Here is a 72,089-nt window from a genome sequence, read left to right on the forward strand (position 1 = left end):
GTAATTACTACTCTATAATCTATCAAAAACTAGTATCTTCTGCCTTTTTCAGTGTTACTTAGCCACCAATGATCCAAAGATATTTCTCACAGGGAGACAAACTTCCTCCCACTATTCCTAGGCTTAATTAGAATTGGATGCTTTCACATCCACATCTTCAGACTCATCCATGAAAATAACTGAACCCCAAACTACCTTTCCTGATGTCAAACAGACTGGAAAATTATTCAATAATTATTTTTAGCCTCCGTAAATATCCTTTAATAATTACTTTGTCCATGAAAACCAGACATATTGGAACCTACCTGCTGTCTTGCTAATATTTGTCCTTATCTAATCTTTAATCAGCTTGTCCTTTTCTTCCATTTTCATCTTTCTTTTACTCCTGACTTAGATTTTTCAGGTCCTAAGCAAACAAAGTCATGTAGAAGAAACATAATGTGTTCCAGTGAAAGGTTCAGGCACACAATTCAATTCCAATTTCTAAAGGAAACTGTGACTCCTTTCTGCTTGTTTAGAAGAGGAGCTGAAAAACAAACCAGATGACTGAGATTAGCCCTAAAGCACTTAACCACGCCCACAAACTGCATGAGCAACTCTCCTGCTCAGAGCTGCCCCCATGTGGGCTATTCAGGAAGTTCACTGGATCTTCTATGTTTTCCAAACTGCTCTAGGAGGTAGCCAAGATTGAACAATCTTAACCATCATCACCACAGAACTGAAAGAACAGCAGATGATCCTTCATAACCATCTGGCATGGGACATGATTCTCACTTCTTAAAGAGGCACTTACAGTGGTAGAGAGCAGCTTCTGTTCCTGCATTCATTAAAACCACTCTGACATCTGTGTTGATATAAGAAAATGCAGATCACAAACTGTGAAATTAATCAGATTGACTCTGCCCTTCTCCCTCTACAACATAGAAGGCTTCAGTGCCATTATGCTGAGTCCCACTCCACTGGGTTCCTTCATGTGTTATGTATTGCTACCACCCTGTTAGTCTGTCCTTAATAATTATTATTATAGTTTAAAAGCTGACATACAGAAAAGATACCTTACAAAGATTTGTTGATCGTAAGTCACTTTTAGGAATTAGTAAATGTAGGGTGGTCCTTCTCTAGAAGATGTTTAAACCTTTATCTGCCCTTATGGTGTTGGAGGCATGAGGGTGGAAAACATCTGGAATCAGATGCTACAGGGTCTACATTGTACCTTGAGAGCAGTGAAAAAGGGAAGACATTTGTTTGAGACTAGAAGAAAAGCTGGATTTGAGGATGGTAACGAGATGTGAAGTGCCCTTGAGAGATGTTGGAGAGGACACTACTCCAGGAATGAACTCAGAGCACATCTCACCCCAGACTCTTCTCCCCATGTTGCAGGCAAAGCTCGAGTCTCAAGTCACCTCCTCTTCTAAAATGCCAGCCTGAACTATATCAGAAACCCGAAATCTTGTCTCTGTCCTAACCCTGCATCACCTCCTAGATTGTAAGATTTTTAAGACTCATTTTAACTATAAAATGCTGGGAATATGATTGCTGATTTTTAACGAGTGATCAGAAACACATATGTAAAATAAATGAATGAATTTTTCTTGGAAACGCTGAGAAAGTTCAAAACAACTTAAAGATCCTGGAGATCATTATCTGTTTGTCAAAGGCAGATGTTTACCTGACTCTAACTTCTGAAGACTCCAAGGGATAAAAATGTGGAGGAGAAAAATCCCAGTGTGAAAATAATGTCAGTCAAGTTGTTTGTTTTTTAGTTTACTGGTCTTTTATAAGCTCTCCTGTGGAGTCCAGTGGGCTGGCATGACTCTCCCTCTTCTTTGCCCATGAAGAGCCTGTTAATTCTTAACTAGGCGAGTGCCTTCCCAGACTGCACACTGCACACTCACAACTAGATTTCCATGAAAATTAAGTTCTCACTCTGAACTCTGGAATGGCTTCTCCTTCCCCTGAAGGAGCTCCAGTGGGACTTGGGCGTTTGACTGTGAGAGGGCAAAGTGAGGCATAGACAGCAAAGACTAAGTTTTTGAACCACACACTATATGGGAGGATGAAAGGGCTCTTACTAAAATACTTCAATGAAGGGAAGATGGGGTGGAAAGAGGACAGCTCATCTTTGAAGAGCCTGAGTTGGAGGGAATGGTAAAAACATGTCCATGCAAAAAGGCCAGACCTGCAGATGGCAGTTGGCCCATTAGGACCTGAGGACACTATTCAAAGGATGTGTCTTCTTCTGCTCATGCCTCTTGCTCTGGGGGATCTTTGACTCAAGCCATTTCCTATGTGAATTAGGCTCCAGGTGAGTGAATTAAATATCTACCCCTAAGGCAGAGGTTGAGGTGGGTCACCAGGTATTTGGTTGGAGTGGCCACTTTGGGGCTAAAAATTGCCCCCACACTTGATCATCACTCACGGCTGTGTAACTGTGGTTTTATCTGCTCATTAGGCCCATGGTACTACATGGATTAGATGATGAGTAATTAGATTCAGCAGAAAGGATAGGAAAAAGCTAAGTGGAAGCTGAGTGGAATTTGTGGTCTGGTTCTCTGCTTACTAAAGACTCCAACTGGGAGAGGTCAGCTGGGTATCCAGCGAGGTAACACTACTGTGTGTCCACTCAATCACCTGGGAGCTTAAACCTCAAAACTCTCACTCTTTTCGAAGCTTGTTTTATAGTCTTCTTATTCAGTAAAGTGTCAGTACTTTGGACCCCAAATTTCCCAGGTTCTATATGGAGAAATGCAAAATGATCTTACTATTTAGAAAATCTAAAATGCTGTCAATCACCAATTTTAGAGCTGGAAGTATCTTCAATGATGTGTCTTCATGCAGTTTTATTGTTTGTCATTGCATTTTTACCTTTTTCTGAAGAGTTCAGGTGAAGACTCATGGCTTCACAAGTTACTCTTTTAATAGTCTAGACTACAGTAATCATCTCACTATTGCCATCACTCACAGTCAGTCCTCTGTCTCTGTGAGTTCCATATCAATGGAGTTAACTCATCATGAATAAAAAGATTTGGAAAAGAACTGCATCTGTACTGAACACATGCAGAATTTTTTCTTGTCATTATTATCTAAATAATGTAGTATTACAGATAAATGATATAGTATTACAACTATTTACATAACTTTTACATTGTACTAGATTATGTACATGATCTAGACATGATTTAAAGTATGTGGGAGAATGTGCATAGATTACATGCAAAAACTATGCTACTTCATCTATGGGACTTGAGCATCTGCAGATTTTGGTATCCAAGGAGTCCTGGAACCAAACTCCTGAGATTTCCAAGGGATGACTGTATGATCACATGCATATGTGGAGGTTTTTGGGATACAGGTTATGAGAACCATGTCTACTCCTTCTCCCAAAGGTTCCCTTTCATCCTCTGGGATCTTGTGTACCCCAAACTATCACCATGCAATCATCTGCCAACTTGTGGATTCTTTCCTGGAACTTTGACCTCAGGAAAATAGTCTCTCCCTCTAACTTTCAAAAGTCACTTTTTAAAATTTAAATATCAGTTCATCTATTTCTGTTTGTGTCTTCCAATGCCTCTGTTCTTGCCCAATAGAAGTCAGATTTATCAAGCCTTTTCTTATTACATTTCAATCTTTAACTTTCTTCTCCTTAAACTTTGGGTGTCCTTACTCTCCTGGACCTTGCCACACTTGGTTGTTGTTACAAAGATCTCCTTCTCCTTTTATCACCATTGACACCCTGCAACTTGGCTCAGTCTACAGCAGGTGGAAGAGTCATGGATCTAGGACCTTCAGGAAATGATTCACTTGTGACCTAGTTTGTCCTGCTGGCCTAACAGAGACTCCAGCTCCACAGCCCATCCTCTTGTCACCTTCTTCTTGCTTATGTAGCTACTATTGGTGGTAATTTTAGTATACTTGCCATAATCTTTATGGAACCCAAACTCCACACCCACATGTTTCCAGGAAGAAGTCTTCCTGGGAAACTTGTCTCTGCTAGATGTCAGGAACATCAGTGTCACTGTCCCTGCCACGTTGAGGCATTTTGTGTCTGACAAGACCATTCACTGTAGGGCATGCCTCTCACAGCTCTTCTTCCATCTCCTGGCTGGGACAGACTACTTTCTGCTGACTGTCATGGCCTATGACCACTATCTGGCCACTTGCTAGTTTCTCACCTACAATACCCATATGGTTTGGGAAATGCAGAATTCCTTGGCATGCACGTCATGTGTCATTTCCTTCACCAAGGCACTGACTCCAATTTGTCTTGTCTACTCTTAAATTCTGTGGCCCCAATGTGATCCATCACTTCTATCATGACCTCCCCCAGCTCTTCCAACTCTCCTACTCCAGCACCCAACAATGAGCAGTTGCTTTTTATAGCAGCAGCCTTCATGGCTGTGGCCCCCTTGGTCCTCATCATGGTGGCTGCTGTGCTACAAATCCACTCTGCCAAGGGCAGGAAGAAGGCGTTCTCCACATGTGGCTCCCACCTCACTGTGGTGGGCATCTTCTATGGAACAGGCATCTTGAGCCACATGAGGCTGGGTTCTGTGGAGGCTTCAGACAAGGACAAGGGCATTGGCATCTTCAACACTATCATCAGTCCCACAGTGAACCCACTCATCTACAGCCTCAGGAACCCCCATGTGAAGGGTGCCCTATGGAGGGAGCTCATAGATAAGTTGTCCCCCAAGTGACACCCCCTGCCTCTGGTCTTAACAAATGTCATGGCTCTACTTAAGCTTCTGAGAAGCATTGTGATTATTGAAAGTAGAGTGTGAGTATGATGGAATGGAGTCAGAGACCAGCTCAGGAGGACAGGTGCAATAAAAATGATGAGAGTTGTCACTTGCATCTCAACTACCACATGCCTGCCACTGTTCTAAGAGAGTGGCTTCTGTTAGCTCATTCAGTTCCCATAACCTTTTGAGGTAGATACAGATTTACAAATAATGTATTATAAAGCTGAACCTCAGAAAGTTTGAATAATTTGGTGAAAATCACAAAACTAATGAATGTCACAGCTGGGATTTGAACCCAGGGGTGAGTTATCCCTCTAATTATTACCTCTCAAGAATAATAAACCGGAGATCCAAGATGGCGGACTAGAGGGAGGCTGTGTTCCTTCTTGCTCTGTAACTCCGGTTTCAAGCAGACGATATCTGTTTCTTGGTGAGGCAGTTTTTGCTGCTTGTTGATCCCCTGCTGTTTACCCCATTTGTGTACTGTGATCACCTACAGTCTGCCAGCATATCGACACCTTTTTTTGAGTGCAGATTGCTCATTGTCGGGAGTCTATCATCTGCCATTTGCCTGCCTCTTGCCTGTCCATCGCCTGCCTCTCACCTACCCATCACCCACCACCCGAGGTTCACCTCCGGATAGTCTGACAGCTGCTAGCAGACTGGCCGCAGACCGCCAGTGGAGCGCCAGCTGCCTGCTGTTTCCTGGAAGTTCACTGTCACAGTACCTGCAGGTTTGATTACACGTGGTTGCTGCCATTTTGAGACAACAGCCAGGCCCCATAGGACCCCTGGCCGGATTGACTGAGCCCCATCTCCAGGATCCCTCAGCCCAACCAATCACTCCCTGCCTCAGGGGCCCTCACACCGACTGATTGCTCCCTGCTGCCAGTACCCCCAGACCAACTGACTGCGTCCTATCACCAGGACCCCAGACCGACTGATTGCACCCAGCCTCCAGGATCTCGCAACCACACCAAACACACCCAACCTCCAGGACCCCTTCCTGACCAACTGCACCCCACCTCCAGGACCTCCAGCTGACCACGTCCACACCCCGAGACAGCTCCCCATTTGCCAACACATTTTTAAGCCAGAGCGGCCATCTTGGATAATCTTGGATAATCCTGGAAGCTGTAACTCCGATCTTTAGGTGGGGCAAATCCCATCCTGAGACACCTGCTGGAGACTTGAAGCTCATTGTCAGAAAAGGTTTTGGAAACCTATAGGGCCACTATAAGCCTATGGGGGGAAATATGCAATACCCAAGATCTGCACTGCTAGAGGGGAAGAAATATGAACAGCATGAAAAAACAAGGGAAGAAATGATCCAAACAAATCTAGATTCTATATTAATAGAATCCAATGACAGTATGGTAGAAGAAATGTCAGAAAAGGACTTCAGATTATACATGATTAAGATGATTCACAAAGCAAAGGATGAGATAAGAGAGCAAATGCAGGCAATGAATGATAATACCAATAAGCAGTTGAAAGAACAACTGCAGGAAGAAAAAGATCATTTCAACAAAGAGATAGAGATTCTCAAATAAAACAAAACAAAACAAACAAAACAACAACGACAACAAAACCAAACGGAAATCCTTGAAATTAAGGAAACAATAAACCAAATAAAAAACTCAATGGAAAGCATCGCCAAAAGACTAGACCACTTGAAAGACAGAACCTCAGACAATGAAGACAAAATATTTAATCTTGAAAACAAAGTCGCCCAAACAGAGAAGATGGTAAGAATAATAAATCATTTCTAGGAGAAAGGGTATCTTAAGATGAAGAGGTGGGATGGACAATAGAGAGTAAAAAAGTATGAAAAGGAACATGATAATGTGAATTAGGAAGTTTTTATTTTCTTAACAATTTTGATTTGTTCCAAAGCAACTGGTCCAGGTTGAGAAATTGCTGGATATCAATTTTAAGAAATAAATCTACAAGAAGAAAGCAAATTTAAAAAGCCAATTCTGAGAGAATAGGCACTGTTTAGAAAAACCACAAGAAGGAGGTAAAATATTTTCCATAATGGACCATTGACAACAAAAAATAAATCTGACACAGTTAATTAGAGAAAAGTGTTTGGTTCACATGGAAAAATCTCCTTGACTGAATGGAGATCTTTGTTACTCCTGACTTATACTTGAAACCAGACCCTTTCTGCACATTGCTATTAGGAGGAAGATACTTTATTTATTGAATTTATACCTTTAAACAACTGTTTCCATAATGCATAAAAGTACTTACTTATTGAAAAGTTAGAAAGTACAATAAGAGCTGAGTGTGTGGTGTGTGTGTGTAATCCCAGAGAATTCAGAGGCTGAGGCAGGAGAGTTGCAAAGCCAACCTGAGCAACTTAGCAAGTGAGGCCCTTAGCAACTTAGTGAGAACCTGTCTCAAAATAAAGAAAAGCAAGCAAGGAACAACGACAACAAAAAAGGACTGAAGGTGTGGCTCAGTGATAAATCATCCCTGCGTTAAATCCTCAGTACCACCACCACCACCAAAAACTACAAAAACTACACATATGCACAAAGAAAAAGAAATTAAAATCACCCATAGTTTGGCTATTCATAGATTATCATTATGAATATTTAGCATATGTGTTAAATTTTTTATTCATAAGATATAATTACAAAAAAGAATTGTCGTACATCCAAAGCTCTGTAACCTTTATAATATAGATGAACATCTTTCCATGACATTAAATATAGGTCTTCTTCATCTTTTTTCTGTGGTTCATAGTATTCCTTTGAATGGATTTAGAAAATGGATATAATAACTTTTTATTAATAAACCTGTATTGGTTCAAATAATCTGGCATGCTGCAAAAAGTGTTCCTGTACATTCACCTGTGTATACTCTCTTCTAATTGCTAAAGATAAAAAAAAAATCTTTGGGTGGAGTTTCTAGTTCAAAGAATATAAAATTGACACTTTGACAATATTTAGCCAGTTTGGCACTTGGAAGAGTTTGAACAAATCGACACTTCCAATGACCTATTATTTCTGTCCTTGTCAATATGATATGCCAAACATTATACCTCAGTGCTCAGTTAAATGTGTGTGTTTGTATAGTGAAGTTGTAGGGGAAAAAATAGAAAGATGTTATATGTCCATATTTCTAATTTTTTTAATAAATTGGCAAGTGTTGTAACTAATGAAAGAGGAGAAGAAGATGAAGCCATGTGTTGGGTATTTGCCAGGTTGATAGGGAGGACATTCCAGCAGTGTGTAGCCTTTCCAAGGGCACTTGGAGAGAGGTGGTGGGAGAAGAAGCGGGTGCAGTTGGAGGATCCAGTAAATGGGAAGTCAGGAAACGAAGATCGCAGATGACAACAACTCTTTGGAGAAGTTCAGCTGTGATTGGAAGAGGAATGTGCTGAGGTAGCCAGCGGAGAAACAAATATAGGAGAGACTTGAATTGTTTTTTAAGTTTTGTTTGAAGATGAGAGGAACTGTGTGTTTACATGCTGGTAGGCAAACATCAACTAAAGGGAAGATGGTGGAGACACTCAAGAACTAGGAGATCCTGATAAACTAAGATACAAAGGGATTTGAAGGAATGAAGGGCACACCCCTGGTCACCTGCTTCCTCCAACTGGGCCCCACCTCCTAACATTTCCACCACCTCCCACTAGTGCCATGAAAAGATTAATACACCGATGAAGTCAGAGCCCCCATGATCCAGTCACCCCCACAAAGCCCCACCTCTGAACATCACTGCACTGGGGGCCAAGACTTCAAACATGAGCCTTTAGGGGATAATCCAGATCCAAATCATAACAGAGACACTCCAAAAAAGGCAAATCTATAGGGTCAGAATTAAGATGAGAGGTTGCCACAGACTAAGGTGCGAAGAGGAGACTGATGGCAAAGGGCCACCAGGGGCCTGAAGGGAATCGCTGAAATGTTCTCCATATGGATAGAGGTACTGTATCTACCACTGGATATTTTCTCAAACCCATAAAACTTTACAATTAAGTTTATACCTTAATGAAACCAACTTTGAAAATTACACCTTTAAAAATGTGAAAAATTAATGAGAAAAAATCTACCCAAATCAGTTATTATCTGGGGCTCAGCATGAGCTCCAAACATGAACCCTCTCACTGGACTTGGCAAGTCATCAGAGTCTTTGGATTGCACTTTTCCAGATCTGCAATCTGGTGACTATAGCTTTCCTCCTTTTTGGAAACATTAGGAGGCTGGAGTAATGCTTCTTTAAGAGTCCAAAATACTAGGCAGATAAGAGAAATCCTCAAGGACTGAGGTTGTCTGTCTGTCTCTGTCTTCTTGTGCAGTCTCTGGGGAAGTTTGGTGTTAGGGCCTCTCAATGCTAATGAGCTCCTAAGTAGAGCGAACATGAGGACAGATTCTCTGGGTCTCTGCCTCATTCCCTTTATAAGCCTTTTGGAGACAGGCCACCATAAATCAGCTTGGCACTCATTGACCCTGAGAACCAGCCCCCAGGTGCCCAGCTCACTCACAGGAAGGTAAGTGCCCTGCAGGTCTTCCCAGTGCTCCAGCCTTCCTATCACTCATGAGCTTCAGATGGCCTCTTCCTGGTCTACAGGAGAATAAAGGACTGAGTGATGCTGGATTCGAGAAGAGGTAGTAAATATAATAAAGAAGTTTTCACTCTGAGTCATGGAAGGGAAGAGAAAATGAACATATATACCTACGCTAGATATTCATAACATGGAAAGGGCCCTGGCACAGCAGGAATTGACTGAAAATCAATAAGATGTCATTTCAGAGCATAATTTGACATAAGTGACCTTAGCCAACTTAATATTTTTGAACTTGATATTTCTCATCTACCTGGCAATAGACAGTCAACAGTTTTTGTAGAAAAGGACAGGATGGAGGTATTGAAAGTGCAGAGGCTCTCCTATAGAATGCTACTAGCATAATCTATGCTCTGTGTTTTGTGCTACTGATTCTGAATGGCTCTCTCATGACTCTGAACAAACTACTCCTCTTAATGCTTCTTGTCCCTTTCCACATAGGGGAGTCCTGGAGTGAGTCAGGTCACCATTGTCTGTGACTCACAGGAGGGCTAGCTCCAGTAAAGATTGGACTGCATAAGAAAACCACTTTGAGAAGTTGGGATGATGAGATGGGGTTGAGAATTGAGGGTTGGAATTTCAATGTATGAAAGAGGGACGGTGTTCTTAAAACAAAGTTACTAGCTAGAAACAGAGTGAGTATGGCCCAGCATATGCAAGAATCCAGAAGAAGGAGGCCTTGAAGATCCTTCCCCAGTCACACCTGGGTTTACTCCTCAATTGCCCAGGTACCTGGACACACATGGTGGAGTGGAAGCCACCCAAATGCTCTCTGGGACTTCAATTCCTCCCTGGGATGTCAATTATTCCCTTTATCCTTTGAAAAACTCTGCATCCCTCCTCCCTGACATTGAAATACAAAACTATCTATTTTCCTGATGGCATTTATTAGCAATTCATCTTTCCAGTTTCTCAGCCCAAGAACCTTAAAATCATCTTTGCATCTTCTCTTTCTCCCACACCTCATGTCCAGTGTGTTAGTTTTATCATCAAAATATATCCAGTATCCAGAACACTATGATGTTCAATAAATAATTATTGAATGAAAGGATGAAAGAACAGGGTCTTGACTTTTTTGCATATTTGTAGACATCCTAATACTTAAAACTTCAGAAATTCCATTATTGTCTTTATTGTAAACAATGTCATTCATACATCCCCAATAACAACACATGTCCAAAAAATACAACATAAAACTGTAGGCTAGGAGTCAGATTGTGCCAGGCTTGAGACACAGTTCTGTCAAGAGTTTGATGATACTAAATCTTGGTGTCCTGATTACATAGAAATCCTAGTGGTTGCTCCATAAAGTTTTATGAGAACTTAAAAAGTGAAGTGCTTATTATAATACTCAGAGTACTCACTTTAAAATGTTCATATTTTCCTAAATTCTCCTGTCTTCTTGCTCCTCTTTTTCCTTAATCTTTTCCATGTCTCCTGATATCATGGGGTCCTGTCCTCCTTCCCTTCTACTTTATAATTGCTATTATTCCTATAGTGTGTACTTTCTAGAACTTCATTTATTTATTAATTTTTTAAGTTAGTCATAGGTGCCATTCAATCACTGTACATTGATATGGTCTCAATACCTGTTAAGATATTGAAGATTTTCTACACTATGTTGGTAAATCACCACTTTCCAGGGTCTCTGGAATAGTTCCCTCTGCCCCAGACCCTTCCCTGGAATTCTCTGGATCTCTCTCAGAACCAGTAACTAAAGTGCTAATGTCTGGCATAGTGGGGCCTTTGGGAACCTGATCACAGTCTAGGCTGGTATCCATTCTGATATTAGATGTTCTAACCACAGCACTCCATCATCTAGTAGACATAGAATATGTGCCTACAGTGTGTTATTCTCCTCCCTTGGCAGGTCTGAGTCTCCTCTCAGTACAACTCTCAGCAGTGCCCTATGGAAATTGGTGCCTGGGGAACAGGACAGCTGTCACTGAGTTCATCCTTCTTGGACTGAGAGGAAATAGAGAACTGCAAGTCATTCTCTTTTTCATTTTTTTCTTTGCCTATGTAGTCACAGTTGGGGGCAACTTCAGCATCCTGGCTGCCATCTTTGTGGAGCCCAAACTCCACACCCCCATGTACTACTTCCTGGGGAACCTGTCTCTGCTGGACATTGGGTGCATCACTGTCACTGTTCCTCCAATGCTGGTGTGTCTCCTGGCCCCCCAGTGCAGAATTCCATATGCTGCCTGATAATAAATAAATGATCATAAGTTATACACAAGTTTTTATCTTTAATTCTTGTTCTAAAGTCAATGGTTTCTGTTATGCAAATATGAGTAATGTGTATTTCATGTAATAAATTTGAATAAAAAACATTTTTGTTTAAAAAGAAGAACTTTTTTATTGACATGAAAAGATATTTAGAAGATACTGCTAAATTTGGAAAGTGATGGTGATGTGACATCTGAATGAGGTGAACAGCATCCTGGTGAGTAACCTTCAATTGTAGGTGGTGGTTCCCTCTATGGAGGGGAATACAACTGGAGGGCACCGGGAAATGGAGAAGGACTATTGAATTTTATCCCACTTACTCTGACATTATTTAAAGTTCATTGACTCCTGTGATTAAAAAATAAAATAAATTTTGAAAAGTAATAATGATGAAAGTGTGGGATGGGGGTAGAGTTGGTGTTGGTGTTTTCTCTCCAGTCTTCAAACTGTCTGGTGTTGTCCTCACTTTTGAGAAAACTAGTACGTTGGCCTCTCCATCCTTTACAAGGCCACTGTGTGCACTTTCCCAGGATTAAGTGACCTGGAAAAGACATGAAGTGGTTATCCTGTCCATTGCTCCTCTCCTGAATTGAGAGCTAAACCAAACTGTACCTGTCATTAAGAGAATACTCCCGGTGGACCTTCTGGCCTCTTCCTATTTCTTGGCTTGAAAACTGAAATCTCATGCTCCACAACACTCCAAACCTCATCTGGCACCATCCTAAACATCCCTCCCAGCTGTAGTACCCCTGACCTATTGCCTAGTTTTGTCTCCTTTTACATAAGTGCAGTTGAAGATAGTGACAACCTTGGTTGAGATGGATGTGTGCCCTTTGTGAACATAGGTTCACAGACTCCTGACAGTAAAAGCAGTATTTTAGTATACCAGCCCCAACTTCAGATGGTCCATATCCAGAGGAACACATTCCAGCTGTTATCAGTCCTTGACACACCTGTGACTTTTTGAGGCCATCTATGACCCACCTGTGAATTTGAGCATCTGCATGTCTTCCTGGAGATGTGCCCACATGTCACAACCATTCTACCTCCCACATCCTACCTCCCCTTCCAGCCTACACCCAGAGCCTTACCATGTATCCACCACAGAGAAAAGCACCACTAGGACTCCGGAGAACCCTAGCACTATTATGCTTTCTATTACTATTCTAATAGCGCATAACAGTAGCTGTAAAGCACTTTAAAATTTAAGTTTTCATTTGGATTTTGCAACAGTACAGTTGAATGTCATCCACAGTGATAACCAGGGCCAGGATTAGAAAGTAAGAAAGCCAGCTCTTTTTTAATGCTCACTTCACAGGTAAAAAAGGTTCAGACTGGCTAAGTGATTTGCCAGAGCCTGTGAAGTTAGAAGGTAGAGCAACATCCTCCAAGTAGTGGCTTCTAGGCCAGTGTCTTTACCTCCTCCCTTCCTTTAGAAAATGACTTAATAGTTCAAAAATCACACAGTGATACTGATTTTAGGTGCAACAAATTTCAGAAATACAAAAGGCAGTAAGGTTGAATGCAGAAAGTCATAAACAGGACACATGGAGACCCCAGTTCTAATCCAGGTCTAAAGTACCTTAGACTATGTCAGTTCTTGAAGCCTCAATCCTTCTATCTTCAAAACTAATCTCTTCCAAGAATTTTAGGCTTTTTTTTTCATTCACCTACTATATGGTAAATGCACCGATCCACACAGGATGCCAAAGGATGGGGGAAAATAAGTGATTATGGGCAATTAAAAGGAGTGTTCTGATCAATAAAGCTGAGAACAGGTACATTAAGTCATGAACAATTCACCACCATGGAACTCTGATGAATAGACCTGGTTCTTGGGCATCAGCAACTGAACAGATGCCCAAATTGGATGTGGTGGCAATGGGCCCGGTATGTGAAGGCCTGTGAGGCAGCAATAAATTGAAATGGAAAGAAGTGAGCTTGAGAAGAAGCCTTGGAACATCAGCCTGATAACATTTAACTTTGTTGTTGAAGTTTGTGTTCATGGATTCTGGGGCATCAAAGATAGCAGGGCCCTAATGGGATTCAGATATTTATTTGGTTGGTAAAGGTACTTTTCCAGGCCAGAATACCAGGAAGGGCAAATATGATTCCAGCATCTTCTACATGGCAGGGAGAAAGCTGGGAGGCTCAGGCCCTTGCTGCATCAAGCCACCCAGTGAAGACAGCACTGGGTAAGGAGTAGTGAGAGCTGGGTCCCAGACTAACAGCACCATGTGACATCAGGTCAGGTGGCTCTGCAGGTTCTGGTTTCTTCACCTATGAAATGATTATTCTGAGGATTAAGTACTTGAATTCAGAGTTATCAAATTGATGTTAGATATAGTATAGCTGTTGAAATTCCATTGGATTTTTAGTTGAAGGAGTTAGAATATTCCTAGAGTCTCTGCTCACTGTCTCTCTAAAAAAGGATATAGCATGGAGTAACCCACCTAATTGTATTAAATAATACCCACTCCAACTCTCTGGCCAGTGCTATGGCCCTTCTACCACATTTGACTGCACTTCCATGAAAGAACTAGTGAAGGGTCACACCTGTAGAAACCACGGTGTCTACCCCACACATTGGGATTAATCTCAAGTCCCCATAGTCCTCAGTATATTTTGGTGTACCAGACAAGAGGAAACTAATTGATAAACTTTTTAACTTCCCCAGATCTGCAGAGCCTTAGGAGGCTCACCTCCAGCAACTAATTCCATTGAGATTGCCAGGGCCAGGACTGGGGACTGAAGTTCTTGTGAGTTCCATAAACAGAATCCTCTAATTAGCTCCCAAATGAGAGTTAGGATAAAGCAGCCTAGGAGCTGAGGGAAGCCAGGGATTTGCAGATTGTCTTCTGCTAATAAGACCAGAGGGAAAGGCCACCTAGAAAAGAATTACTACCTTTTTGGTTCTTAGTCTGGTACTTAGTAAGTGGGACCTTGGAGAGTGGAGGAAGCCAATTAATAAAGTGTGGTTTCAATAGTGTCATTATCAAGACTTATAGCCATATCACGAGGGGAGGGAAACCGTGTTCCAAAAGAGAAGGCCTGGGCCTAAGCCAGCCTCCTGCAAACAGGAGCCAGATGTTCCTTCTTTTTGTCTGGTTATTGGTATTTTCATTCTTGTTCTCTCCAGCATACCCCACAGCTTTTCTGTTCTCCTGCTCTTCTTCCTATCAAAATTTATTTTTTATTTCATATTAATAAATCCATCTGCTTCATAGTTTGCAAGGCTGTCATTTTATAAGCACATCCTGATTTCTTTGATCAGACCCTTATCTTAACCCTTTGGGTGGTTTCCAGTTTTTCATTATCAAGAGCCATGCTTTGATAGGCCTTTGCACAATTTCCTGGAATTTTCAACAGTTTTATGAATTTGACAAACTTCAACTAGAAAGATTGTATCATTTGACTTTCCTACCAATTTAGTGTGAGAAGGCCACTTCCTTAGTCCTAATCAACCCTAGATATTATCATTCAAAAAGTATTTATGAATCACAATTTCCCTTGCCATTTTAATTTGCACTTCTTTGTGAATAAGGCTAAAATTTCCCTCTTACATTAATGCAAATATTGACATTTTGTCATAAATGCTCCAAATATGTGTCCTATTACAGTTTAATCTCTTTAATGGTGTTTTGATAGTTTATATAGTCAGATATGTAAATGTTTATTTTATGTCTTCTGTCCTGGCTGTCACACTTGAACTTATTTTCCTAACTATAAGTCTCACCTATTTTCTACTACTTCTTTTATGACTTTAATTTATACACTTGATATTTTATAATTTTTCTATCCAAATTCATTTAGTACATGATATGATGTAGGAACACACCTTCATATATTTTTAGCTCTTCAACTTGTGTTCAAATTGTTCCAAATAATTTGAAGTGTTACCTTTTAACAAATTTCATAAATATGCAGATAGATATAGATAAAGATATAATACAGATATATACTGTGTTCATCAGTTTTGTTGATGACCAAAATGCAGAAAAAATCTAAAGGAGGAAAGATTTATATATTTATTTTGGCTCACAGTTTCAGAAGTTTCATTCCATGGTCCGCTGCCTCCATTGTTTTGAGTCTTCTGTGAGGCAAAACATGATGAGAGAAGGGTGTGACAGAGGAAAGCTGCTCATCTCACAGCTGCCAGGAAAGGGGGACAGGGACAAGATATAGTCCCCAAGGGCATGCCCCAGTGATCTACTTCATCCAGCTAGGATCCACCTTAGAAGTAGTCCATACAGCTATCAATGGGTTCATCCACTAATGGGGTCAGAGCCCCCCTGATCCAATCACTTCCCCAAAGCCCCACTCTGAACACTGTTTCATGGTGGAACAAAGCCTTCAACACAAGAGCCTTTGGGGACATTCCAGATCCAAACCATAACACATACATTAGTCTGTCTGAACCTCACATTGTGTTCCACCATTCTGTGTTGGTGCTATGGTGTTGCCAGCACTGCAGCCTCAGCATCTCACAGTTGGATTTGCTTGGTTTTCTGGGAAGGAGTCCTCTGACTCTCCTCTCAAACCTTCTTGATTAGTCTCACATGTTTTCTCTTCCAGTTTAACTGTGGATAGCAGCATTTTGCCAAGTGGGATTTTCTCCCATTGAGATTTTACTCAGATCTATGTTAAGTTTGTAAATCGATCTGGGGAAAACTGATAGCTTTACAATATCGGATCTTTCAAGATAGGGACATGTATTAAGTATTACTTCTAGAGAAGAGTTTTGTAGGCTTCTAAAATCCAGAGTTTTTGCCTTTTTATGAAGTTTATTTCTCAATATGTAACAGAGTTTAGTATTATGCAGTGGACATTTTAATGTTAGACATGACTATTTTAGAACACTTGATACATAATGCTAATTTATCTGTTATTAGGAAGATGGCATCTTTGTCTCCATTTGGAAACAGTGTTCATTTCGTCATACCATCACAAGTATTATTATTATTTTAAATCATTGCTAATTTGAGAAGCAAAACATATGATAATTTTGTTTTGATTTTCCTGCTTACTACTGAAGCTGAATATTTTCTCCTGTTAACCATGTTTGCATTTTTGTCCTTCATAACATACCTTCATATTCTTGGCTCATTATTATATTTGTTTATTCACTTACTCATTTATTTTTGTTCCAGGATTGAACCCAGGGGTACTTAAACCCTGAGCCACATCCTTAGCCCTTTTTGTTTTATTTTGATACAAGGTCTTGCTAAGTTGCTTAGGGCCTCCACTAAGTTGCTGAGGCTGGCCTTGCAATTCTCCTGCCTCAGCCTCCCTAGTCACTGGGATTACAGATGTGCACCACCACACCCAGCTTGTTTTGACCTATTTATCTTTTGAGATCTCAGTGTTCTCCTATGTATTTCTATTATATCTTTAAAGGGTAAAGATATTAACCTTTTCATATTTTTGGCAAATATTTCCCTAAGTTCCTTGTTTGCTTTTTAACTTGGATGATGTTTCATACTTAAATTTTTTTAAAAAAAGGTTTATATAGTTAAAAGATCTATTGATATTTTTCCTTTGTGTCTTCTGTTGATTATGCACCTAGAATGTTAATCCATCCTGCATTTATTTTGATATATTTTATAATATATGTATCTAGCAGAATTTTTCCCTAAGTGAATGATCAATTCCCTTGACACAATTTACTGCATATCTCTCTCCCTACCTCACTCCCCACTGATTTGTGATATCTAATTTATTCACATATTAAATTGTTATAAATCCAAAAGTATGTGTATCATCTGTCTTCCATTCCATCAATTATCTATTCCTAAATCAGTATGGCTTTATTATTGTTACACAGTAACAACAACCACCCTCATTTATTTCCTTTTATATCACTAGTTGGAAACTAAGTTTCACACACACCATCTCATTAATCCCTGTAACCAAAGTTTTATTTGGCAAATGTTGCAATTTTTACTTAGAGATGAAAACAGCCGGGGGGGGGGGGTGGATTCTGACAAGAGAACATAATCTAACATTGTCTTCATCTCTTTTCCAGTTTGTTTGAAGGTAAACTACCCAACTTCTCTCCATCCCCAAAATTTATCTTAAATACCCAAGACTCACAGCATAACAGATGCTAAAGCATCACATGAATTTCCTAGTGTAATTTCTTTTAGGTCTATCAAAACACAACTGCCCTGTCCATTCCTAACAAAACACACGGTCTTCCAGTGGGAAATTTAAAAGCCTCTCCTGGCCAATGGGAGAATGACTTATCTTCATTCAATATTTTGTGGTGGGTATTAAAAAAAATGTCACTAGTTATGACATCAACAAGGTATGTGGCATTTGAATGCAGCAGGTGACACAGGCTAAAATTCTAAAACTGAACAACTTATAGTAAAGTCATTTTTAGAGATACTAATTCATATTTTTCTATTACCTAAATTTCAAACACTTTAATATACATCTTAAAAAATATTTGGTTTGGAGAATCAGAAAAGAAAGCTGAAGAGAGAACAAATGTGATTCAATTTACTGATGCAAAAGTCAGGAACACAATAATCTTAATACATATTTGGACAAAAGTTTAAAACTATATTCATGTAAACATTTTCTGTCCCTAAGTAGAATAACTAGTGATGTCCAGAAACACAAATAGTGGGGAGAAATAAAATTAAAGAGAATTTTAAATAAGTTGAAATAGTATGTTCAATATAAATGTTAAATTCATTAACAACACCCATGAGAGGGAGTTGTGCACTTGTTATTAGTTGAAAATTGAATCAACACGCCACCATAAATAATAATTGAATAAATGTAAAAAGAATATAATTTTGAAGATGCATTCAAACATTAGACAATCTGGGAGCCCAGACACCTCAGGTTAGCTGTGTCAAAACCTGAGATGTGCTCTTAACACTTCCCCTTTCAGACTAGACAGAGTTCTTCATGAGATCAAGAATTTCTCTAGGGGCTGGGGTTGTAGCTCAGTGGTAGAGTACTTGACCACCATGTGAGAAGCCCTGGGATTGAAAAATGAATTTCTGTATTGTCTTGACATGTCCCTAGAACCCAGAACACATGGTAGTCATCAATAAATATTTTCTGAACGAAGAAATGCTTCATCCCTCCTTACCCTTAATCTGATGCCCAACTCATCTTCTCAGGAAAGCCAGTTACTTCACACTTTCAATTGTATTCTGTATCCCATGGGAGATAATAAATGTAAGTATAGGCAAGTCATAGGAGGTTTGCCCTCAAAAAACTACTGAGGGAAAGAGAAGAGACATTCAGATACTAAAAATTAGAGGCCAACCAATAAAACAATCCAGTAGTCATGTCTATGAGTCGACAGCCTCTCCCTTTCACAAAACTTCCAGGCATATTTTTAGAGTATGTGTCTTAAATAATGAGGGGAGCCCAAATCATCAGAGGAAAGAAGTGCAAAACCAAAAGGCAGATCCAAAAGGGAGAGGGAGAAAGAGATCAAAACAGAGAAAAAATAATAATAAAATAAACCTTAGAAACAAGCATCCTTAGAAATCAAAGATGACGTTGAATCCATAAAACAAGAACAACAGGCCATAAAAAGAAAGATACAAGCAAAAAATTTGTAAAAATAAAAAATATGACCACAGAAATTCATCTAAATCAATAGAAGGATTGGAAAATATACTTAAAAACTTCAGAAAGGAAAGGGAAAAATACATAAGAATAGAAGAAAAGAAATTATAAAAGAGGACAAAGCATTTTAATATTTGAATGATAAAAGCTCCCCAGAGAAAGAACAAAGAAAATGGTGGGGTGGAGTGTGGGGGAGAGCAAATGATACAGGTAATCATTTAAAAAATAATAATAAAGACAATTTTTTTTTTCTGGCACTGAAAAAAAATGCCCAGATTCAAAATGGTATGGATAAAAACAGATCAACTCCAAAGCAATCATTGTGAAATTTCAAATCACTAGACTCAACGAGAATAACCTATTAGCTTCCCAAGTCGGGGCCGGGGAGAAGTGAGGTTCCATTCTCATGTGTGAAGAATAAGGAGTTAAAAGGACTTTGACTTCTAAAGCAGGCTTGCTAGTTTGGACTGAACCTCCTTCTGAGAGCAATTGTAAAAGCTGGGCAAAATATTTCAAAATACATTCTTGCAGGCACCACAAACACAAATTTTTTAAAAAGTGAAGAAATGTCTGGACAGGACCCAGAGGAAGAGGAAGCCTCATGGACCTGAGCTGGTCCTCGGAACTGCTCCTGTCCCTCCTTCCCTTCATTGATTTAATTCAGTGGAATTAATTAATTTAGGGAAACCAAGAGACTGAGAGGTCAAAAACTGACCATATCTGACAACATCAAAAGACCTGGAGAAAAGGGATGGGAATTCAGGGTCTGATGAACCCCTTTGTTTTGAGTTAGGATCCAAAATGTCTACACTTTAACAGTTAAGGTTGACCTGAAAGGAAACCTTACAGGAACTACAGACAATTCCAAATTATCTCTATCCTTAATATTGGATTGACATGCTCCTAGACTTCCAGGGCTCCCACATGCCTGGCAGAAACAAATCTGAGTCCTCACTCTAGACCTCCTAAGACACACACTGTTTTTATAAAAAAAAATTTGCAAATATAGGTGCAACATACCATCAAAAATGACCAAGCATGTCAGAAGACAAGATAACATGAATAAAAACCATTAGAAACAATAGAAAATAGAACTGGATCACAATCCAATTTATACATTAGAATTATCAGACACAAACTTTAAAGTAACATACTTATTATTTTTAAGGAGATGGAAGTGGAGAGACTAAAAATGGCTGCAGAGTGCTAGAAATTTTGTTTTTAAATGAAGATTTCAGAAATGAATAACATAAAAAAACACAGTTTAAATTATATAAGGGAATTGGATAACATTGTGGACACAGCTAGAAAAAAAAATAATGTGGGAATAATGTGGGAGATTAACTTGGAAAAACAAAATCCAAAAGCAAACCCAATAGAGATAAAAGAGAGCACAGAACAGAAGAAAGGATGAAAAAGCAAAGAAAAAGGGACTTGAATTCTGTGAGCATTTCCAGTTGCTATGACTTGGGAATCAGCCTAAATCCTGTCCCTGGAAAGGGTTTGACTGCTTGCTTTTTTGGCAGGTCCCTGTGGTCCTAACAAGCCAGTATCTGGGAGCCTATGTAACAAATAAAACATAACTTTCTGAAGTTTTAAATAGCAACTTGCCCCCATGCTTTCTTCCTTAGCTGGCTCCAGGAATAATTCCAGCCTTATAACCTCTCCAGTCTTCTAATGCGTGGATCAGTTCTAGACAGCTATGTTAGCTCTAACCTGCAATACCAGCCTTCCACCTGTCCAAAAAATTCCAGATTTTTTAGTTCCCCCAGTTGTGTGAGCCAATTCCTTAAACCCTTCTCCCTAGGTGGACAGATAGGTAATAGATAAAGACACAGGATATGTAGGATAGATAGATAATTAGGCATAAATATAGACTGTTGGTTCTAGTTCTCTGGAGAATTCCAACCAATATGAACACTGAGGTTAAAATGATTGCCTCTGAATTTGGGTCTGGGAGAGAATAGGGCTGAAAACCACTATTTTTGTTATAACTCTTATAGTGTTTTTGGCTCTCCCCCCATTCTGTGCATATATTTCTTTAATCAAGGTAGAAAATAAATAAAGTTAAGGAAAAAAAGAAGGGGGGAAAAAGAAAAGAAAAGGAAGTGAGCCAAACATAGACCCCTGATGGTATCCTGCCCTCAAGATGGAGCTGGTATAGGAGAACTGAGCATGGGGCAAAGCCAGGGGCCTGGATGGCCAAGACTTTCAGTATTAGGGGATGCTCAGCACTCTCACCCAGGCAGCGGCTGAGGAACAATTGGGACCCGTCAGCTTTGTCCTTCTTTTGCATTAGTCAACCATAGTGTTAAAGAACTCAGGAGAGTGTGTACAGCTGACCTATCTAAAATCTTAGGCCTACTCCTTGCCCAAGGGATGTGGGGAGATCAGGCACTGTGATTCAGATTCTTAAAACCTGTACACAATGACTGGGAAGGTAGTTCAGTGGTAAAGTGCTTACTTAGTGCTATGGTTTGGATATAAGGTGTTGCCCCAAAGCTCCTATGTTAATGAAGGGATGTGCATATGTGAAATGATTGGATTATGAGAGCTATGAACTAATTGGTCCATCCTGGCTTGAATGGGCTAACTGGTTGGGAACCTGTAGGCAGGTGGGGCATGGCTGGAGGAGGTGGGTCCCTGGGAGTGTGCCCTGAAAGGATTGATCTTCCCTTTCACTCCTTTGCCTCACTCTTTCTGCTTCTCAACCACCATGACCAGAGCAGTACTCTTCCACCACACCCTTCCTCCATGATGTTTTCCTTGGGCCCAGAGCAAAGAAGTCAGTCCACTATTGACAAATATTTAAAACTGTGAGGCAAAACAATCTTTTTCTCCTTTAATTTATCCCTGTCAGATATTTTGGTCACAGCAACAAAAACTAACACTCTTAGTATGTGTAAGTTTCAGGTTTGATCTTCAGCACCACAAGAAAGAAAATTATACACAACGAAGGAGATGGAAATCCCACAAAAGGAAAATATGATAGAGAATTAAGGGAGAAAAAAATGCTAGGTAAAAATCAAAAATTAACAAACAAAAAACATTGCCCACTTTTATTATTTATCCATAATTCCTAATTCTTTCTTTTTCTCTTTCTATAAGTCTTCGTACGAATCTACTACAAACTTGCCATCCAAAGTGTACTCTCCAAACTTAGATGAAAGCTTTTTGGCCATTCAAAATAGCAGTTCTCTCCCCAGACATACCAAATCAGAATCTGCATTTTAACGAGATTCACAGGTGATGTGGTGTATAGTTGGATAAATTCTAAAAGTTGCTTCTAGAGTCTTAACTCAGTTTTCTACAATGATAACCCTATTTGTTTATTTTAAATTTTTCTAAGAACACTTTCTTGTTGAATCTCTTATTTTACAAACATCTCTTGGTTCGACTATACAAGATCTTTCAGGACCTCACTGAGTACCTGCCTTAGAGTGATTTGAAACACTCTCTTGGGTCCTCTGTTAAACTGGTTCAAACAGGATCTCTGTTGAGATTGTACAGTCCAGTGGATCTGTGTTCCTTTTCTTGGAGCTCTCCAAGGAGACAGACCATGAAATGACAGTGGATCATTATTAATAGAACATAGTATAACATAATACTTGAAGTATTGTGATAAAATATTAATATAACATACTGATTTTATTATGGCCCTCATCTCCTGAATCTCTATTTTGTTCTAGGCCCTGTACTAAGTACTTCATGTGTACAATTTAATTTCATCTTCAAACACACACAGATTTCATGAGCTTGGCATCATTATTATACTCATTTTACGGATATAATAGAAAGTCTTAAGAGTGATTTAAAAAGTGTACCCAAAGTTCACACAGTAAGTGGTGATATCACCTAGGGTGTTGAGGGCAATCCTTTGGGTGAATAGGGCTATGCTCTGTTTTTCATTTTTTTTTTTTTTTGGCAAGAATATGAACATCCTGACTAGGTCTGAGGAATAATGAGATTTTTATTTGCTAGAGTTTAAAATCAATCTGCTAATGACATTTAGTTTTTCCTGGGTAAGACTTTCACAACAATCTGAATATGAAACTAGATGGTTCATATTTAGTAGTCAGATAATCTAGAAGGAGATTAATGAGCTCATAATGAAGATGCTAAGTCTGACAACATCAGCAGAAAAAGTAAACTTCTTAGGGAAAAGATCTTATGACTTTGAGGATTAGACAATATTTTCCACCATAAACACTTCATTAATTATAGTTATCAGTAACAAACTGATGGGGTTTCCAGACCACCAATCAATAGTTTTTGGGAGGCAACTATTGCAACTGAAACGATCTTGTCCTATTTCACAGTCTGAGACAAAGACTCACTTAACAATGACAATATGGAAAATCAATATGTATTTAAGTTTTATAGTAACTGCACATAAGGATTCTCCTACTGTCAACATCCTAAGCAATAAAACATATGGCTCCATCCATTAACCTAGCATGAAATAAGACAATCCCCAAAATCCAAAGGCCAAATGTTTTCTCTGACGGGTGGATGCTGATACATAATGCAGGGGTGGGGAGGGCATTAATGAAGAATGGAAGAATAATGGACTGTGTAGAGGGAAATGAAGGGAGGGGAAGGAGTGGGGGAAGGAAAGATGGTGGAATGTGACAAACATCATTACCATTTATACATGTATTATTACATAAATTGTGTGACTCTACATCGTGCACATCCAGAGAAAGGCAAAGCTGTACCCCATTTGTATATCTTGAATCAGAATGCACTCTACTCTCAGGTATAACTAAATAGAACAAACAATAAAAAAAGAAAAACAAACCCAAAGCATGGCTAAGTATTGAGTTTAAAACTTCTCATGTTAATAATCTTTGCACTGGAAGGTTTCCATTAAAACTTATTGAAACAAATGGGCCATGATTTGAAGTGTAATTTTAACTAAGTCTTACTCAAAGAATTTGGGGTTTGTGATAATTTATTTTCATAATGTAAAGGTGGAAATCAACCCCTATTTGAATACCTCCTCTTTTCCCTGTATCTGTTTTCCTTCCTTTCCTTTCCTTTCTTTTTATCTTCCCTCTTTTTCTCCCTGCCTTCCTCCTTCCCTCTCTTGCTCTTTCCCTCTCTCTTCTTTTCTCTCTTTCTCCTACTTTTTTCTGTACTGGGAATTGAACCCAGGGTCTTGTGCATGATAGACAAGCACTCTAGCACTGAGTTATTTTATTTTGAGGCAAGGTATTGCTAAAGTCAGGTCTGCATCAAACATAATTACCCTGCCTCATTCTCCCAAGAAGCTAGAATTATATGCACCACTGTGCCCAGCATGAGATCATCTTCTTAAAAACATAAGTAAAAGTCAGACAGAAAAGAACAAATATTATTTAAATTGACTTAAATAAGTTATCTGGAGTATTCAAATTTGTAGACAGAACGTAGAACAATGGTGACTAAAGACTAGGAGGAGAGGGGGATGGAAGTTGATGTTTCATGGGTGCAGTTTCAGTTTGGGAAGAATAAAAATTCTGGATATGGATAGAGGTTATGGCTGCACAACAATTCCACTGAACTACACACTTAAAAATGGTTAAAATGGTATATTTGATATATATTTTAGCACTACAATTCTGTTTGAAAAAACATCAGAGAGCTCACAGGCTAGTGAGGCCTTGCCTGGCTAGGATCAGGGAGTGGACTAGGTTCAGAGGGCTCACTTAGTGATTGGAGTCTATTTACTTTTATGTACTTGGGGCAATTTCTTCTCTAGAAGCATTTACTAATCTAGAAGAGGCTGAGCTATGCTTCTGGAAGGCTCATGGGCATGGTTCTCTTACAATTGCACTACCATACCTAGAAAACCAATTTGTGTGTGTGTGCACATGCATGTACCAGGAATAGAACCTACGGTAACATGCATGTTAGGCCACCTTTCTACCACTGAGCTACCATCTCCCATCCTCTGGAAAGTCAAATTTTTAAAGTTGCAGCAACTTTAATAATGAAATATGTATCTTCCCTCTCTCTTATAATCTCTGTCATGGAGGCAAGGGCTCCTTTGGTTATGACAAACTCCAGCTGGTGTCACTACCATTCTCCAGGTCATTAAAGGAAAGTGTCAAAAGTCCTTGAGAAATATGGAAAGTGACAGCTTATTCTGTAAAACTTTACTGTTCCAGATTCTAGGTGAGCTATGCAGAAGTACCTTAGAACCATTTATATCCCATGGTTTATAATAATAGTTCAAAATAAGGTCTATTGTCATGTATAACTGAAAAGATCCAATAAAAAAGAAACAAAGAAAGAAATTGCTGAAATGCCTTCCTATGCAATGCTCACAACAGACTGAAACAAATCATAGGTGTAAACTACAAAAACACAATCTGGATTAGGATCCACATCTTCTAGGGGAAGCAATGCTTATTTTATTGGAGGAAAGAAATTCAGACAAAGACAAATGACCTTATGTGTGTATGTATGTAGGAAGTCACAGCATTGAATATGTCACATTTCATCCCTATCAATCAGTGTTTCAGTTAGCACTATGTTTTAGTCAGGATGAGGTTGGCTATGCTGAGGCAACAATTAACTTAAAAATCTTAGTAGATGAGCACAACAAATATCATTTCTCAATCATGCTATATCTCCATATGGTAAGAGTTCTGTGCTCCATCTATTCAAAGACTGTAATTACAGAAAGTTGACAGAAGCTCTACCAACTTGAACTCGATCCCAACATCCCCCAAGGACATTGCAGTGGGAAGAGATGGGTGAATCAGACCATGGGCCACTTGAGCTTATGGCCCTAATGATGTGCAGGAAAGGCTGAAATGCAAGGGTCTCTGCCACAGTTTCTTTAATTGTAAGCAACAGAAATCAACTAGCTTGCTTCCACACACAAAAAAATATTGTAAAAATATGGAAATCACAGCAAGAAATAGAAGACTGAAGAGCCATGTTTGAATGGAGAGAACTTGGGAAACTCAGAGGTTCTGGAGAACAGGCAGTCTTTGAGTGTCTGTCCTGAGTAGCACCCCTGAAATAAATGGTGTCTAGTCTTTCGTTAGTTCTGTGTATTTCCACTCAAGGGTCAAAATCCCAGGGACTAAATGTGTATGGAAAAGATCTGATGGAAAGTTCAATCCTTCAAAATCCTTCAATTTAATATTGCACAAAGGCAAGACATATGGTTTTATGGCCCCAAACCCAGATCATGTGCACCAGGTAAAGGAAGTAGTTTCCACAAAGCAAATAACAGAATGATTGGAAATGGAGAATGGGTGCAGACTGGCCATGATGCTAATATTCTCATCTTCATCTTGTTCTTTGTGGTTCCAAACTTAGCTAAGCCCAGAAGCTCCAGGAAATTATTACAGGGACCAATCTCTTAGTTTGAAGCAAGAAAATTAGGAAAATAGGGAATATTTAGTTGAAATTTTAAAATGAGAAATTTCTCACAGTCAGAATATATTTCAGAAAACTCAGATTATAGTTTATCACATTATAGTTTCCTCATGCTACAAGAGCTTTGAAACAGCAAAAGAAAAATTTTAAAATTGTTAGTTTCTGTGTAAAGCTTCCTCAGACAATAGCATAGGAAAACAGGAAGTGCTATTAACAACCCCAAGCATATATAACACTCTACCTTAACTCCTATTATGAGAATTTACACATTTCCAACTATTTCTCAGTGTCTCAGGTTTTTGCATGCACACACACATTACAAGCTCTAAAACAATCTTGGCAGTTATTCTTAAGCCTGTGAGTAAAGGTAATCTTGCCTGTTCTGAGCTCTGTACTCCATGATGTACAGAGGAAGATCCCAGGTCAAAGAGAACAACCGAATTAGCTGAATATTATGGACTGTCCCTTCTCCAGTTCATCTCTCTAGAGGCATACAGTCTTGTGCTTTGATTAGGAGTGGAGGCCTTCCCAGCCAATGTTCTGTGTCATCTCATTAGCCAGGACCAGGTCATATGCCAAAGAAGAATAAGACAAAGCACATACCAAGGAATGAGATTAGCTCTGAGACTTGCATGGACAAATTAGCTCCTTGTGGTGGGTATGGGGAGTCACCCTCCTGAGATCAAAGGATCTCCACCTGCAGTCTAGTAAACCTTTGTTCTATTAGTGAGAAAACAAGAGAGGAAAGGAGAGAAACAGCCACTTGGTGGGTCACCGAGAGTGACTTGGAATATTCTTAAACCACCCTCCAAACTCACCCATGTTTCCTGTCCTCCAAACTTGCTTTCAGTTCCTGGCTGTCTCCTCCTCACCACCTCCCCATATGCTATTAGTCAGTATAATGTTTTTCCTCAACTCCCTCACTTATCAACTGTGCATCTAATCACCTTTAAAAGTTATTGCAGCAAATGCTCAGATGCCTCTTCTGATTCACTGGGTCTGAAACAGGACTAAGAATTTGCATTTCTAGTAAGTTCCCAGGTGGCACTGCAGTTGTTGGTCTGGTAACTGTGGCTCTAAGCACTTATCATTCTCTGATTTGATCCTTTCTTTCCTCAGAAATACCACACTCTTCAGGTAGGGACATGTCTGATTGAGTTTTACATCCTAGCATCCAACATAGAAACTGCCAAATGGTGGGATCCCAACCAAGTTTAACAATTTACATTCCATTCCATTTGTTTTGGTTGACTCTCCAGCTCTTTCTAAAGGTCGCTGGTTCTTCTTAAACTAAGCATAATCTTCAGGATAGAGATTCTTCTTCAGCCATTTCATCTGGTTCTTTCACAACTCAGAAAGTTGTTGAGGTTCCATGCCAGGCATGGTGGTGCACATGTGAAATCTGAGTGACTCAGGAGCCTGAGGCAGGAGGATTGCAAGTTTGAAGGCAGACTCAGCAATTTAGCCAAAGCCTGTCTCAAATTAAAAAATAAAAAATAATAATAAATAATAATTTAAAAAGGCCTGGGGAGGTAGCTCAGTGGTTAAGTGCTTCTAGGTTCCATCCCCAGCACCTCACCCTGAAAAAAAATAAAAAATCCATCATACTTCTTACTTTTCTCCTCGAGCTTTAGGTGAGAATGTTTATCCTTGGCATTACTGCTATGAACTACACAGTGGATGCTGGGCCATAGACCAGGGAGACTATAGCAGAGTGAGGATCATGGGTGATTCTCTTGGGAAGAGATGACTCAGGACAGCTGAGACAATGCAGATAGGGAGTCAGATAAGAATCCAAACTCAAAATGTCTTATTTCATTCAGATGAAGTTTATGAACAGGTTGGTGATAATAGACATCACATCCGTGGTTGTCTCAGGGTGAGGAAAGACTAGAAAAGGGCATGAGGAACTTCCTAGGTAATAGATATGTCCTATGCCTTAATTTGGATGATGATAATAGAGGTGTGTACCTTTATCAAATTTTATTGACCTGAACTTATTAATCTCTGCACTTTACTGTACGTTAGTTTTATCTAAGAAAAGGAAAAAAGAAAAAGAAAAGTTAACATAATTACTCCCTCATGAGCAGATAGCTACATAGTTTGCAGGCTCCTGTGGTCAGGAGAAAGATACTCATGTGCCCAAAGATCTGGAAGAATTAGAACTGAGTTGGGTACCCTGAGTTGTAGATGGATTTTCTCTGGCTCTAGATGTCCAGGAAAGCCTCATGCATGGTGGTGGAGGTGAAAAGGATATCTTCATGGAACCAGTTGGAGAGAAAGATGTATATCCAGGTGTGGAGACATGTGTTGGCACAATGGCAGGACAGTGAGCAAGTTCCCAACCACAGTGACCATACCCATCCACAGAAAGGCATTGTTTTTGGTTGATTAAATAAAAGCATGATCCAACCCATCAAATTGGACTCGTTTCCCAAACATCTAGAGACAGAATTCAACCCAATTCCTTCTTAAGATGTCTGAAAATCATCTCATAAACTTTGTCATCATACTCATTTGCTTATATTCCTATATTTGTAGGGATCAAATTCTCACATCTGCATCTTATCAACTTCTTGGGGATGAATTCCACTTTCTTTCAGGTATCTTCTTTCTTCCGTAATAGTAAATTTTCTCTCTCCATTTTACATATTCAGTGCTTGTTGTCTCTGAGTTCTAAATTATATGGTATGTGTAAGATTCCCCAATCCTAAGCATGTTTATGGGGATCTGACATCGTTCACATGCAAGACTTCATATTATTCTATTTTTCATATTTCATCACCTTTAAATTTTAATTTTTCAGAGACAGGGATTCTTAATACAAACTCTGACTCTGTTATATTCTCTTTCTTACTAGTCTCTTTAAGAAGGCTCTCTCTTTACTTCTTATCCTCTGAGATTATATATGCAACTATCTTGACTAAAAACAAAGCCCAACAATTTATTTCCATTAAGAACACTCTCACAATTTTTGACAAATTAATATTTCTTTGTAGACTGTTTACTGAGAATTCTTGCTTTCTATATTCCAATGTTTTCTACACCTAATGGTAAGCCTTGTGCTGTGAATTTCAGAGATACTAATGTTAATTTCTTACTATATGGTCACAAGTGACTCTTATAGAACTTTTATTTAAGATTGCAGTTTAGGAAGCAGATCTACATAATTTAAAACATTTCCTTTAACTGATTTAGCATCTTTTACACTAGAAGATACCTAAGAAGAATTCATTAAAACTCATGTGATGTCCTTTTTACAAAATAGTGAGCAGACACTTCACAGAAAAGGATTTATAATTGATCAAGAAATATATGAAATTATGTTCAACATCTCTAGTAATTTAAAGAAGTTCAAATCAAAACTACTCTAAGATTTCATCTCACTTCAGTCAGAATAGCAATTATCAAGAATACAAAAAACAGTAAGTGTTGGTGAGGATATGGGGAGAAAGATACACTCCCACATTGCTGGTGGGACTGCAAATTGGTACAACCATTCTGGAGAGCAATATGGAGATTCCTCAGCAAACCTGGAATGAAACCACCATTTAACCCAGCTATCCCACTCCTCGGTCTATACCCAAAGGACTTAAAACCAACATTCTACAGAAATGCAGCCACATCAATGTTTATAGCACCTCGATTCACATTAGCTAAACTGTGGAATCAACCAAACTACCTTTCAATGGAGAATGGATAAAGAAACTGTGTTATATATACTCAGGCTTAAAGAAGAATGAAATTATGGCATTTGCAGGTAAGTAGATGGAGATGGAGAATATCATGCTAAGTGAAATAAGCCAATCCCCAAAACCAAAGGCTAAATGTTTTTTGATATGTGGCTGCTGATCGATAAAGGCAGGTGAGCAAAGGAAAAATGAAGGAACTTTGGATTGGGCAGAGGGGCAGGAGTGGAGTGGAGGGTCATGAGAGTGGGAAAGATGGTGGAATGAGATGGACATCAATACCATATGTAATGATCACACTAATAGTATGACTCTACAACAGGTACAACTAGAAAAATGGAAAGTCATGCTCCATTTGTGTGAAATGAATCAAGATGCATTCTGCTGTCATGCATAACTAATTAGAACAAATTCAAAATAGTGATGTTAATAATTGTATAGCAGAACGAAATAGAGTGTAATTTCTCCCTTTGGTATTTTAGAAGAAAATACAAATAGAACAACTCAATTATGCTTAGGTTTATTACACTGCAACTTGTGTTTACATGGTATGCTATATCTTTAAAAAAATTTTTTTTTGTCCTGGGGATTGAACCCAGAAGTACATAACCACTGAGCCATATCCCCAGTCCTTTTCCTTTTTTATTTTAAGACAGGACCTCACAAATTTGCTGAGACTGGTCTTGAACTTGCAATCCTCTTGCCTTAGTCTCCGAAATCATTGTGATTATAGACATGCGCTACCACATCTAGCTATGGTATTCTATATCTTTCGAAGTTACTCCACAAATAGTTCAAACCTTGTGACAGTTGATATTCATTTATTTATTCATTTGCCTGAGAATTTCAACTATGCTGATACAAAATTGAATTTATTTAAAAAGGTTTGCATTACAGAAAACAAGACAGGATCAGACCATGGCTTAGAGTTGGCTATACAGTCTGGAAAACAGGCAGGTAAAGACAGGGAGGCACAAGGACAACTCATTTGTAGAGAGATGCAATTAATCCCTCAAAGGAAATTAAAACAAGATTTTCCATGGGTCCAACGTCAAAAAATAATAATTAATATTAAATAATAATAAAAATATTTCAGTGTTGAGGAGATACATATAGCCATTGCTGATGACAGTGTCATTAGTAAAATATTTGCTGGATGAACTCCTCCACAGCTATCAGAAGTTACAGAAATGGTCATCTATTTGACCCTGGTTTTTCTCTCTGGGGTCTAAAGAAAACTTCACAGAAAAAATAGGCCTAAGTTGTCACACCTTTAATAGTTTGATCAACATTACAATAATGATCAATTAAATTGTGGCATGTCCACCTCATGGAATTTTGTAATCATTACATGAATGCCATCTAGTTAATATTTTGTAAGTTAAGGTCTGTGGTTAATAATGTAAAGAGAAATAAATGCTCAGTATTAGCTAGGGTTACTGCTTAGCAATGCAACTATTGCTGCCGAGGTCTCCTTTCCCCAAATTGAATGTTCACTATCAAGTGTGCATTCCCATAATTTTACATCCTCATACATGAAGGAATCCTCAGACGCTATTGGTTCCTGCTTTTCTATTTGCCGATGAGGAAACAGACCCAGAGGGGAGAAGTGACTTTCCCAGAGTCTATCTGCAGTTAGGACTTGTATATCTCGCTCAAACCAAGACTTCTCTGACATTCCTGGGAGATCAACAGGGCTGGGCATCCCAAAATGAGTGAATAAATGCTGCCAAAAAATGGTCAAGCTGGAGAAGTTCATCCCATGAGATGGGACTGTCAGCTCCACAAGTATTACAAGGCAGCCAGGCAAATGAGGGGCATGGAAAAGAAACAGAGAGAAAAAGCTTGAGAGAAATTGGTCCAGCCTTGGAAATTGAGTGTACTTCACTAGATCCAGAAGGATGCTCTGCTGAGGTCAGTGAGGAAGTCAGGACAGTTAGGAAACTTTGAAATGAGGAGCAGAAATCATCTTGCTCTACAATAAGCTGGACAGGACAGAGATCCTGGCATCTCTAATTTGGCAATGGAGTGAGGGCAGTATCTCCCAGGTCCACTTGGGAAGTGATGCTGAGCTGCCCCAGTCTCAGTCCTACTGTCCAGGGGTGATGGCCAGTACCTGTGGCTCCTGTTTCCCTCCCTTGACTTCTGGGTTAGGCTGGACTTCTGGGGCTGAGATGGGCTTGGGGTTCAGAGAAGGACTGCTGGGGCCACACTGGGAAGTGTACATCCAGGTCCCAGCTCTGCACAATGCTCTTCTCATATGGATTAGAAGGAGGAGGTCCTTCCTGAGTGAGGAATCACACGGTGATGTTGCAATCTTAGTGCTGATGGTTGAAGTTCCACATGGAGAAAGCCAGGGAGAAGAGGACTGGGTCTCCTGGCCATTGGTCTTTAACCAGTCCTCTCAGGTCATTTCCCTGAGTAGGAAGCTGAGGAGTGACTGCAATAACCTCTGAGCCTGGTGGGTCACCCCAGCCAGCCGCCATGCTGAGGACTGTCTATCTCAGTTCCAGGATCCCAGACACCTTACTTCCTATTCTCCCACTCACTCTCTTTAGCAGGGTAGGTGAGGGGAGGCCAGGCTGGCTGAGGGCTAAGGGGTCCTCATGGGACCAGGGATTTCAGAGGCTGCTGTAGCTCTCCATGGTGTTTCCTGGTTAATTAATCAGTGGATGATCCCCTCTGCTCTGGCCTGCATGTCACCCCTCCCACCTTTGACTGTGGAGCCAAGTCTCCACATTACACCTGCTATAATTCTCCCTCTGCTACAAGCAGACCAACCCCTGGGTCTGTGTTGTGGTAGCCAGAGCCTGATCATGCCCACAGGTGAGTTCGCAGGCAGGAGACTTGTTGACAGGGAATAGAATAATCAGTAGAGAAAGGCAAGTTAGGTAGATCAAGTGCATGAAGAAGAGAGAAATAAGTACTTGCCCACATGAGGTAGACAGCACAGGGTAGTGCCTGAACCACAGGTGGAATTCAGAACCTGGAATTAGAGTTCTTGCTTATCCCCTGATTGCTGAATGTCTTCAGGCATGGTGTTCTCCAGGCATTGTGTCCCCTGCTTGTGATATGGTGTTGGGTGAGATGATATCAGAGAATCATTGCCAGTTGCCTGATATGAAGACAATAAGAAGAACTCCTTGACTATGTCCTGCTCATCTCTGAATGCCTTCCCTGCCTGCTGCTCCAGTACCTGCCTGATATGGAGTAGACACAACAGGTAATATAAGGTTATTGAAGAGAATTGAGTGAGATGTTGGCAGAGAGAATTAGAAGAGGGGAGGAGATGTCTGGAGTGGTAAAAGCTCATTTCACGTTAAAATCGCTATCAAAGAGAAAGCTATTTTGCACCGATTGAGAGAAAAATCTGGACTGCAGGAAGAGACTGGATTCATGGAATTGGATAGGGGCCCCCAGGACTGAGAGTGCAGGGGCCAGTGATGGTTTTTCCTGTGTGCCATTGCCTGCTACCCCTCTATTAAAGAAGACCCACCTGAGCAGGGGAGTAAGGGGGGAGGGAGCTGTGAGCATATGTGTGAATCTGTGGAGTCCCACTGTATCTAGGAGAACCGTACGAGGTCTCCATATCTCTGTCATATCTCTGTGGGGTCTGTGTGTAAATCTTCACGTGTAATTTTCTGTAGTGCATGGATCATGTGTATTTCTCTGTCTGTGTGTTAGTGACTATGACTTTCTGTGTGTGATTCAGGTGGTGATCCTGTCCTAGTGAGTGTGAGTGCATGTCTGGCATGCCTGGGTGTCTGGACATATCAAGATATGCCTGTGCCTTTGTGCAGGTGTGTGCCCTGTGTACTTCTGTGTCTTGGTGTATCTGAGTGACATTGTCCACAGTAGGGTTTAAGGCAACAACTTGTGTGGGAGATACGATACTGGTCCTATATCTGATGCTGCCCTACTTCACTTTTCTATTTAAAGCGAGTCCTTCCTACCTATTTCAAAGCAGCACCTGTCATATCTGGGCTTCAGGAAAGAGCCCTGCATCAGTAGCAGCAGTTCAGTACCCAGGAAAGCCAGTTAGGTGCCAGACATTGCAGGGGAAGTTGACATAAATTCAGTGAACCTATCTCCCCATCACAGAAAGTAGTTATAAGGTGAAAAGTTGACATTTACAAAGCGCCTACTATTTCCTGGGTTTTGCTTTAGCCATTATACCATGCGGATGGTATAATGATCCATTTTTGGAGGAAAAAATTGTAGCTCAAAGATATTAAGTAACTTCCCTAAAGCTTCCCTTGTAATTTCCTTTGTACATGCTATTCCTTCTCTCTAAAATCAACTTCCACTCTTTTCTGTCCAGTGAACACTTTCAAGTTGGCCCTGCTCAAATGCCACCTCTTCTCTAGAGTCTTCTCTGTCAAGAGAGTTAGGACAAAGCCCTGTGCAAGCCCAAAGATTAGATGGGAAAAGATAACTAAATATGTGTCCTCAGAAGCCTCATAATGTAGTGGGGAAGATGAGCATCACAGCAGAAGCCAATTTAGTGTCAGCAAATGAGGGCTGAGTTCCAAATGAGAGTTATAAGAGATGGAGGAGAGAGGCAGATGTGGGGGTTGCAAAGTCTAGAAAGGGCATGGGACTTCCTGGAGGAAGTGGAACAAGAATTGGATATTGGGATAGGGTAGAAAAAGCTTTCCAGGTGGGGTTGAGAGGGCAGGGGCAGGGCGTGTGAGAAAGTTGTAAGGGGCAGTGTAAAGGGCAGCCTGGCTTGGGTCAGGGGAAGTGGAAGCCTGTGGAAACAGCTGGGGGGAAGACTAAAGAGAATGCTGAGAGCCATGTTGGAAAGCTGTGGACACCAGGCTGAGCAGTCTGCACTGTACCCACCAGGCAGCACGAAGACTGGCTGGGCAGTAAGCTGAGAGGGAAGAGCATGGCTCTTACCAGGGTCCTTGCAGTTCTGTCTGTCTGCCTCTCCCTACATAGTACTGTTGTCCCAGCCAACAGGATACACCCTGAAGTCTCTGGGCTGAGAAAGATGATCATGCATCTGCCTCCAAGACTGTGGACCCCTGGCCAAGAGAGAGACCAGCCCCATACTCTGCAGAAGGGGTTGAGGTCTGGCATGCTGCCCTTCAGGTGAGAGAACCCTACATTTCTCTGCTATCTTCTTACTTTGTGTCCTGTCTTCCTCCCCACCCCATCTCCATCCACCCTGCATTGAGTATTAAGGAGGAAGAAGTCACATTTTAGTTCCAACTCTCTCCCACACACAAAAAACTTCCTTTGCTTTCATGTTCTCATTCCCCAACCTGCCCTGCTCTTCCCATTCCCAAGTGACCTTCTACTCATTCTCCCCAACTTAATTCAAGCCTCACCTCTTCCTTGGAATCTTCCCCATTTCAGCCAGGAGAGGAAATCACCCTCACTTTGTTCATACAGTTAGTGTAGTGTTTATTACATTGGGCATAGCTAAGAGGGCAAGGACAATGGCTGCAGCCCCAGAGCCCACAATACTTTCCCCCAGCAAGCACTCAATAATCAGGCATGAATGGTAAGCCTGAGCCATCTTTTTGCCCCAGGGAACTCCACACAGACCAACCCCAGCTTGAACACTGTGCCCAAGTCCTGTTAAGAAAACATTGACAAAGCAAAGAGTGAATGAAAAAGTACCTGGAAATTAGGTCCTGTGATAAAGGATCTAAAGCTCCAGTGACCATCAGGTTGAAGAAAACATCTGTAGACCTAGAACAGATTCATTTGATTGCTAAATAAAAACAAACAAATGAACAAAAAACCCCAAAAGCACAGAGAAAGTAGAGTTGGCATGTGTTGTCCCTAGAGGCCAAAACTGGTGCCTTTTATTGCAGAAAAGCAAGTCTTAGTTGACATTAAGAAAAATAACTAAATAACTCTAGTCCTCCAGTACTGGACTGAAAAATCTCAAGAAACCATAGAAAAAACCAGTAGATTTATATATGGGGGAAAGGGAACCAGATTGTGTGCTACTCCTTGTACATACATTACCTCACTTAATCTTGACATCAGCCATATGAAGCAGGAATCAATATCCTCACTTTATAGATGAGACGACGGGTTAAATGAAGGTGGATCCATGTTCACACAGCAGTCGGGATGAAAGCCCACGTGGCTATGACTTCACAGACAATGCTCTTTCTGCAGCATCAGGCAGCTGCCTAAGGAGATGTTGGGAAGTGAAGGTCAAGGGCTCTGTAAAGGAGGATAGTGCACTGAAAAAAAAATGGATGGATTTGAGGGGTGCCAAGGTCCAGCTCTTCCATGCTCCTCTTTTAAGATGGGCTAAGGAGTGGGGTTTTCAGGAACTAAGGAGGTGATTTCTCTGGGACAGCTAATGGCTGACAATGACAGAGAAGCAGAAAAATGAAAGCAGGATATATCTGGGGCTTATCCTGGAAGTTGACAAGTCAGGTATGGCTATTGGACTTTTCCCATCATTCTCTCTTCTTCACCATCCCTTGATTTCTATTTTTCCCTTATTGCTCTTCAATAAAAGCTACACTTAACAGACTTTTTTTTGGGATGAATTTTGTATACAGTTCACTTGACAAGGCAGGGAGATGCAGCTTCTTTCTGTGAGGAGGTTTTTGGTAGGAGCTGACTTGGTCCATTCTCTGAGATCTCATCAAAGCCTGACCAGTGTTCCTGGCAAAGGATGGGCAGATTAGTTTAGTAGCAGAACAACTGTAGAGACTTTGGAGCAACAGGAGAAGAGTGTGGTGTTTTAAGGAAGAGACTGAATGGGAGACAAATTGAGTGCATTATGTCTGAAATCATTGAGGTCATGGCTAACTGAGAAATGTAACAGTTTTTTGTAAACCGATTTTATGTACTGTGATAAGAGCAAGAAGAAGCTTTGTCTGGGGTCTTGGTGTCATAATGGGGATGCTTTGCCTTCTTCAGTCCACCCCTCCTCTACCAACAACCCCACACAATCTCTTCCCACTGTCAGGAATACCCTCTCCTCCTACACCAGAGCACGTCGGTTTGGTGAATATTCTTTCTTCAAGGGCTGATTCAAGTCCCACAACTTTTTGAATTCTTTCCCAACTCCTCCAACAATAATTTACTCCCACATGGTTCATAAAATTAGAAACATGCTAAGATACTCTGCATGTTGCTCCAGATCAAACTGTTTGAGGATGGAAGCTAAGACTTGTTCAACTCCCTGTCTTCCCCAGTATCCTATACAGGGGTCAACAAACCATGTACAAGAGGGCAATTCCAGTCCTCCACCTGTTTTGTAAATAAAGTTTTATTGCAACATGGTCATGGCCATTCATTTACTTCTCATGGGACACTGCTTTTGCACTACAAAGGCAGAGTGGTGTGGTTGTAACATAAACTTTATGATCCACAAGCCTAATATATTTACTATAGGATCCTTTACAGAAAAGATTGATCAATTGGTGAATGAGCACATAATGAGTGGTGAAAATGAATAGCAAATGCACTAAGGTGTTTTGTGAAGAGATTGAGACTAATATTTAGATGGCCTTGGTCCTAACTCATTGACTAGATGATGATGACGATGATGATGATGATGGACTAATGATGAGTAGATAGATAAAAGTTGTGACTTCAGGCACTGTGCTAACAATTTAAACTTTATTACTCACTTTATCTTCATAACCAAGTCCAAAGATAGAAACTTGTATTTTCCTCATTAAAGAAGATGAAACTAAGGCTCAGAGAGGAAATACTACCTTAGTAGTAAAATCAGGACTCAAAATCAGGTATGACTTAGAACAAAACTGGAGACTTAGCCATTACCTTAGAACATCCCTGTGAAAAGCAGTTTCTTCATAAGATTAGGACCATTCAATGAGCAATGTGGTTTTTCAACCTGTTTTAGCAAACAGAAATCTGTATTATCAAAATTTTTGTAAATACTCTGCATGTGGGATGTGTATCAAAATTTACGCATGGAACCTCAACACGCAGGAAGTCCACCTGGACTGCCTCAGAACTTAGAACTACTGCCTTCTTCACTCCTCAGAATTCCCACCTGGTCGGGTCCTCAATGGCTTTGGTCAACCTCACGTCGGGCCCAGAGTTCCTCCTCCTTGGCTTGATGGATGACACAGTCGCCCACCCGGTGTTGTTCCTGCTCTTCCTCAGCGTCTATCTGCTCAATGCCCTGGGCAACCTGAGCATGGTGGTACTGGTAAGGTTTGATGGGGCTCTGAGCTCCCCTATGTATTACTTCTTGGGTCACCTGAGCCTCGTGGATGTCTGCTTTACCATGGTCACGGTCCCCGTACTGCTGGCCAGCCTGCTCCACCCTGGCCAGTCCACAGCCATCCAAGCATGCTTTGCCCAGATGTACTTCTTTGTGGCTCTGGGCATCACGGAGAGCTACCTCCTGGCTGCCATGTCCCACGACTGCGTGGTGGCAGTCTGCCGGCCACTGCACTACACCGCGGTCATGACACCCCGGCCCAGTGTGGCGCTGGTGGGTGTGTCCTGGGCGGTGGCCCACCTGCACTCACTGCTCCACACACTGCTCATCTCCGTTCTCTCCTACCCTCGCTTCGCCCCCATGCGCCACTTTTTTTGTGACATGACGGTGATGCTGAGCTTGGCAACCTCGGACACGTCCGCTGCAGAGACTGCCATCTTCCCCGAGGGCCTGGCGGTGGTGCTGACCCCTCTGCTTCTCCTGTCCCTCTCCTACGTGCACATCCTCCTAGCGGTGCTCAGAGTGAGGACTGCAGGAAGACGGCGCCGCGCCTTCTCCACTTGTGGGGCCCACCTGGTCGTGGTGTCACTTTTCTTTGGTTCTGTCCTCTCAGTATATTTCCGACCATCATCCGCCTACTCAGCGCTATGACCGCCTGGCCAGCGTGGTGTATGTGGTGGTCACACCGACCTTGAACCCCTTCATCTACAGTCTTGGAAACAAAGAGGTCAAAGGTGCTCTAACACGGGGGCTCAGATGCCGAGCTGCACCCCAAGAGGTAAGGACAGGTCTGGGTTCACTAGCATTTTAGTAATAATAACAATTACCAAAACCTTTTTTTTTTTTTTAGTTTGTCAAAACAGTATCAATTTTGATTCTATGACATCTAACTTTTTGTTAAAAAATTAGACAAAGCAAAAAGACATGCTGAGTGTATGGTGGGTACACAGCAGTTAGATGCAGTCAGTGTTGTCTGCATGCTTGAACTAGAATCTACTTTAAAAAATTGGGGGAACAAATGAAGATAAGACAAGGAAGTTCTACCTGTTTGTGGAAAAGGGAAAGAAGAGTGTGACTCATGGCAAAGGGGGGATGGAGAGGAGCCTGGAGAAGCAGGGGAGGTCTGAGGAGGAGTTTTCCACATTTTTTACTGGTGCATTAGAGCTGTGCATAACGATGGGATTTGTTGTTACACAGTCATACAGCACAGGATATAACAGCATAATTTGGCCACTGTCACTCCCCAGCACTTCTCCCCTCCCTACTCACCTCCCAGCCCTAGTCCCTTTCCTTTATTGATCTCACTTTGATTTTCATGAGATTCCCCCCCATCCTCCTTTCTCTTGATTTTTCCTAACTTCCACAAATGAGAGAAAACACATGACCCTTGACCTGAGTTTGCCTTATTTCACTTAACATGATGGTCTCTAGTTACATTCATTTTCCTGCAAATAACATTTCATTTTTCTTTATGACTGGATAAAATGCCATATATATTAAAATATATATAATATATAATATATTATATAATATATATTATAATATATAATATATATTATATATATAATTTTTTTTTTTTGCGGTGCTGGGGATTGAACCCAGGGCCTGTGCTTGCAAGGCAAGCACTTTACCAACTGAGCTATATCCCCAGCCCAACATTGTTATATATACCACATTCTCTTTACCCTTTTATCTGTTGATGGTCATCTAGGCTGGTTCCATAGTACTGTGAATTTTCTCTGTGAAGGGTTTTAAGGAGGTATGGTTGAATGTGCTATAATGTCATCTACAACCCTGCAGACTCCTCCCCAGAAAAATTCAGTAAAGATCTTTTTATTTTTAAAATTTTTAATTTTTTAAAATTTTACCTCCATGTACCATACCAACAATTTTCACTGTGAAAATTTGAAAATAAAGATAAAGATAAAATTCTCCTTTACCCACCCAAATCAACCTCCACTGCCATCCCAGTTGTCCCTTCAATCTCTCTCTCCGTCTTATTTTGAAACATAAATAGCATCCTCCACTACATACTCTTCTGAATTTTTTTTTTTTTTGCATAAAACAAGTCATCTAAGAGATCTTGTTCCTACAAATAGAAAGCATTCATTTTTAATTTCAGGTACAGAATTCTAGATCCTATAGATCTTCTATGGATTATTTAATAATATCCTTATTGATAAGTATTTTAATAAATATTTAAAAATATTTCTCAATTTTTCAGTATTATAAAAATGTAATGGATATTCTTGCAAAAAGAAAAAAGTCAACATTTAGTGGGGAACTGATTGTGACAAGCACAGTCCTAAGCGTTTGGTGCATATGTTTCAATTCACAGAAGTTTCCACGAGGAAGACACACTTTTTTTCCAACAGTACGAGTGTGAAAACAGACTACGAAAAACCAAGTAACTGTCACAAAGTGGTAAGTCTAAGTCATTCATCTGCTTCAATGATTTCTAGTCTATTTGATTTTTTTCATCATATTGAGAAACTTTTCATAATCCATAAATTCTTGGAGTATAATTTTGGCCACCCTTTTTCTTTTGCTTTTAATTTGATTTTATTCATTTTAATTGTTCCTATTTATTTTTTTCCTTTTAAAATGTTTTGATCTCCATGTATTAACTTTACATATTCATGGGGTTTAGTGTGACGATTCAATGCACACACACAGTATGCACCTACCAAGTTCACCCCGTTCCCAGTCTTAATTATTAAACTCCCTCATTTGCTCTGCACTTGGCTTCTTTTCTATCTTTAGTTTTCTGTATTTATGCCTTTTCTCTATTTTGTCTTGTTTTGCCTGGAAGGATAATCTTTCCAAAGAATATTTAGCTTAACTGATGCTAATTCTATTGTTTCCTGGTTTTTAGCACCATTGATTTTTTCTGGTTTTCACAGTTAGTAATCCCTTCCTCTTATTTTCTTCATGTTGTGGTAATTTTTCTAGATTCTTGAGGTTTTACGTATCATCTTGATTTTAGGAGAGGGTTGTCTTTACTGATGCCCACTGGTTTTGGAACCTGACATCTTTTAGCATCAAAAATCCAGGGCTGTTCTATTGGGGATGGAGCTGAAGGCCTTCTTGGGTTCCACTGGTCCTACTGATCCTTTTTTCTTTTTCTTTTAATTTGATTTTATTCATTTTAATTGTAGTTGTATCTTCTATATAACTACTTGGTTTGGAGTGCCTCTAAGATGTGGATGGCATAAATCCTAAACCAACATGAGGGCATCTGTCCTGGTTCTCAGGAGGAAGTATTGCCTTCCCCTTCATTCCCCAGGCAAAGAGATCAGCTTCCTTCTTATCTTTTGCTGCTAGGTAGGAAGTTTTAGGAGAACGTTCTCATTGAATTTACAGTCTTCCAAATTTGGACTGTGTATGTTCTTCCAATTCCAGTCTCCAATCTTATGCACCTCATGTGTTCATGTCCTCTGCCTGTAAAACTCAGGCTGCCAGGGTCTTGCAAGTTGCAGGCATGCCCAAGGCTACAGTCTTGACTTCTGAGCCCAGCCATACCTCAACCAGGTCCCTCCTTCCTGGATCCTGGAGATGTCCAGTCCTTTTGGCCAGCCCAGAGATGCAGTTTCATATGGTTAGTTACTAGAAGCAGAGGGGTTTTCAGGGTTGCTACTTCACAATTTTGCTAGAACCTGAAACACTTGCTGGAACTTCCACAGCAGCCTCCATGACTGAGTTAGTGGACTGCAGGTTGCTTTATATGTGTGTAGTAACTTCATCATTGACAAAGTCAAGTCTCACTCTGTAAAAACTGTGTCAGCTTGCTGGGTATTCGTAATCCCAGCAACTCAGGAGGCTGAAGTAGGAGGATGCAAGTACTAGGCCAGCCTGAGCAACTTACTGAGACTCTGTCTCAAAATATAATAAAAAGGGCTGTGGGTGTAGCTCAGGGGTACAGTCCCCTGGGCTCAATCCTCAGTACCATAAATAAATAAATAAATAAATAAATAAATATTTAAAAGAAAAATTGTGCACCAATGAGACACACTACTGTGGAAGAACTATCATGTGATTGAACCACTGTCATTCCCATTTTATTAACAAGCAAGCAGAGGCCCAGAGAAAAGAGGACTATTGCCCAAGGATACATAGCTAAGAAGTGGTACCATGGGACTCAGAGCCCTCCTCTCTGTCCTCGTCCCCAACACCTAGTGGGGGGATGGTTACTGCCAGGATGTCAGGTTATGCATCAGTGTGCTGAGCACCTGCCCTGCAGAGTGTCCACAAGTGAACAGTAGCAAGGATGGACTCTGGAACTCAATGGTTCCTTGTGGCCACTGGCTTGCATCCCTTGGTGCATGATAGACAAGCACTCTAGCACTGAGTTATTTTATTTTGAGGCAAGGTATTGCTAAAGGTCAGGTCTGCATCAAACATAATTACCCTGCCTCATTCTCCCAAGAAGCTAGAATTATATGCACCACTGTGCCAAGCATGAGATCATCTTCTTAAAAACATAAGTAAAAGTCAGACAGAAAAGAACAAATATTATTTAAATTGACTTAAATAAGTTATCTGGAGTATTCAAATTTATAGACAGAACGTAGAACAATGGTGACTAAAGACTAGGAGGAGAGGGGGATGGAAGTTGATGTTTCATGGGTGCAGTTTCAGTTTGGGAAGAATAAAAATTCTGGATATGGATAGAGGTTATGGCTGCACAACAATTCCACTGAACTACACACTTAAAAATGGTTAAAATGGTATATTTGATATATATTTTAGCACTACAATTCTGTTTGAAAAAACATCAGAGAGCTCACAGGCCTAGTGAGGCCTTGCCTGGCTAGGATCAGGGAGTGGACTAGGTTCAGAGGGCTCACTTAGTGATTGGAGTCTATTTACTTTTATGTTCTTGGGGCAATTTCTTCTCTAGAAGCATTTTTTTATCTGGAAGAGGCTGAGCTATGCTTCTGGAAGGCTCATGGGCATGGTTCTCTTACAATTGCACTACCATACCTAGAAAACCAATTTGTGTGTGTGTGCACATGCATGTACCAGGAATAGAACCTACGGTAACATGCATGTTAGGCCACCTTTCTACCACTGAGCTACCATCTCCCATCCTCTGGAAAGTCAAATTTTTAAAGTTGCAGCAACTTTAATAATGAAATATGTATCTTCCCTCTCTCTTATAATCTCTGTCATGGAGGCAAGGGCTCCTTTGGTTATGACAAACTCCAGCTGGTGTCACTACCATTCTCCAGGTCATTAAAGGAAAGTGTCAAAAGTCCTTGAGAAATATGGAAAGTGACAGCTTATTCTGTAAAACTTTACTGTTCCAGATTCTAGGTGAGCTATGCAGAAGTACCTTAGAACCATTTATAAATGCTTTTATAATAAAATAAGTTTCAAAATAAGTTCTATTGTCATGTATAACTGAAAAGATCCAATAAAAAAGAAACAAAGAAAGAAATTGCTGAAATGCCTTCCTATGCAATGCTCACAACAGACTGAAACAAATCACAAGTATAAACTAGGAAAACACAATCTGGATTAGGATCCACATCTTCTAGGGGAAGCAATGCTTATTTTATTGGAGGAAAGAAATTCAGACAAAGACAAATGACCTTATGTGTGTATGTATGTAGGAAGTCACAGCATTGAATATGTCACATTTCATCCCTATCAATCAGTGTTTCAGTTAGCACTATGTTTTAGTCAGGATGAGGTTGGCTATGCTGAGGCAACAATTACCTTAAAAATCTTAGTAGATGAGCACAACAAATATCATTTCTCAATCATGCTATATCTCCATATGGTAAGAGTTCTGTGCTCCATCTATTCAAAGACTGTATTACAGAAAGTTGACAGAAGCTCTACCAACTTGAACTCGATCCCAACATCCCCCAAGGACATTGCAGTGGGAAGAGATGGGTGAATCAGACCATGGGCCACTTGAGCTTATGGCCCTAATGATGTGCAGGAAAGGCTGAAATGCAAGGGTCTCTGCCACAGTTTCTTTAATTGTAAGCAACAGAAATCAACTAGCTTGCTTCCACACACAAAAAAATATTGTAAAAATATGGAAATCACAGCAAGAAATAGAAGACTGAAGAGCCATGTTTGAATGGAGAGAACCTGGGAAACTCAGAGGTTCTGGAGAACAGGCAGTCTTTGAGTGTCTGTCCTGAGTAGCACCCCTGAAATAAATGGTGTCTAGTCTTTCGTTAGTTCTGTGTATTTCCACTCAAGGGTCAAAATCCCAGGGACTAAATGTGTATGGAAAAGATCTGATGGAAAGTTCAATCCTTCAAAATCCTTCAATTTAATATTGCACAAAGGCAAGACATATGGTTTTATGGCCCCAAACCGAGATCATGTGCACCAGGTAAAGGAAGTAGTTTCCACAAAGCAAATAACAGAATGATTGGAAATGGAGAATGGGTGCAGACTGGCCATGATGCTAATATTCTCATCTTCATCTTGTTCTTTGTGGTTCCAAACTTAGCTAAGCCCAGAAGCTCCAGGAAATTATTACAGGGACCAATCTCTTAGTTTGAAGCAAGAAAATTAGGAAAATAGGGAATATTTAGTTGAAATTTTAAAATGAGAAATTTCTCACAGTCAGAATATATATCAGAAAACTCAGATTATAGTTTATCACATTATAGTTTCCTCATGCTACAAGAGCTTTGAAACAGCAAAAGAAAAATTTTAAAATTGTTAGTTTCTGTGTAAAGCTTCCTCAGACAATAGCATAGGAAAACAGGAAGTGCTATTAACAACCCCAAGCATATATAACACTCTACCTTAACTCTATTATGAGAATTTACGCATTTCCAACTATTTCTCATTGTCTCAGGTTTTTGCATGCACACACACATTCAAGCTCTAAAACAATCTTGGCAGTTATTCTTAAGCCTGTGAGTAAAGGTAATCTTGCCTGTTCTGAGCTCTGTACTCCATGATGTACAGAGGAAGATCCCAGGTCAAAGAGAACAACCGAATTAGCTGAATATTGTAGACTGTCCCTTCTCCAGTTCATCTCTCTAGAGGCATACAGTCTTGTGCTTTGATTAGGAGTGGAGGCCTTCCCAGCCAATGTTCTGTGTCATCTCATTAGCCAGGACCAGGTCATATGCAAAGAACAATGAGACAAAGCACATACCAAGGAATGAGATTAGCCTGAGACTGGCGTGGACAAATTAGCTCTTGTGGTGGGTATGGGGAATCACCCTCCCTGAGATCAAAGGATCTCCACCTGCAGTCTAGTAAACCTTGTTCTATTAGTGAGAAAACAAGAGAGGAGAGTAGAGAAACAGCCACTTAGTGGGTCACCAAGAGTGACTTGGAATATTCTTAAACCATCCTCCAAACTCACCCATGTTTCCTGTCCTCCAAACTTGCTTTCAGTTCCTGGCTGTCTCCTCCTTACTACCTCCCCACATGCTACTTGTCAGTACAATGTTTTTCCTCAACTCCCTCACTTATCTCATCAACTGAGCACCTAATCACCTTTAAAACTTATTGCAGCAAATGCTCACATGCCTCTTCTGATTCACTGGGTCTGAAACAGGACTAAGAATTTGCATTTCTAGTAAGTTCCCAGGTAGCACTGAAGTTGTTGGTCTGGGAACCACAGTCTGGGAACTGTGGCTCTAAGCACTTATCATTCTCTGATTTTATCCTTTCTTTCCCTAGAAATACCACACTCTTCAGGTAGGGACATGTCTGACTGAGAATCCTAGCACCCAACATAGAAACTGCCAAATGGTGGGATCCCAACCAAGTTTAACAATTTACATTCCATTCCGTTTGTTTTGGTTGACTCTCCAGCTCTTTCTAAAGGTCGCTGGTTCTTCTTAAACTAAGCATAATCTTCAGGATAGAGATTCTTCTTCAGCCATTTCATCTGGTTCTTTCACAACTCAGAAAGTTGTTGAGGTTCCATGCCAGGCATGGTGGTGCACATGTGAATTCTGAGTGACTCAGGAGGCTGAGGCAGGATTGCAAGTTTGAAGGCAGACTCAGCAATTTAGCAAAAGCCTGTCTCAAAATAAAAAATAATAATAAATAATAATTTTAAAAGGCCTGGGGAGGTAGCTCAGTGGTTAAGTGCTTCTAGGTTCAATCCCCAGCACCTCACCCTGAAAAAAAAATCCATCATACTTCTTACTTTTTTCCTGGGGCTTTAGGTGAGAATATTTATCCTTGGCATTACTGCTGTGAACTACACAGTGGCTGCTGGGCCATAGACCAGGAAGACTATAGCAGAGTGAGGATCATGGGTGCTTCTCTTGGGAAAAGATGACTCAGGACAGCTAGACAATGCAGATAGGGAGTCAGATAAGAATCCAAACTCAAAATGTCTTATTTCATTCAGATTAAGTTTAAGAACAGGATAATAGACATCACATCAGTGGTTGTCTCAGGGTGGAGAAAGACTAGAAAAGGGCATGAGGAACTTCCTAGGATAATAGATATGTCCTATGCCTTAATTTGGATGATGATAATAGAGGTGTGTACATTTATCAAATTTTATTGGACTGAACTTATTAATCTCTGCACTTTACTGTACATTAGTTATATCTAAGAAAAGAAAAACAAAGTTAGCATAATTACTCCCTCATGAATGGATAGCTACATAGTTTGCAGGCTCCTGTGGCCAGGAGAAAGATGTGCATGTGCCCAAAGATCTGGAAGAAGTAGAACTGAGTTGGGTACTCTGAGTTGTAGATGGATCTTCCCTGGGTCTAGATGTCCAGGAAGACCTGATGCATGGAGGTGGAGGTGAAAAGGATATCTGCATGGAACCAGTTGGAGAGAAAGAAGTACATCCAGGTATAGAGACATGTGTTGGCACAATGGCAGGACAGTGAGCAAGTTCCCAGCCACAGTGACCATACCCATCCACAGAAAGGCAGTGTTTTTGGTTGATTATATGAAAGCATGATCGAACCCATCAAATTGGACTGGTTTCCCAAATGACTCCTAGAGACAGAATTCAACCCAATTCTTTCTTAAGATGTCTGCAAATCATCTCATAAACTTTGTCATCATACTCATTTGCTCATATCCCTATATTTGTAGGGATCAAATTCTTCACATCTGCATCTTATCAACTTCTTTGGGATGAATTCCACTTTCTTTTAGATATCTTCTTTCTTCCTGAATAGCAAGTTTTCTCTCTCCATTTTACACATTCAGTGCTCATTGTTTCAAACAGCATTTCTCTCTGAGTTCTAAATTATTTGGTATGTGTAAGATTCCCCAATTCTAAACATGTTTATGGGGATCTGACATTGTTCACATGCAAGACTTCATATTATTCTATTTTTCATATTTCATCACCTTTAAATTTTAATTTTTCAGAGACATGGGTTCTTTTTTTTTTTTAATAAATTCAAGATTTATTCAAGGTTAGCCAGTGGAAAGACCTAATAAAAGATCAGAGTTTAGAAGAGTGAAATTGGTTATCCATTTTGCTCATTTGATCTTGACGTGATTGGCAGCAGTTGGCCACATCCTTCTACCAAAAGCCAGAAACCTACAGAGCACTCACCTACAGTGAAGAGTCATTTTTCCAGATTTCAGTAACAATTCCCTTTCATTTTTCTCTTCCAACACAGGGGTGTTAATAACTCTCCATCTTGCTAGACCTGAGCTACTACTACATCATCTCTTTTTATCTTCCTTCAATGATGAATACAGTTGTGTAAACAGAGACATGGGTTCTTAATATAAACTCTGACTCTGTTATATTCTCTTTCTTACTAGTCTCTTTAAGAAGGCTCTCTTTACTTCTTATCCTCTGAGATTATATATGCAACTATCTTGACTAAAAACAAAGCCCAACAATTTATTTCCATTAAGAACACTCTCACAATTTTTTGACAAATTGATATTTCTTTGTAGACTGTTTACTGAGAAGTCTTGCTTTCTATATTCCAATGTTTTGTACACCTAATGGTAGGCCTTGTGCTGTGAATTTCAGAGATACTAATGTGTATTCCTTACTATATGGTCATAAGTGACTCTTATAAAACTTTTATTTAAGATTGCACTTTAGGAAGCAGATCTACATAATTTAAAACATTGCCTTTAACTGATTTAGCATCTTTTACACTATAAAATACCTAAGAAGAATTCATTAAAACTCATGTGATGTCCTGTTTACAAAACAGTGAGCAGACACTTCACAGAAAAGGATTTATAATTGATCAAGAAATATATGAAAATATGTTCAACATCTCTAGTAATTTAAAGAAATTCAAATCAAAACTACTCTAAGATTTCATCTCACTTCAGTCAGAATAACAATTATCAAGAATACAAAAAACAGTAAGTGTTGGTGAGGATATGGGGAGAAAGAAACACTCATACATTGCTGGTGGGACTGCAAATTGGTGCAACCACTCTGGAAAGCAATATGGAGATTCCTCAGAAAACTTGGTATGAAGCCACCATTTAACCCAGCTATCCCACTCCTCGGTCTATGCCCAAAGGACTTAAAACCAGCATTCTACAGAAATGCAGCCACATCAATGTTTATAGCAACTCAATTCACATTAACTAAACTGTGGAATCAACCTAACTGCCTTTCAATGGATGAATGGATAAAGAAATTGTGTTATATATACTCGGGCTTAAAGAAGAATGAAATTATGGCATTTGCAGGTAAGTGGATGGAGATGGATAATATCATGCTAAGTGAAATAAGCCAATCCCCAAAACCAAAGGTTAAATGTTTTTTGATATGTGGCTGCTGATCGATAAAGGCAGGTGAGCAAAGGAAAAATGAAGGAACTTTGGATTGGGCAGAGGGGCAGGAGTGGAGTGGAGGGGCATGAGAGTGGGAAAGATGGTGGATTGTGATGGACATCATTACCATAGGTAATGATCACACTAATGGTATGACTCTATGTCAGGTACAACTAGAAAAATGAAAAGTCATGCTCCATTTGTGTGAAATGAATCTAAATGCATTCTGCTGTCATGCATAACTAGTTAGAACAAATAAAAAATAGTGATGTTAATAATTGTGTAGCAGAAAGAAATAGAGTGTAATTTCTCCCTTTGGTATTTTAGAGGAAAATATAAATAGAACAACTCAATTATGCTTAGGTTTATTATACTGCAACTTGTGTTTACATGGTATGCTATATCTTTAAAAAATTTTTTTTTTTGTCCTGGGGATTGAACCCAGAAGTACGTAACCACTGAGTCACATCCCCAGTCCTTTTTAATTTTTTATTTTGAGATAGGACCTCACAAATTTGCTGAGGCTGGTCTTGAACTTGTAATCCTCTTGCCTTAGCCTCCCAAGTCATTGGGATTATAGACATGTGCTACCACATCTAGCTATGGTATTCTACATCTTTGGAAATTACTCCACAAATAGTTCAAACCTTGTGACAGTTGATATGCATTTATTTATTCATTTGCCTGAGAATTAGAACTATGCTGATACAAAAGTGAATTTATTTAAAATAGTTTACATTAAAGAAAACAAGACAGGATCAGACCATGGCTTAGAGTTGGCTATACAGTCTGGAAAACAGGCAGGTAAAGACAGGGAGGCACGGGGACAACTCATTTGTAGAGAGATGCAATTAATCCTTCAAAGGAAATTAAAACAAGATTTTCCATGGGTCCAAAGTCAAGAAAATAATAATTAATATTAAATAATAATAAAAATATTTCAGTGTTGAGGAGGCACGTATAGCCATTGCTGATGACAGTGTCATTAGTAAAAAGTTTGCCTGATGAACTCCTCCACAGCTATCAGGAGTTACAGAAATGGTCATCTATTTGACCCTGGTTTTTCTCTATGGAAAACTTCACAGAAAAAATAGGCCTAAGTTGTCACACCTTTAATAGTTTGATCAACATTACAATAATGATCAATTAAATTGTGGCATGTCCACCTCATGGAATTTTGTAATCATTACATGAATGCCATCTAGTTAATATTTTGTAAGTTAAAGTCTATGGTTAATAATGAAAAGAGAAATAAATGCTCAGTATGAGCTAGGGTTACTGCCTAGCAATGCAACTATTGCTGCCGAGGTCTCCTTTCCCCAAATTGAATATTCACTATCAAGGGTGCATTCCCATAATTTTACATCCTCATACATGAAGGAATCCTCAGATGTCATTGGTTCCTGCTTTTCTATTTGCCGATGAGGAAACAGACCCAGAGGGGAGAAGTGACTTTCCCAGAGTCTATCTGCAGTCAGGACTTGTATATCTCGCTCACACCAAGACTTCTCTGACATTCCTGGGAGATCAACAGGACTGGGCATCCCAAAAAGAGTGAATAAATGCTGCCAAAAAATGGTCAAGCTGGAGAAGTTCATCCCATGAGATGGGATTGTCAGCTCCACAAGGATTAAAGGCAGCCAGGCAAATGAGGGGCATGGGACAGAGACAGAGAGAGAAAGCTTGAGAGAAATTGGTCCAGCCTTGGAAATTGAGTGTACCCCACTAGATCCAGAAGGATGCTCTGCTGAGGTCAGTGAAGAAGTCAGGACAGTCAGGTGACTTTGAAATGAGCAGAAATCATCTTGCTCTACAATGAGCTGGACAGGACAGAGATTCTGGCATCTCTAATTTGGCCATGGAGTGAGGGCAGTATCTCCCAGGTCCACTTGGGAAGTGAGGCTCAGCTGCCCCAGTTTCAGTCCTACTGTCCTGCGGTGACTGCCAGTACCTGTGGCTCCTCTTCCCTTGACTTCTGGGTTAGGCTGGACTTCTGGGGCCAAGATGGGCTTGGGGTTCAGAGAAGGACTGCTGGGGCCACACTGGGAAGTGGACATCCAGGTCCCAGCTCTGCACAATGCTCTTCTCATATGGATTAGAAGGAGGAGGTCCTTCCTGAGTGAGGAATCACACGGTGATGTTGCAATCTTAATGCTGATGGTTGAAGTTCCACATGGAGAAAGCCAGGGAGAAGAGGACTGGGTCTCCTGGCCATTGATCTTTAACCAGTCCTCTCAGGTCATTTCCTTGAGTAGGAAGCTGAGGAGTGACTGCAATATCCCCTGAGCCTGGTGGGTCAACCCAGCCAGCCACCATGCTGAGGACTGTCTATCTCAGTTCCAGGATCCCAGACACCTTACTTCCTACTCTCCCACTCAGTCTCTTTAGCAGGGTAGGTGAGGGGAGGCCAGGCTGGCTGATGGCTAAGAGGTCCTCATGGGACCAGAGATTTCAGAGGCTGCTGTAGCTCTCCATGGAGTTTCCTGGTTAATTAATCAGTGGATGATCCCCTCTGCTCTGGCCTGCATGTCACCCCTCCCACCTTTGACTGTGGAGCCAGTCTTCTCCACATTACACCTGCCACGATTCTCCCTCTGCTATAAGCGGACCAACCCGTGGGTCTGTGTTGTGGTAGCCAGAGCCTGATCACACCCACAGGTGAGTTCACAGGCAGGACACTTGTTGGCAGGGAATAGAATAATCAGTGGAGAAAGGCAAGTTAGGTAGATCAAGTGCATGAAGAAAAGAGAGAAATAAGTACCTGCCCACATGAGATAGACAGCACAGAGTAGTGCCTGAACTACAGGTGGAATTCAGAACCTGGAATTGGAGTTCTGGCTTATCCCCTGATTGCTGAATGACTTTAGGCATGGTGTTCTCCAGGTGTTGCATCCCCTGCTTGTGGTGTGGTGTTGGGTGAGATGATATCAGAGAATCATTACCAGTTGCCTGATATCAAGACAGTAAGATGAACTCCTTGACTATGTCCTGCTCATCTCTGAATGCCTTCCCTGCCTGCTGCTCCAGTATCTGCCTGACATGGAGTAGACACAACAGGTAATATAAGGTTATTGAAGAGAATTGAGTGAGATGTTGGCAGAGAGAATTAGAAGAAGGGAGATGTTTGGAGTGGAAAAAGCTCATTTCACGTTAAAACTGCTATCGAAGAGAAAGCTATTTTGCACCCATTGAGAGAAAAATCTGGACTGTAGGAAGAGACTGGATTCATGGAATTGGATAGAGGCTCCCAGGACTGAGAGTGCAGGGGCCAGTGATGGTTTACCCTGTGTGCCATTGCCTGCTACCCCTCTATTAAAGCAGACCAACCTGAACAGGGGAGTAAGGGGGGAGGGAGCTGTGAGCATGTATGTGAATCTGTGGAGTCCCACTGTATCTGGGAGAACCCACCGAGGTCTCTATATCTCTGTCATTTGTGTGTGGGGTCTGTGTGTAAGTCTTCATGTGTAATTTTCTGTAGTGCATGGATCATGTGTATTTGTGTCTGTGTGTTAGTGACTATGACTTTCTGTGTGTGCTTCAGGTGGTGATCCTGTCCTAGTGAGTGTGAGTGCATGTCTGGCATGCCTGGGTGTCTGGACATATCAAGATATGCCTGTGCCTTTGTGCAGGTGTGTGCCCTGTGTACTTCTCTGTCTTGGTGTATCTGAGTGACATTGTCCACAGTAGGGTTTAAGGCAACAACTTGTGTGGGAGATACGATACTGGTCCTATATCTGATGCTGCTCTACTTCACTTTTCTATTTGAAGTGAGTCCTTCCTACCTATTTCAAAGCAGCTCCTGTCATATCTGGGTCTCAGGAAAGGGCCCTGCATCAGTAGTAGCAGTTCAGTACCCAGGAAAGCCAGTCAGGTGCCAGACATTGCAGGGGAAGTTGACATAAATCCAGTGAACCTATCTCCCCATCACTGAAAGTAGTTAGAAGATGGAGGGTTGACATTTACAAAGTGCCTACTATTTCCTGGGTTTTGCTTTAACCATTATACCATGAGGATGGTATAATGATCCATTTTTGGAGGAAAAAAATGTAGCCCAAAGATATTAAGTAACTTCCCTAAAGCTTCCCTTGTAATTTCCTTTGTACATGCTATTCCTTCTCTCTAAAATCAACTTCCACTCTTTTCTGTTCAGTGAACACGTTCAAGTTGGCCCTGCTCAAATGCCACCTCTTCTATGGAATCTACTCTGTTAAGAGAGTTAGGACAAAGCCCTGTGCAAGCCCAAAGATTAGACGGGAAAAGATAACCAAATATGTGTCCTCAGAAGCCCCATCATCTAGAGGGAAAGATGAGCATCACAGCAGAAGTCACTTTAGTTTCAGCAAATTAGGGCTGAGTTCCAAATGAGAGTTATAAGAGATGGAGGAGAGAGGCAGATGTGGGGGCTGCAAAGTCTAGAAAGGGCACGGGACTTCTTGGAGGAAGTGGAACAAAGATTGGATATTGGGATAGGGTAGAAAAAACATTCCAGGTGGGGTTGAGAGGTCAGGGGCAGGGCGTGTGAGAAAGTTGTAAGAGGCAGTAAAAAGGCCAGCCTGGCTGGGGTTAGGGGAAGTGGAAGCCTGTGGAAACAGCTGGGGGGAAGACTAAAGAGAATGCTGGGAGCCATGTTGGAAAGCTGTGGACACCAGGCTGAGCAGTCTGCACTATCCACCAGGCAGCACAGAGACTGACTGGGCAGTAAGCTGAGTGGGAAGAGCATGGCTCTTCCCAGGGTTCCTGCAGTTCTGTCTGTCTGCCTCTCTCTACATAGTACTGTTGTCCCAGCCAACAGGATACACTCTGAAGTCTCTGGGCTGAGAAAGATGATCATGCATCTGCCTCCAAGACTGGGGACTCCTGGCCAGGAGAGAGCCCAGCCCACAGACTCTGCAGAAGGGGTTGAGGTCTGGCATGCTGCCCTTCAGGTGAGAGAACCCTACATTTCTCTGCTATCTTCTTACTTTGTGTCTTGTCTTCCTCCCCACCCCATCTCCACCCACTCTGCAGTAAGTATTAAGGAGGAGGAAGCCACGTTTTAGTTCCAACTCTCTCCCACACACAAAAAACTTCCTTTGTTTCACATTCTCATTCCCCAACCTGCCCTGCTCTTCCCATTCCCAAGTGACCTTCTACTCATTCTTCCCAACTTCATTCAAGCCTCACCTCTTCTTTGGAATCTTCCCCATTTCAGCCAGGAGAGGAAATCACCCTCACTTTGTTCATACAGCTAGTGTAGTGTTTATTACATTGTGCATAGCTAAGAGGGCAAGGACAATGGTTGCAGCCCCAGAGCCCACAATGCTTTCCCCCAGCAAGCACTCAATAATCAGGCATGAATGGTAAGCCTGAGCCATCTTATTGTCCCAGGGAACTCCACACAGACCAACCCCAGCTTGAACACTGTGCCCAAATCCTGTTAAGAAAACATTGACAAAGCAAAGAGTGAATGAAAAAGGACCTGGAAATTAGGACCTGTGATAAAGGATCTAAAGCTCCAGTGATCTTCAGGTTGAAGAAAACATCTGTAGACCTAGAACAGATTCATTTGATTGCTAAATAAAAACAAATAAACAAAAAACCCCAAAAGCACAGAGAAAGTAGAGTTGGCATGTGTTGTCACTAGAGGCCAAAACTGGTGCCTTTTATTGCAGAAAAGCAGGTCTTAGTTGACATTAAGAAAAATAACTAAATAACTGTAGTCCTCCAGTATTGGACTGAACAATCTCAGGAAACCATAGAAAAAAGCCAGTGGATTTATATATGGGGGAAAGGGAACCAGATTCTGTGCTACTCCTTGTACATTCATTACCTCACTTAATCTTGACATCAGCCATGTAAAGCAGGAATCAATATCCTCACTTTAGAGATGAGATGACTGGGATTAAATGAAGGTGGATTCATGTTCACACAGCAGTCGGGATGAAAGCCCACGTGGCTGTGACTTCACAGACAATGCTCTTTCTGTAGCATCAGGCAGCTGCCTAAGGAGATGTTGGGAAGTGAAGGTCAAGGGCTCTGTAAAGGAGGATAGTGCACTGAAAAAAAAAAATGGATGGATTTGAGGGGTGCCGAGGTCCAGCTCTTCCATGCTCCTCTTCTATGATGGGCTAAGGAGAGGGGTTTGCAGGAACTAAGGAGGTGATTTCTCTGGGACAGCTAATGGCTGACAATGACAGAGAAGCAGAAAAATGAAAGCAGGATACATCTGGGCTTGTCCTGGAAGTTGACAAGTCAGGTATGGCTATTGGACATTTCCCATCATTCTGTCTTCTTCACCATCCCTTGATTTCTATTTTTCACTTATTGCTCTTCAATAAAAGCTTCATTTAGCAGATTTTTTGGGATAAATTTTGTATACAGTTCACTTGACAAGGCAGGGAGAGGCAGCTTCTTTCTGTGAGGAGGTTTTTGGTAGGGGCTGACTTGGTCCATTCTCTGAGATCTCATCAAAGCCTGACCAGTGTTCCTGGCAAAGGATGGGCAGATTAGTTTAGTAGCAGAACAACTGTAGAGACTTTGGAGCAACGGGAGAAGAGTGTGGAGTTTTAAGGAAGAGACTGAATGGGAGACAAATTAAGTGCATTATTTCTGAAATCATTGAGGTCATGGCTAACTGAGAAATGTAACAGTTTCTTGTACAACCGATTTTATGTACTGCGATAAGAACAAAATAAGCTTTGTCTGGGGTCTTCAGTCCACGCCTTCTTTACCAACAACCCCACACAATCTCTTCCCACTGTCAGGAATACCCTCTCCTCCTACACCAGAGGACATCTATTTGATGAACTCCTATCTTTCTTCAAGGGCTGATTCAAGTCCCACAATTTTTTGAATTCTTTCCCAACTCCTCCAACAATAATTTACTCCCACATGGTTCATAAAATTAGAAACATGCTAAGATACTCTGCATGTTGCTCCAGATCAAACTGTTTGAGGATGGAAGCTAAGACTTGTTCAACTCCCTATCTCCCCCAATATCCTATACAGGGGTCACAAACCATGTACAAGAGGGCAATTCCAGTCCTCCACCTGTTTTGTAAATAAAGTTTTATTGCAATATGGCCATGGCCATTCATTTACTTCTCATGGGACACTGCTTTTGCACTACGAAGGCAGAGTGGTGTGGTTGTAACAGAAACTGTCTGGCTCACAAGCCTAAAATATTTACTATAGGATCCTTTACAGAAAAGGTTGATCGATTGGTGAATTAACACATAATGAGTGGTGAAAATGAATGTCAAATGCACTAAGGTGTTTTATGAAGAGATTTAGACTACTATTTAGATGGTCTGGGTCCTAACTCATTGACTAGATGATGATGATGATTATGATGGACTAATAATGAGTCGACAGATAAAAGTTATGACTTCAGGCACTGTGCTAACAATTTAAACTTTTTCACTTTATCCTCATAACCAAGTCCAAGGATAGAAACTTGTATTTTCCTCATTAAATTAGAAGAAACTAAGGCTCAAAGAGGACATACTACCTCAGTAGGAAAGTCAGGACTCAAAATCAGGTATGACTTAAAGCAAAACTGGAGACTTAACCATTACCTTAGAACATCCCTGTGAAAAGCAGTTTCTTCATAAGATTAGGACCATTCAATGAGCAATGTGGTTTTTCAAGCAGAAATCTGTATTATCAGAATTTTTGTAAATACTATATATGTAGGATGTGTATCAAAATTTACGCATGGAACCTCAACATGCAGGAAGTCCACCTGGAATTCCTCAGAACTTAGACCTGTTGCCTTCTTCCTCCTCAGAATTCCCGCCTGGCCGGATCCTCAAAGGCTCTGGTCAACCTCACATGGGACCCAGAGTTCCTCCTCCTTGGCCTGATGGATGACACAGTCGCCCACCCGGTGTTGTTCCTGCTCTTCCTCAGCGTCTATCTGCTCAATGCCCTGGGCAACCTGAGCATGGTGGTACTGGTAAGGTCTGATGGGGCTCTGAGCTCCCCTATGTATTACTTCTTGGGTCACCTGAGCCTTGTGGATGCCTGCTTTACCACGGTCACGGTCCCTGGACTGCTGGCCAGCCTGCTTCACCCTGGCCAGGCCATATCCTTCCAAGCATGCTTTGCCCAGATGTACTTCTTTGTGGCTCTGGGCATCACGGAGAGCTACCTCCTGGCTGCCATGTCCTACGACCGCGCGGTGGCGGTCTGCCGTCCACTGCACTACACCGCGGTCATGACACCCCGGTGCAGTGTGGCGCTGGTGGGTGCGTCCTGGGCGGTGGCCCACCTGCACTCACTGCTCCACACACTGCTCATCTCTGCGCTCTCCTACCCTCGCTTCGCCCCCATGCGCCACTTTTTTTGTGACATGACGGTGATGCTGAGCTTGGCGACATCCGACACGTCCGCTGCAGAGACTGCCATCTTCTCCGAGGGCCTGGCGGTGGTGCTGACCCCGCTGCTTCTCGTGTCCCTCTCCTACGTGCACATCCTCCTAGCGGTGCTCAGAGTGCGGTCTGCAGGAGGCCGGCGCCGCGCCTTCTCCACTTGCGGGGCCCACCTGGTGGTGGTGTCGCTTTTCTTTGGTTCTGTCCTCTCAGTATATTTCCGACCATCATCCGCCTACTCAGCACGCTATGACCGCCTGGCCAGCGTGGTGTATGCGGTGGTCACACCGACCTTGAACCCCTTCATCTACAGCCTTCGAAACAAAGAGGTCAAAGGTGCTCTAACACGGGGGCTCAGATGCCGAGCTGCACCCCAAGAGGTAAGGACAGGTCTAGGTTCACTAGCATTTTAGTAATAATAACAATTACCAAAACCTTTTTTTTTAGTTTGTCAAAACAGTATCAATTTTGATTCTATGACATCTAACTTTTTGTTAAAAATTTAGACAAAGCAAAAAGATATTGTTGAGTGTATGGTGGGTACACAGCAGTTAAATGCAGTCAGTGTTGTCTGCATGCTTGAACTAGAATCTACTTTAAAAAATTGGGGGAACAAATGAAGATAAGACAAGGAAGTTCTACCTGTTTGTGGAAAAGGGAAAGAAGAGTGTGACTCATGGCAAAGGGGGGATGGAGAGGAGCCTGGAGAAGCAGGGGAGGTCTGAGGAGGAGTTTTCCACATTTTTTACTGGTGCATTAGAGCTGTGCATAACGATGGGATTTGTTGTTACACAGTCATACAGCACAGGATATAACAGCATAATTTGGCCACTGTCACTCCCCAGCACTTCTCCCCTCCCTACTCACCTCCCAGCCCTAGTCCCTTTCCTTTATTGATCTCACTTTGATTTTCATGAGATTCCCCCCCATCCTCCTTTCTCTTGATTTTTCCTAACTTCCACAAATTAGAGAAAACACATGACCCTTGACCTGAGTTTGCCTTATTTCACTTAACATGATGGTCTCTAGTTACATTCATTTTCCTGCAAATAACATAATTTTATTTTTCTTTATGACTGGGTAAAATGCCGTTGTTATATATACCACATTTTCTTTACCCTTTTATCTGTTGATGGTCATCTAGGCTGGTTCCATAGTATTGTGAATTTTCTCTGTGAAGGGTTTTAAGGAGGTATGGTTGAATATGCTATATGTCATCTACAACCTTGCAGACTCCTCCCCAGGAAAATTCAGTAAAGATCTAGTTATTTTTAAAATTTTTAAAAATTTTAAAATTTTATCTCCATGTACTGTACCAACAAGTTTCACTGTGAAAATTCGAAAATAAAGATAAAGATAAATTTCTCCTTTACCTGCCCAAATCAACATCCACTGCCATCCCAGTTGTCCCTTCAATCTCTCTCTCCCTCTGTCTTATTTTGAAACATAAATAGCATCCCCCACTACATACTCTTTTGAAATTTTTGTTTTTTGCATAAAACAAGACATCTAAAAGATCATGTTCCTACAAATAGAAAGCATTCATTTTTAATTTCAGGTACAGAATTCTAGATCCTATAGATCTTCTATGGATTATTTAATAATATCCTTATTGATAAGTATTTTAATAAATATTTAAAAATATTTCCCAATTTTTCAGTATTATCAAAATGTAACGGATATTCTTGCAAAAAGAAAAAAGTCAACATTTAGTGGGGAACTGATTGTGACAAGCACAGTCCTAAGTGTTTGGTGCCTATGTTTCAATTCACAGAAGTTTCCATGAGGAAGAAACACTTTTTTTCCAATAGTACAAGTGTGAAAACAGACTAAGAGAAACCAAGTAACTGTCCCAAAGTAGTAAGCCTAAGTCATTCATCTCCTTCAATGATTTCTAGTCTATTTGATTTTTTTCATCATGTTGAGAAACTTCTCATAATCTATAAATTCTTGGAGTATAATTATGGCCATCCTTTTTCTTTTTCTTTTAATTTGATTTTATTCATTTTAATTGTTCCTGTTTCTTTTTTTCCTTTTAAAAGGTTTTGATCAGCATGTATTAAATTTACATGTTCATGGGGTTTAGTGTGACGTTTCAATGCACACACACAGTATGCACCTACCAAGTCCACCCCCTTCCCACTCTTAACTATTAAACTCCCTCATTTTGCACTTGACTTCTTTTCTATCCTTAGTTTTCTGTATTTATGCCTTTTCTCTGTTTTGTCATGGTTTGCCTGGAAGGCTAATCTTTCCAAAGAATATTTAGCTTAACTGATGCTAATTCTATTGTTTCCTGGTTTTCAGCACCATTGTTTTTTTGGGTTTTCACAGTTAGGAATCCCTTTCTCTTATTTTCTTCATGTTGTGGTAATTTTTCTAGATTCTTGAGGTTTTATGTATCATCTTGATTTTAGGAGAGGGGTGTATTACTGATGCCCACTGGTTTTGGAACCTGACATCTGTTAGCATCAACAATCCAGGGCTGTTCTTTTGAGGATGGAGCTGAAGGCCTTCTTGGGTTCCACTGGTCCTGCTGATCCTTCTGGACTAGTAGTTGTATTTCCTATATAACTACTTGGTTTGGAATGCCTCTAAGATGTGGATGGCATAAATCCTAAACCAACATGAGGGCATCTGTCCTAGTTCTCAGGAGGAAGTATTTCCTTCCCCTTCATTCCTCAGGCAAAGAGATCAGCTTCCTTCTTATCTCTTGCTGCTAGGTAGGAAGTTTTAGGAGAACGTTCTCATTGAATTTGTAGTCTTCCAAATTTGGACTCTGTATGTGCTTCCAATTCCAGTCTCTAATCTTATGCACCTCATATGTTCATGTCCTCTGCCTGTAAAACTCAGGCTGCCAGGGTCTTGCAAGTGGCAGGCATGCCCAAGGCTATGGTCTTGGCTTCTGAGCCCAGCCATACCTCAACCAGGTCCCTCCTTCCTGGATCCTGGAGATGTCCAGTCCTTTTGGCCAGCCCAGAGATGCAGTTTCATATGTTTAGTTACTAGAAGCAGAGTGGTTTTCAGGGTTGCTACTTCACAATTTTGCTAGAACCTGAAACACTTGCTGGAACTTCCACAACAGTCTCCATGACTGCGTTGGTGGACTACAGGTTGCTTTGTATGTGTGTAGCAACTTCATCATTGACAAAGCCAAGTCTCACTATGTAAAAGCTGTGTCAGCTTACTGGGTACTTGTAATCCCAGCAACTCAGGAGGCTGAAGCAGGAGGATGCAAATACTAGGCCAGCCTCAGCAACTTACTGAGACTCTGTCTCAAAATATAATAAAAAGGGCTGCGAGTGTAGCTCAGGGGTAGAGTCCCCTGGGCTCAATCCTCAGTACCAAAATTAAATAAATAAATAAATATTTAAAAGAAAAATCGTGCACCAATGAGACACACTACTGTGGAAGAACTATCATGTGATTGAACCTCTGTCATTCCCATTTTATTATCAAGCAAGCAGAGGCCCAGAGAAAAGAGGACTATTGCCCAAGGATACATAGCTAAGAAGTGGTGCCATGGGACTCAGAGCCCTCCTCTCTGTCCTCATCTCCAACACCCAGTGGGGGGATGGTTACTGCCAGGCTGTCAGGTTATACATCAGTGTGCTGAGCACCTGCCCTGCAGAGTGTCCACAAGTGAACAGTAGCAAGGATGGACTCTGGAACTCATTGGTTCCTTGTGGCCCCTGGCTTGCATCCCCATTTTGCCCAGGAGCCTGAGGAGTCCTCCACCTTTCATACCTGAGCTGGCCAAGGTTGACTCATGTGGGTCGGCTTCAGGGGAAGTTCCCATGCACTCACAGGAGAAAACCTGCAAATACGCACAGGCCTCAGCAAGAAACTACTAATGAACAGAGCCTGGGATGAAGCCCAAGTAAGAACAGCAGTGCCACTCGGTTCTGTCACCACGTGTGGACACTGCACAGCGGCTGACAGGAGAGGTATACAGGCATCTAAGGGTTTAGCAAATGGGAAGTCACTAACAGGACTATTACTTGTCCAAAGGTGGACACCAATATGAGCCACCAATCTGGGAGAGGGCCAAGCTTACTCCACACACAGGTTCCAGCCAGCGTGATGGTAAGATGCAGTGTCTATCTGGCAGAATAAGGGTGACTGTGGCACATGTCTTTACGACACCCACTTTGAGAAGCCCTTTTCCAGGCTGCTGCCAATTTCTGCACCTAATGCACCTGCCAAGTGAGGCAGTCAGGGTCTCTGAGCTGAGTGCCACATCCACAGCCCTGTTGCCTCCTCTGAGCAAGGCTTCCTTTTATAACTAAAATTAAGTTTTATCCACCTTCCAAAAGAAACCATATATGTGGCTGGCTTCCACAGACACCCCTCTCTCAGGATACAGGGAAATCTCTTGTGGCTCCCCACACCTCCCTTTGCCTTGCCTCTGTCCAACATCACTTCCCTGATCTGCTGGGAGCTGCACTCTCCCTCACCTGGCCCCAGCTTCTGGCCATAGGCCCTCCTGGACCTTCTCAGTCCTCCTGCACTTGGGCTGGGGTGTCTGCAGAATCACAGCTCTGAGGGCCGGAAGGCACTGGTTGGGCACTGTGTAGACCCTGGTGCTAGGGCATGGGCAGGGGGATTACTTGTGAAAGCTGCCCACTTCTTATCTACCAAGGGTCTCTTCATAGTTTCCAAAAAATCCCAGGTGTTGTAGAGAGCTGTTGGAGATGGCTATGATAGACAGGCCATCAGCTGGCACTTTCATTGGGTCAACTTCATAAATAGCTTCAAAATCTAACTTCCTCCTGCTTCAACTGTCGAACCTGTGGCACATAATACCAGCTCTTCTGTGTATCAGCTGACAGCATGGTCACCCCAGTCTCCAGTAGGATGCCTCCCAGAGGTTACTTCTTTGTCCACTAGAAAGGAGTGTTCCCTAAAGTGCAGGGCACTAGATAACTGCCCTGATGCATCCACTTTAGAGATCCTGCTTCTGGAAAAGGTACATATTTGGAGGGAAAAAGTTTGCCTTGCTCTCAAAAGAGATTTTGGACTTGGACTTGTGGGCAGTGCTGGGACTGTTTAGAGCATGGGAACTCTTGGAAATGGACTGAATACATTTTGCATTGTGAAGTTGGCATGAACTTTTGGGGACCAGGGAAGAATGTTGTGGCTTAGATAGGAGATGTCCCCCAGAAGCATAAGTATAATAAAATGCAAGAATTTTCAGAGATTAAATGACCAGATGGTGACGGTTGTGACCCAATAAGTGGATCAATTCACTCATATGGATTAACTGGGCTGTAACTGTAGGCAGGTAGGATTTCCTGGATAAGGAAATCCTGGATAAGGTAGATTAATGGGGGCATGGCTTTATATTTTGTCTCTGGTGAAGGGAGCTCTCTCTGCTTCTGATTGCCATGTCAGAGCTGGTTGCCTTTGCCACGCCCTTCCACCATGTTGTTCTGCTTCACTGTGGGCCAAGAGCAATGGTCATAGAATTAACCTCTGCAACCATGAACCAAAATAAACTTTTCTTTTTATAAGGTGTTTCTGTCAGATCTTTTAATGACAGTGATGCAAAAGCTACTAAAATATAAGGTATTATCATTATTTTGCAAATGAAATAATGGTAGTGTTTGTGCATTTCTTGGGGGGAGGGGATTACCAGGGATTGAACTTGGGCACTTGGCCACTGAGTCATATACCCAGCCCTATTTTATATTTTATTTAGAGACAATCTCACTGAGTTGCTTAGCACCTCATAGCACCTCACTTTTTTTTACTGAGATGGCTTTGAACTTGGGATTCTCTTGTCTCAACCTTCCGAGACTCTGGGATTACAGGCATGTGACACTGCACCTGACATGTTTGTGCATTTTAAAAAGTTATCTTTGAGGGTACAAATGGATGATGGATGAAATTTTAATTGAAACAAGATTGATCATGTACTGATAATTGTTTAATGTGAGTAATGATTATATGGGAGTTCAGTGTATTACTTGCCCTACTTTTTCATATATTTAAAATTTTGTCATAACTAAAAATTTCATCACAACTTTTGCTTCAATTTGTGGACTTTCTAAAAAGTCAGGTTTTTCTAACCCAGAATAATTTACAACTTATTCCTTTTCAGTTTTCTTTTTTTAAAAATTTATTTATATTATTTAAAGACTAGGTAATACCAGTAGGAAATTTAAGTCTATAACTCCCACAGTGCTTTTGTGGGGGAAAAGGATTGAACCCAGGGCTCAAACATACTAGGCAAGTGCTCTGCCACTGGCTGCTACTGAAAACATCTTTTGTTTTGAGACAGGGTCTCACTAAGTTGCCTAGACTGGCCTCAATTTTGTAATCCTCCTGTTTCAACTTTCTGAGTAGCTGGGAACACAGGTGTGTGCTACCATACCTGACCCACAATACTTTTTTTCCCCCTGAATGCATGTACTATCTCTTAGTACTTTTTATGCATAAACAACATTGTACCACCTGTAAATCTAATGATGACCTTATAGACACCCACATGGGGAAACTTTCTGTGCAAAGACAGAATCCATTGGAAGGTCAGATATGAATGAGCACAATACACCTTTATATGCCCCTGGCAGAGCGGGAGGATGGCTCAGACTGATTTATAGTCAAGTCGGGGTTTTATTCATACCAATGGATTGGGTGATCTGTACATACTCAGCACCCTAGTAGCTGCTAGTGAGAAGGCAGTACAGCATAAGCAAGAATAAACCCACCATAGGTTCAAATCTCAGTTCAACCAATGACTAGATGTCATCGCGATATGTCATAGTTTACACATACAATCCCTCATATATGGGGCACTGTTGAGTTTTGAGTAGAGCATGTGGAGTGTGAGGAAAGTGTTTCCTGAGTAGGTCTTGGAGTTCAGTCCTTGCATATCTTCAAGGGAACCTAGTACCATGACTGACCTTTGGCCCTCAGAATGTTCTTATGTTAATGGTTGATAATTATGTTTTGTGTACCTGGGGCAATGGACCATGTCATTTCAGCCTGTCAGGAGTGCTTTGCACATACATCAGCATACTTGATGTGCTTCTGATTTCATCACTTGGATCCTATGTTTCAGTAGCTGTGACTGTCATGTAGCATGTTGTCTCTATGTGACTGGCTCTCAATAAAAGCCTCCAGACCCCAAAACTGGAACAGTTTTCTCAGTGCAAAGACACTTTGCACATGTCCACATAGTTTACTGCTAAAGAGAAAGCATGTCCTGTATGGCCCTAGATGGGGAAATTGTCAAAAGCCTGTGCCAACTTCTCTGGATCCCTCCTGATACATATTTTTTCCTGATACTCTTGGCTTATCTAATAAAACTTATCCATAAGTATAAAAAACATATATCCTTGAGATGATGATGCAGGAAGTACCTGCTGTGAAGTTGGAGAACAAGGGCTTGAGCCTTGCCAGAATGTTGTCACTACAGCTCACCTAGTCACCCTGGAAAGATCCAGGGAGGAGTCAGAAATTGCCAACAGCAAAGCCAACTATGACCTAGATCTGGCATTAAGGCAAACAGCAGTGTGTCAATTAAGTCAACCATAGCAGCAATAGCTGCAACATGAATGGTGGGGTCAGAAGTTTTATAAATGAACTAGATCTAAAAGGTGGTCAGAATACAGTTCATTAAGAGAAAAGAAAATTTTATAGGAAGATAGTTTACAATGTTTAAAATGTGAAGAAAGAGAATGCAAAAGAGGTATAGCAGGTTATGATTATAAGAAAGGAGGAAGAAAAATAAGGTAAAGGGACAGGGTTTGCTATGGTCTCCCAGCTCCATGGCAGTAAGCTGTAGTGTAGCCTCCTTGAGATGGCTCCCACCTCAGCTGTCCATGGCCAGATGATAAACAGTGCACTTTTCCAACACCAGATGGCTGTGCAGGCTCTGGATCAGCTAAGTTTGGGCTGCCTTTCTGAGCTACAGGACTTTCTGTGCCAAATTTGTCCATTGCATTTGTCTCTTTCTCCCTCCCCTCTGTGGTAAAGCAGCATGACTTGGTTCCAACATACTCTTTCTTCTTTGTTCAGTGCACCCAAATTTCTGAGTTTCTAAGACACTCCAATTATCCGGTGTTGTATTTTAGTGAAATCCGTCTTTCACCCACCTTCCTGAGAAACAGTACTCCCACTGCTTGAGTCCTGAGCCACAGAACAACTGGAAATGTGGCCTTCCTCTCTCTGCCACCTTGGATGTCTCTACACTGGGCATTTGCATGAAGAATGTCTTCCCTAGGAGAATATTGCTTTCTATTTAGTTCCTTGATTAAGAGTACAGCTCATTCTGTGTGTACTTTGCAGACACTGACTGACCATCTCAGACCCTTGAGAGGCAGGCAGGTCATTTATCCCCTTTGCTCAGAAAGGAGATTAGGGAACTTGCCCAGGCTGCCACAGGCAGACTCAGTTGAATTAGAGAGCTTCACACTCTACAAAATTCTCCGTCTCTGTCACAGACCATATCTGAATGGTGCTTCTACACACGGAGGGGATAAGAGAACTTTAATGTACATGATGGATCTATCCTAAGGGTGCCTGAGAGAAGGGGTAGGGTATATAGGCTGGGGTTGAGGAGAGGGTCAATAGAGTTCTTGCTGAGCATCTTTGTACTGGACACATGTGCTAGTAGGTATGTTTGTGAGGTACAAGGAGCAATAGCATCCATGTGTGGAAGACAATGATAAAACAAAGTCTTATTCTGGAGAGCAGCTGGTTTATCAGAATGTTTGGCCAAAGCATCTCTGAGAGGGTGACCTTGAAATGAGAGAAATGGAAAGTAGGACCCACCCTCTTTAACTTCCAGCTGGCATTCTGAGCCACTGCTTGCATCAGTAAGTCCAGCTCTTCAGCTGAGACATCCTGGTTCCACAGTGGAGGGTGATGGACTTGAGTGAACACCCCCAGACTCCAAGAGCCAGATTGTGGACAGCAGGCAAAAGGATCTCCCAGGTTGCTGGAACCCACAGTAGAAAGCCTTCTGGAAATCCTGCAGGAGACCTGTGCCAGCAGCCTCCACCTATAGGCTCCAGGTAGCACCTGCTGTCCTGATGCTGGCTTGGGACACAGGGTTCTAGTAAACAACTCAGGAGAAATACAGTGATTGTACTGAGTCCAGGCAGAGTGATTCTAAGATGGTTGAATGATGTGCCATGGGTGATAAGACCCTGTTCAACTGCTCCCAACACCCTCCTTAGGGAGCTCAGGAGACCAGGCAGGGTATGGGGAACTAGAAAGAGGGTGTTTAAGGAAACTGGTCCTGGTACCAGGTTCTTCTACAGTAAGGCTCTGTGAATGGGCCAGTGTCTTCCACACACATGTGGGATTCCCCAAACCCTGCTGGACTTTATTTCAATCAGAACATAAGGTAGATGCCCAGAAGTGACCGCCATTCTCTGGGAAGGTCTCTGACCATGCGCCCCACAAGATGCCCTCATCAGGGATGACATCCTGTGCTCTCCTTCCATTGTCGAAAGACCTAGGCCCCCACACCCAGTTCCTGACACTATTCTGGATACCCTGCTTCCACTGGAATTCAGTAACACTGTGCCAAGGCCACATGGATGAGCCTGTGGTCCAAGTTTCAGCTCCAAACTTCACTGTCCAATAGCAAGCTCGTGTCCATGCCCTATAAAAACGTCCCCAAGCACAGCTGTGGCCAGGCTTCCAGCACCTTGGCTCTCCTTCTCACCTGAGAATGACAGCTTGTTCTGCTGCCCTTCCTGACCCAACCATCCAATCTCATGCCTGACTTTGGTGGCAGTCTTCCCTGTCCCCATACCCTGAAGATCTATGGTTATTGGCCAGGACAGTAGTTGGCACCTGGGGGGACATATGAGTCAGAGGTGGGCCCAGAGCCCAGCCCTTTACTTTTCTCCAGTGAGTTGACCTCTCACAGGTAACTTAGCCCCACCTGCATCTGCACCCTGTGTACAGAGGGAGATGATGAAGCCTATTTGGACACATTGCAACTGCCATTTTATAGCAATCATATGGGAAAGTAGAATGAGAAGACCCTGTGAATGCCAATTCTTGACATAAGTTCCGTGCTCTGAAAACGTCAGCAAAACATGAGAGATTACCCATCAGAACCCAACTAACCACAGCTATAATTCTCAGTTTTCTCCTACCCTCCACCAAGGTCAGTCTCCTAGCACAGGACAAGCTTCTAGGAGTGCAGTTTGGCAGGAATAACCAAAATTTTAAATGTACAATATTTGTTTTTCAGAATTCTACTTGTAGGAGTGTATTCAACAAAAATAGTCTGATTTGAGCATAAAGACCTGTATAAGAGATGAGCAACCTATGATCACAGAAAATAAGAAGCAACTTAAAAGTTGCCATCAAAGGAATGGGTTACATTGGGGTTCCTGAAATGTAAATGAATGTTATATCTATAGGTATCAACATGAGAATTTAAAAGTCACTTTTGCTTCAAAATCCAAGGCACATTACTGGCCCCTCAGCACCAATGACTAAAGATGCACGGGTGGAAGTAAGTTGTGTGATGCACATGGAAGGAAAGGTTTGGAGTCTGTCCCCAGCTCTGCTTGATCCCACATAAGCTTGGGGTTGTCTGGGCAGGTGGGTGCCCCATGCCCTTAGGTGGACTTGCTGTGGGGATCTGGCACAGAGAGAGAGGGAAGAAAGGTAGCAGTCCAGGAGGGGACAGAGACGATCCTGGGAGCTGGGACACCATAGACAAGGCTGCTCATGGCCACTGGCTGTGCAGGGACATGGACAGTGCCTCAGTGAGGGGACCAGGGTTAACAGGCTGGGGATCCTTGGGCCCCCAGCAGGAGACAGGCATTGGTAAAGACCTTTAGTATTCTTGGGGCCCAAGAATCTTCAGTCCCTTCTGCCAGGATTGGGGAGCTCGTCAGCATCAGAAATAAGACAATATAAAATGGAAAAATAAATTTAATCACAATTTGGCAAAAATGGAGGAAGAAGCCGATCTGTCCCAGCCTGTTCCCCAGCAGCACTACAATCTACAGGGACAAAACCAGGAGACAGGATGGAGAAGCTGATCTGCCTCTGCTGTCTCCCAGAAAGCACTACCATCCACAGGAAGGAATCTGAGGGACAAAGATATGACGATGCATGGTGTTAGGGAGCCAAATTCCCTCCAGTTTCACATTCCTTCCTGGAACAGTGCTTTGGCCTGGCCAAGACTTCTATCCTATAGGGAGCTGGGACATTGGCAGGAAATGACAGGGACAGAGAACAAAGCAATTTGGAGCTTCTTTGACATTTTTTGATTTTAATTGGACCTGCCCACACTCCCCCATCTTGTCCATCCTTCAGTCTTGAGGGTTGCTGCTGAGATCCCCTCAAGGGCACCCAGAGCTTCTGAGTGAAAAGACAACCTGAAAAGATGCTCACTGGCTCCACCCAGCTGAAGACTTAGGAATCCTGCTCCAAACCCTGGGCAACGCCTGCTTTGGGTAGGTTTGGCACTTGGCCAGGTTCATTCTGACAATTCCCCTGTCTCTGAATAACTTTTTCTGGAGACATTACTGATTGTCCACCAAGTGGTCTGGGCCCAGGTCGCCAGGATGTACTTGTCCCATTTTTGGTTTGATCTGGTCCCTTGTCAGAGGGGAGGTGACAGACTGTTAAGAGTCAGGGTCAAAAGACCCTTCATGAGTGAAATTTGAGCAACAAAGCAGGTTTGCAAAAGTGGTTCCTAGGGTAAGTTTTAACCTGGAGTCCTGAAGTACCTCCCTGGGGAACACCAGGTGCACCACTGGGTGGGCTTGCAATGGTGGAGTGGCCATGGGCAGCATCTGCTCTCCTGCCCAGGTCCAGACTCCAGGCTCCCTGGCTGCAGTCACTGTCCTGTACACATTCTCAGGACCCCCTTTCACCTCACGGGGCTCTACTTCTCTCCAGAGCTCTGGGGTTCTCCACCATGAAGGTCACTGGGGATGAGTATGAGGTCATGGGCCTCATAGCAGATGCTCAGACCTACTGCCCACCTCATTCCCCATCCTCCCTACACTGTGTGCATGGAGAAATTTTCCATCTGAGTCCCCACCATCTCCTCATAAACCCTTGGGGTACATGCATCTGAGAGAGGTCCCAAAACCCAGACCCTTTCTCTAATTGTAGAGCTAAGAACTCCCAAATCTCTTCTGCCTCATCCTCCCTTCAAAAGGGGGGCCCCTGTAGTTCTAGCTGGATGTAGTTCTATGATAGGTGGCAGGCTCCCAGGGGCCCCAGCTGTGGAGTAAATGAGGCATCAGCACAGTGACCAGGTGACCCTGGCTGCTAACTCAAACTAAGTGTCTTTGGATAAAAATTCTATCTGCAATTAAATTCCTTATTGTGTTAAAAACAGCACACATTTCTGTGGAAACCTTAGGGAAGGTGGAGAAGATCAGAGTAGGAGAAACCGATGGGTTCATGGAGGAGCACCTGCGACTTAGCTCCCATAGCATGGCTGATTCTCTGTGATCTAGGAGCAGGGAGAGGGAAGCCAGCAGAAGCAGCAAAGCCTTGTGCATTCTGCTGCTGAAGCTGACCTGGAAGGCACTTGGTAGATGCCTCCACTCCACATCTGACCAGGGCTGTACATGGCCTATGCCTCCTTTCAACTCTACTCTGCAGAACTGAGTGAGGACATTGTGGCCAGGGACATCTACAGTCAGAGTTTTCCAAAAGAGCCCACACTGCCTTTGTATCTGGAGGATGGCATATATTTTCATTACAACCACTTCTTCCCTGCAGGGGCAGAAGCACCTCTCAGTCTAGTTTCATTCCTCAAACCACGTGGGTCAGTTCCTTTTTGGTAGTTATGGTCCCTATCATTCTGTCCCCTTTCATCTGTGGACTGGACCGATCATCTCAGGCCTGGTCAGTACCACCATCTGCAACCACATTCCCAGTCAAAGGCAAAAACTACCCCCAGCACCCACTGAAATCAAAATTCTCAGGAGACTTCCTGAATTTGTCAGATGACGACTCCAGAAGAGACCTTGGAACTCACCCTGCAGTGTGTGTGAGTATTTCACTGAGTGTGATCACTGGGTTAAAATATCCATAGAGCCTGATGCAGTGGCCACAGCTGTAACACCAACTACTGGGAGAATGAGGCAGGAGGATCACACATTTCAGGCTAGCTCGGATGACTTTGTGACATCCTGTGTTGAAAATGAGAAGAAAAAGTCTGGCAGAGTGCCCCTGGGTTCCATACCCCATACCACAAATCAACAAATATATGTATGCTTTTCAAACATCCATACACTGATGTTCCAAGAACCAGGATGACCCCAGACCTGCCTGGGGAGGAAGTGAGTACCCAGCACAACCATGCAGTGGCCCTGCCTCAGCACACCTGGCCCTGTTGCCTGTTACATCTGTGAGCTGAGCTTGGCTATGGTGTGTCTAGGACAGGGTTGCCCTTGTCTTTACTTGGCATTTGGCTTTGTCATCTTGTCTTAACCTGGCTCACCTCAGCCCTGGACTTGGTCTGTGCTTTGGTTTTAGTCTTGAGTGGACCCTTGGTCTTGTGTCCTATCCTGCTCTATACACACATGCTTCTACGTGCTCTTAGATTTAACTTAAATCTATTTATGTCCAAGTCTCTGAATGAGCCCACCAACTTATGGGGCTCCCTCATGGACAACTCCTTGGTAGATGGTGCCTGTCATTTCACTGGAACACCCAGGCATAACAACCTTGCAGGCAGCAGGACAGGACCCAGCTCCTCCTTGAGCTGCTCTTCTCTGCATCCTAACCTGGAGGGTGCTGGTAGTGCCATAAAAAATCATGGCCCCTGGGACAGACAGGTCTGGGTTCTGGTACCTGCTCTGCTCTTGGTTGCTTGGGTACCACAGGAAAAGTTGCATCAACACCCTGAGCATCCTGTGCCATTTGGAAACTGATGTGATCACTGCTCCCTTACAGACTTGAGGCAGATGGTCCATGACATCAGGTGTGTCTTGCATCCTGTCAGATTCAGGGCAGTAAAGGTGCTCTCAACAAATGAAATCTCTGCCCTCCCTGGACTTACCAGCAGGATGGAGCCTGGAGTTCCTTCTGTCCTCTTACACTGGGATCTTCCACTCCCAGCACCCATCACTTCCCCTTTGCTTACATTCTCGCTTTCACTCCCCAAAACATCCACTGCCTGGCTTCCCCCTACATCCACCAGAACCCCCCAAAGATGGTTGAGTCCCAATCCTTGGACTGGGTTCTAGGGCAGAGGCCAATCCTGCAGCTCAGGGAGGGCACATCATGGCCTGGAGGAGATGGTGTCATCTTAGTGGCCATGTTCTGCTTGGAGTTGGCACAGAGGCCTGGTGAGGGTGCTGCAGAAGGATGGAGCGTTGTATAAGAATGTTACAGGTCTGATGGGAGAGTGGCACAGTAAGTGGCAGAAAGCAGTGCGGGGCTCTCCAGGCACAGGAAAGCAGTCAAAGTAAAGCCCCCTGTGGGAAGCACTGCTGTCTAGCATCTAGCAGACAGGTTCCTGCAAAAACCTAGGGACCTGGGGTCCTGGGGAATGGTGGGTGAGGGGTGCTCACACACAAGACCGCCAGGACATGCAACAGAGGGGACACCCTTGCCACCCTTGCCACACACAGGACCCTGAAGAGACTGAGAACTGCTGGGCGAGGGGCA

The 72,089-nt window shown here is 41.8% G+C and overlaps 1 protein-coding gene and 2 pseudogenes across 3 annotated transcripts; all 3 read left to right on the forward strand.

Annotated features, from left to right (window-relative positions):
* The first annotated feature begins 3,770 nt into the window (after positions 1-3,770).
* On the forward strand, positions 3,771-4,697 carry LOC306655716 (putative olfactory receptor 3A4; annotated as a pseudogene). The gene has a single exon. The product of its transcript is annotated as a putative olfactory receptor 3A4 (transcript).
* Positions 4,698-38,232: 33,535 nt separating this feature from the next.
* LOC306655717 (olfactory receptor 1L6-like) lies at positions 38,233-52,678 on the forward strand (annotated as a pseudogene). The gene is made up of 2 exons: positions 38,233-39,169; positions 52,661-52,678. The product of its transcript is annotated as an olfactory receptor 1L6-like (transcript).
* Positions 52,679-55,288: 2,610 nt separating this feature from the next.
* On the forward strand, positions 55,289-61,221 carry LOC306655718 (olfactory receptor 1f45-like; the record flags this gene model as incomplete). The annotated part of the gene is made up of 3 exons (XM_079130359.1): positions 55,289-55,354; positions 56,888-57,850; positions 61,189-61,221. 3 exons carry the CDS (start codon positions 55,289-55,291, stop codon positions 61,219-61,221), a joined length of 1,062 nt encoding a protein of 353 aa, XP_078986485.1.
* Between the last annotated feature and the right edge of the window lie 10,868 nt (positions 61,222-72,089).

The sequence above is a fragment of the Sciurus vulgaris genome (assembly GCF_902686455.1).
Source record: "Sciurus vulgaris genome assembly, chromosome: 3".
In the NCBI taxonomy this organism is placed as follows: domain Eukaryota; kingdom Metazoa; phylum Chordata; class Mammalia; order Rodentia; family Sciuridae; genus Sciurus; species Sciurus vulgaris.